At 43.5% G+C, this 72,089-nt stretch overlaps 1 protein-coding gene across 1 annotated transcript; it reads right to left on the reverse strand.

The window, feature by feature from the left end:
• Window positions 1-7,348: 7,348 nt before the first annotated feature.
• Window positions 7,349-46,325, reverse strand: LOC147452984 (UDP-rhamnose/UDP-galactose transporter 4-like). Its single transcript, XM_086518535.1, has 5 exons — window positions 45,880-46,325; window positions 45,122-45,306; window positions 44,843-45,043; window positions 8,336-8,497; window positions 7,349-8,168 (listed from the first exon to the last, which is right to left on the reverse strand). The coding sequence occupies exons 1-5, from the start codon at window positions 46,013-46,015 to the stop codon at window positions 7,836-7,838; spliced, it is 1,017 nt and encodes a 338-aa protein (XP_086374661.1). The 5' UTR covers window positions 46,016-46,325; the 3' UTR covers window positions 7,349-7,835.
• Between the last annotated feature and the right edge of the window lie 25,764 nt (window positions 46,326-72,089).

Here is a 72,089-nt window from a genome sequence, read left to right on the forward strand (position 1 = left end):
TTTGCGTGCTCATCTTCATTTTTTTGGCTTTCATGTCGATGTGGATCTTCATTGGTCCATTGTGTTGCGGAGGAAACCTTTTCATAGAAAATGGAGTAAAATACACATATATTTCAAGTGTTGTGAGTGTCAGTGTGTGCATAATCATTAGAGAAAATTTGGACTCACAAAGGGACCTTATAAGGAGTTTGACTTCCTCTCTCATGTCCAAAACGGGCGTGCGGTAAATTTTTTGCAAATCAACTGTGAACTTGGCGAAGATTTGACGGTTAGAATCTACTCTTCAAGCTCTTTCTGTTGATATATAGCACGCCAGAAAGAGCTTGAAGAGTAGATTCTAACCGTCAAATCTTCGCCAAGTTCACAGTTGATTTGCAAAAATTTTACCGCACGCCCGTTTTGGACATGAGAGAGGAAGTCAAAATCCTTATAAGACCCCTTTGTGAGTCCAAATTTTTCCTAATACGGATGTCTCATGAGTAAGGTCTTACCATGTATCATGGCAGTGTTTATTCCTCTTGCATATTCATAAAATTATCCTCAAAGATACATGTGTAAACATACATTTCAATGTGAGTTTAATGCACATGTGCTTCATACATTGTGGATCGAGCATACATATGTGCCGATTGCAAGTGAGTATAGCTCCCCCTTGAACTTTGATCATCTGTCACACTGATTGTGAAGCACCTCTTCACAAAGTGAAGTCACTCTTCACAATGAGCGAAGTTGGTGATACAGGATCTTCTTCTTTGGCTTGTGACTGCTCGCAAGAATGTCTTCCATAAAAAACTTTTACTACCTTTTGTTGATATTTTGAGAACAAAGGGCTTTGAGCTGGTTGATAGGGTAATTGGAATAAACACATTGGAATGCAAAACCACTAGCTTGCAAGAGAAAACTTTAGTTGGCTCAGCTGCTTTAGCAATTATTTGCACAAAATATGATGTGTGAATGAGAGACTGGTCGGCTTATTAAAAGCTAACTTGAATAAGTTAACCTCGCAAAATTTTGGGTAGAAATTGGCATGTGTGTGTGCGCGCACACGCGCACACACACACACACAAGCGCCACCTAGAGCGCACGTGCACGCGCGTGCGCTCTAGGTGGTTTTTGCAGGCAACAATTGGTGTGGCACCAAGCAATGGCGTGGGCGGGTATGATAGCTAGCGACATGCTGGAGGTTGGCAGCATTGATGCAAGCAAGAACAAAGAATCGATAGCTTAAATGTTTAGGAGTGGCAACGAGGCAAGCTGATGGTGATGGTCAAAGCCCACCTGTTTTGTATGCTTCTGTGACGATGGAATGCTTGATGATGGTGAGCTAATGTGGCCACCAAAGAAAGAGTATAGGCCTAGGCCATGCTGATCTGAGTTTTGAAGCCTCGAAGCTTGAAGGAAAATTTATTGGCGATAGCAAGGGATGCAACAAGGTAATGGGTTGTGAGCCTTGCAGGTTCTTGGGAGAAGCAAGAACGCAAGCAGCCGTGGCGAGCTGAGAATTCACAATGCTTATAGGCTGCAAGTGAACAAAGCTAGCCGGTGATGCCGAGGAAGGGAATGCATGCAGGATGGCATTGTGCTTTGATTTTGAGGAGGCCGAAAGTGGCTATCAAGTAGTTGTCTACAGGGGCACGCGTATGAGCTGAGTGTAGTGGCGCTTGGAGCTTGCAGATTTGCACAGGTGTTGGCCCTCGAAACAATTTGTATATTGTCAATGATACCCTTTGACGTGTCCTCCACCCATAAGAAATCTTTGAAGGTTTTGAGTGAATAAATTGTGAAACTCGATTGGGTTGTAAAAGCCTAAAAGAGAAGAAATATTAATGATAATAATATATACGTATATATATGACAATAATAATGATGATGATGATACAACTCACAACAATACGCTCTGATACCACGTGTAAGGCTCGATTAAGACGGATAATGATTAGTCACGTTTTTAATTAGGGCATTAAGTTAATGTGCGAATTTAATACCTGGCATGGGCAACCCAAGTACAAAATAAAACAAAATAGATAGATTGATAAGATGTATATTTTGTACAATGAGATGTGTGCTTATATAGCACTTATGAGAGTGTAGTCTCTAGCCACATGTTAAGCCACATGGCATATGATGTGGCACACTTAGGTGAGAGGTAGTGGCATGTAGGTGGCACATAGGTAGTCATGCAAAGTGTAAGGTTTCTTCCCACTAGAGTGTGTGAGAGTAGAACGATTAGGGCTAGTTCACATAGGCATAGGATTGAAGCGGGTTTAACCCTTACGGGAGTCAAACATGTGATTGGTCTCCAACCTGACAAGTTATCCCTTGAGCCTTTCTTATGAATTAGCTTGACTACACCAGCATTAATAAAAGGCAAGAGAGGTCCTATAGCCATGGATTCTTGCCAAACTCTCATAAGATAAGAAGTAATAAAATCTTGATACATACAATACAATTCATTGGGCACACCATCAATGTTGGAAACGGGGTTGCAGAGAAACGACACAGCTTGGAGAAGATGAAGGAAGCTCAAGGCACACAACAGAGACTAGTATTACTTAGTGTGCAATGGAAAGATTAGATAGCCCTAGAGTGATGGGCACATAGACTATGCACGGGGGAAAAACCTCCAAGTGAGGGAAAGAATGCCCCGACGGTCCTAAGTGTGTTCACATACATCACTACCATATAGTGTAATTCCATCGTCAAATTTTCAAATTTTACCTCTAAATTGTAAATTTGAAGGTGAGACTACCTACAACTCTTGATAAATTTAGAGTATGGGCCTTTAAATATTTTCAATTTACCTATGCTCTCCTCTATGCGATAATTCTGGATTTCTAATTGCCTCAAGGCCGAGCGAGGACAAAAGTGTTGATGGCCAATTTTTTTAGAGTATGGACTTTTAAATTTAGAGTATGGACCTTTAAATATTTTCAATTTACCTTTGCTCTCCTCTATGCGATAATTCTGAATTTCTAATTGCCTCAAGGCCAAGCGAGGACAAAAGTGCTGATGGCCGATTTTTTTTCCTTTTCTTTTTTGCTTGATGACATCCTCTTCGATGTGAAGGAGAAGATATATGGGAACGCACTACTTCCAATTTTATTTATTTTGTTCTTTTTTCAAAAAAAAAGATGAGCATGTATTGCTCATTACACAGCTTGGACAACAGGTGCATGCAGAGCAGTGTTCGGGAAAAATGTGTCTCAACTTAATATCCTGTCGTTTTTATTTCAAAAGTGCCGGTTGAGAGCAAAAGAAGAAATTCCACCCCAAAATAGAGGAAAATATTGTTAAAAACTCAAAAAAATAACCCAAATTTTCAATATTTCCTCTTGGAAAATTCAAGAAAATGAATTTTGTATGTTTGGGAAAATGGTTTTTTTAACGCTGATGCAAAGAGAGGTGTTGTGGATCAGCACTCAAAGAGAAAGGAAGGGAGAGAGGAAGATAGGAGAGAGTAATAAGTGGATGATTGAGTGTGTGTGTGTGTGTGTGTGTGTTGCTACGTCCCAGCTTGGTTTCAATTTGTGTGTGTGTTGCTGCATGCCAGCTTGGCTTCAATGTGTGTGTGTGTGTGTGTGTGTGTGTGTGTGTGTGTGTGGTCAAAGACCAACGCCGAAAGGGTCCAAATTGTGTGTTTGTGTGTGTGTGTGTGTGTGTGTGTGTGTGTGTGTGTGTGTGGACTACATAAGTAGTCCTTAGTAAGGGGTCAGATCTCTAGACCATTGGATAAAGCTTGCAAACTATACAAAAAATATCCAAATAATCATTATGAAGTGTCCATAGAGGTATTTATCATATGGAAAAGGGTTACCATGTTGGTAAAGTGGTGTCAATAGAACTAAATTATACACTCATCACATCCTAAAAAGGCCAACTGATTACGTATACTTTGTCAAATACAGAGTCAAAGAGAAATTGCCAGTCTAAGGTAATAGAACTATACAAAAAATGTGCTTGACCAGATTAGGAGCCGTGGCCCCAACCCATCCCTTTGGATTAGGTGGTCAAGTCAAAAATAATTATTGCAGGTAAACTGGTGCCAATAGGGCTAAAAAATATACGTATCACATTCCTAAAACATCCATCTCATTAAGTATACTTTTGTCAGATGCAGTGTCAAAGAGAATCTGCTAGTCTAACGTAATATTCATAAGAGTTTGATCCATCATGTGAAGTATTGTTTCAATAAATTTTTTTAATATACTTTCACTTGTAAAGAGTCCTTTTATTTAAAGACTCCACAAAGATTCGTTTTATTAAATTATTAAATTGATTTATTATTCTCTACGCTTATTAAATCTATTTTTTCAATGAAAGCATTAGTATATTCTTTTGTTTTAGTTTTTAGTGTGTTTTTTATTTTATTGCTTCTATTTTATTTCTTTTTTATTTTATCTTATTTCCAAGGAATAATGTGTAATGTACACCTTTTACCTTAGTATTTAAGTCGCGTCTTTTCTAATATATAAACCATTCAAGATTGTGGTTTGTTTACAAGAGATGATGAAAGACATTCAAAAAGGAATGGTTGTCCATTGGCACAAAAAGAAATTACACTTCTTTGGACCCACAAAAAAATTAGCAACCCTTCCCGCCTCGGAAGAGCAGTTCTACCATCCACTTTTCAGCGAGAAATGTGAATCGGTGTGATTGAATTGAATTCAACAGCTACGTACTGAACAACACTACCACTACACTACAGCTCCTTGGACGTCAAAATCGTATAAAATAAATTTTATAGAACTATCTTCGTCCCTTGTGAAAGAAGAGAGAGGTGGAAGAAAGAGTCCGAGGTTTTGCCGTCAACTCTTGTGAATCTAACTTTGTCTTACCATGAAGACACATTTTTAGGGTTTAAGAAAATGCAATAGGTTTTGCACTTCTCAAGGATCTTCTTCACGTGTTCAACATGTTCGTCTCTTTGTAGAGAATGCACACACACGTCATTCATATATTTCTAGGAATTGTCTTAGATAGTTGGCTTATTGTGAGTTGATTGTAGCTTGAAAATCCATCAAGAAAGTTGTAAGCTTCCTTGCTCGTGACTCTCTCAACCACATGATTTGTGATGGGTAAGCGTTTATCTGCTTGAGATTCACACACTTGCAATTTGCCTTTTTTTTTACGTACTACCATGATTGACGACACCCACTCCGTGTGCTCTATCTCATAGATAAACTTACTACACAATGAATTTCAAATCTGATTATAAAAATTGATGCAAACAGGCATTGTGCACCCTTTAAGTTCTTTGTGACTGAGAGCGAAAGTGAGAGAATCTAAGTTGTTGGCAATAAGTTGTTTGCAAAGGAGAGCACAAGTGAGGGCATAGTCTTTCTCTTCTTGCTACTTGCTCTTTCCTCCGGCCTCTGTAGTCCTTAGCACCGGCTTCCCTTGTCCTTTGCAATCTTCAAGCCCAAGCTCGTAAAGCTACCTCAACCTTACTGTTAACATCTAATCTTCATGAGACAAAAATCACTTATCCTCAACTTTTGCAACGATTCTTCATTAGAAAGCCACCACAGAGGAAGACTTTAATTCATTTTACTCTAAAACAGCTAGACTTCGCAGCATAGTCAATGCTAAAAAAGTACATATTGCCTATGAAGTAGTTGTCTTTTTTATAGGTAGCTGACAAGATGACTACTATGTGTGTGCTAGCATTACTTAAGCAATGAAAGTAGTATCTTTAAAGGGTGACCTCAAAGAGAACAAGAGATCTCCATGATTTGTTGAAGCTAAAAATGTAGATAAGGTGTCTTCTTAAGGAGCTACTCTGCCTTTCAAGTCACAAGTTACACAAAGTCTCATAAGATGCAGCTTTTGCTACTTACATGTAGATGGTATTCTATTTTTGAGAAAGACTTTCTCACTAGCCTTACCATCCTTTATGATGATGCTCTAATTGCTAGAAGGTATAATAGGGCCTACCTTAATGTCGTAAAGAGGATAACCCTTGCTTCAATTTGAAGTGGAACATCTTGGGCTTTCCCATTGCTATCTTACAATGAGACAATCCCAATGTCATCCTTTCATGTTCACCCTCAATCGAAGTTTGTGAAGTAGCTATATATGAAGAAAATATTGAACTTTCTCAACTCCTCTTTGATCACATGGGAAGCTAAGCAAGTATGATGAAGGTCGTGTTTTGAGGGTTCAACAAATGTATCAACAACTTATTGGAACTTTCTAGCATCTTACACAGTCACAAATAAAGCGTAACGCATGCAATCAATTATGGAATCAAGTCATCCGTAAGGGGCACATGTTTTGAATATTCCGATGATAGTACCAGCTCGAACGGAAAAATTTGCTTCATAGTGTATCACCTCTTGGATGAACAAGAATAAGACTTTAGTCTTGGCAACTTCGCTAAATATTGGATAACAAAGTGCACCTAGTGTGATTGTGTTAATACTATTGACACTTTGAAGTTGAGAGGCCCTTAATTTTCTTCTCATATTAATTAAAGTGTGAATGTGTAGAGAAAATGTCTCGCATACAAGAAAAAAATTCTCTCATATAGATGCCATTACGTACATTAAGGGCAACACTTTTCCACATGGATGTCATGTGTAACATGTTTGTCGCACAGTACTTTAGATGGCAGGCACAGGTTATCATTTATGTGAAAGTACTTTTCCAAATAGAAAGTACCTACAATCACTGCACCGAATACTATGAGGCTTCAACCTGGGCGAGCAAAGGCGAGGAGCTACCTCTAGTGCCAACTCGGGTGTACCATGAAGAGGACAAGCCTAGCGCTAATGCCAACACAAGTAATGGCATAGCTAGAGAGCTAGTAAGAGACCCACAAGCTACACTAATCTTGTGCTCAAAATGATTTGGTTCGCACTAGCTAAAAGATTGCCCATTAGACTCAAGTGAGGCCTACACACCTTCCTCGAGTTGTACACCTAAATATGACTACATCCACCACTACTTTCTCTAATTTTGACTTCAAGTAAATGCAACACACCTCGAATAAAACACATGCCAATTCCTCAAGTCCTCACATCTCCCCACACGGATCTTTAAAGCTTCACTCTTGAAACCTAGTAGTAGCAGGGGCAAAGCCACAAATAGCACTCCCATAAATCACTTTGCATCTTCTTCGGGAGCAAGAGCTTGAGATGCTGCCAGTGGGACCTACACAGTCACTAACATCACCATTCGCTTTCCATATGTTAAGCGAAGTGATTGATTGCGGCAAAACTTAGCACTCTTGAATAAGGTTCATCAAGAGCCACAATGTAACTTAATGAATGCAAGCAAAAGAAAACCAACACAAATCAACAGCCTGATTTATCTTTCACAAGCCCTTGAATTTGCATCCTAACAACGGTTAACAGAAAGCTTAGCTGGCTTTATTTCAGGAATTCAACGAGGCTCGAAAATATTTTGAAGTGTCTGAGATCTAAATACATGTGACCCAAATCTTAAATCCTCATAAATGGTTTATTGATTATCAAGTAATCATGATCCAATGCAAACCCGACAAGATGTGGTTTCCACCAGAACCGCTCTTCCAGATGAGATAAATCAAAGACCGGTCTCAATGCCCAAAATTAACCCGTATATCGGTATCAATGCAAGCTTGGAATTTTGAATATTGAGAAGCAAAACAGTTCAAACATAACTCCCTGGCCACATTGGATTGATCAATATTGAAAGGGCCAAAGGAGTAATAGCTTCAATGTGATTAGGAGCTAGATCAAATCACACATAGAAGCAGAGTGGGCATTCAGGGTTGCGGCTCATTTGCATACCCACACTCACGAAACTTGCAGACTGTTTTGCATTATCCAAGCCGTTCAGCTCCAATCCAGACACTACACTTTGTCATCAATGTCTCCATTCTCCAAGGAGCCTCCTTGACCCCTTTGAGCCTTGTCGGTAATTACAGAATAGACTCGTCGCTCTTTTCCTCCAGGCTTAGAGGATGCATTGCCATACCACACCATCCCAACAATAGCCAGTAGCATGCCTAACACAACCTGAAGATTCAGGCCTTCCTTTCCAAAAAGGAAGAAACCCAAAATTAACACTAGGACAGTCTTCATGTGTCCCAACACCTGAAATGAGACTGCTGTAAACCTTCCGATGCAAATAAATTGACTTAAGTTGGTTCCCACAGCAATTACACATGAGAAGACCATAAAGAACTGCATCAATGCAAATACAAAGCTCCGTCAGTTGCTTGTGGATCCAAAATGAATATGAACAAGGCTACTTCATACACACAGACACATGCACTAGCACACATAAAAGAATGCACTTCACTCTCACGCACACATATCAAGCTTAAAATCTCTTTCAAACATGTTCTTACCAATGAGGGGACACTGAAATCATACTCATACACCTTTTTGCTTGTAAGCCAAAAGTCAATAAGAGGTCCAGTTAGTAGAAGTGATGCTGCCTGGACTGGTGCTGTATGACCAAGAAGATCAAACGAGCCAAGAGAGTATTTTTTCTGCAAAGAATGCACATACTGCACAAACAGAAAAAACAAGTCAATAAATTCACATTGATTGCCAAGGTAAACAACTTTGCATCAGAAGTCATAATATGCCTAGTAATCAAAACTAACATGACCCAAAGATTGATTTTGCTGTAGAGACTATATTAACTTAGTACGCAACTCATCCATCAAATAGCAGTGTGACGCCGCCTCTTGCAGACACATTGTGATATACTTTTTTGCAGAGACCTACAAAGCTCCTTTGTACATGAGGATTCCTGGGCAAAGGATGTAGCCCTAAGGACTGCACGCTCCTCTTGGGCATCGGTTGGACAGTTACTTCAAAAACGCCTCTCTCGGGGTCACTTGGATGAGGATTACTCCCCAACCAAGCGGGCCTCGAAGATTGCGACGTTGGCTGCCGCGACAGCAACGGTTTTCTCTCACGATTCCAATGAGCATTGTCTCATGGAATGTACAGGGTCTAGGTGGACCCAAGTTTCTACGCCAGAGGGGTCGTTTGCGACAGGAGCTACAGAGATGCCTTGTGGGTGCCACTATAGGTATTCTTATGCTTCACGAGCACCACCTTTGTGAGAGCCATATTCGGCCTTGTGGACAGATCTTGAGTGGCCGTTATGAGACCTTTTGGTCTGCAATTTTGGGCCGGAGAGGTGTATGTATAACTATTGCGGACTCATGGCAGCAGGCCATCCTGGACAGAGGTATTATTGTGCAGAGCAGGGCCCAGTGGGTCACCATGCAGGTTCAAGGTAGCCTTGTGGGCTTCTTGAACATTCATGCGCCCAACCATGCGAGTGCACGGGCTATTTTTTGGTCATAGATTGTGGATTCCTTGTCTCACGCAAAACAATGGTGCATTAGGGTGGATGTCAACATGTTGGAGGACCCCTCGAATAGGATTGGGGCAGCCATGCTACTGTTCACGGGACTGAATTGCATAATGACACGAAACGGCGTTGCTTGCCCCAAGAAACTGAACAGAGTTTCTTGGGAGTTTCAAACCGGAAGAATAGGAGTTTCTTGACTGAAAGAAACTTTTCCCGAAAAAAGGTCAAGGGCAGATGTCTAATGTTCCAGTGCAGCAGTAGATCCAGCATCATCTTCCTCCACATCTAGTGAGGAGAGCCACGAGGAGGAGGAGGAGGAGGAGAAGGAGGCTGATGTTGAGGAGGATTCTCAGTGTGTGTGTGTGTGCGCACGCGCTCGCTTTACTTTTAGGACCCGTCGGATGGGGTGCAATAAGTTGACAAGACTTTCATCATTGGGCCACTCAGCGAGGATCGGTAAGTTGGTGGGAACTTCTTCTTCTTTTGTCTCTGCTCCTCTTGCTAGGGTTTAAGGCCTCTCAGCCGGGATCTGCACATTGGCTAGGGTTAGGCTGTGTTGTCCGGTCATGACGGGCATGGACACGTATGCATAGAGACAGTATACCTAGATGAATCCAGGATAAGCCCAGATTCACCCATAAAGAAAAGTGCAAGGTATAGACCCATGGTAGTCACCCACAAGACAATATAACCATCAGCTCCATCATGCATAGTATTGACTAAATACCACGACATCCCCACTAACGTCATCAGTGCCCAATAGCGGGTGTAGAACTAGGTACTAACATATGCTCCCAAACACAACACCACACACACACAGGAGCATACATCAACACAAAGTTCAACGTACTGAGTTTCTGTCATGACTCCGGAGATCAAGGGCAGACTCAGCCATAATGAAGCCTAGCAATTAAAGAAGCATTAAAACGGAAAAATTAGCACAAAATGAGAGGTAGTTGATAGGGCATACGCACCACAAAAGATAGAAAGAATTAGCACAAAATCAATTGGTCGTAACTCGGACGAAAACTTCACAGTGAAGTCTGCATGTCCGAACCCTAACCCTAAGGACAGTAGGCAGATTTCCAAAATTTGCGCTGGCTGATGACATGGCAAGCTGTACGGATTTCCGTGATTTACACTAGCAGCTTTTTGGCTTTGCTTTTGGACCAGAAGCTTTTGAGTTTTAAAGGCTTTTTACTGTAACTGCTTTTCAGGCCAAGGGCCTTTAAATATGAGGTTAGGGCTCATTCTCTGCCATGCTTCCTGGAGAAGGTGCAGAGTCTGGAGTACCGGCTTGTACTGTGTTGATGCAATATAAAGAAATACCGAAAGGGGCGCCAAGGATTGGGGCCAATACTCTCTTGGGTGGAATTCCGCCACTCCGTGTCGCGTGTTGTCTCTCTCTCTTTCAGTTGTTATTTGAAGTGCTTAAAGTTATTCAATCTGTTCTTTTCTATTGGCACGTCGTGCCCGTCTTGTGACACAGGGAATTCCCAAGAGGACATCACAACCTTCCAAGGGCATTATGTAGAAGTCCTCATGCCCCAAATACCCCTGACAATGCAACCGAAGTTTGCCAATGACAGGTGTAATGGCTACGTCCCTATCGGGTGCCGCTAGAACTGCCTCTGCTAGTGGTCCCATCCGATCGGGTGTGATCACGAGCCGTGCCGCCAATTCAGGTGAAATGAAGTTGGCCTTGGCTCCTCCATCAAAGAAGATAAGGGCTTCTTGGTCTTTCACTTTGCCCCAAGCTCAGCAAAGTTTTGTACTCTCGTCAATCGTGCTTGGGTCAGTACCCATGCAATCTGGAACCAGTCCTGCTTTCATCTTGCCTTTTCGTCCACGTTCCTCAGCTGCTTTCGAACCTTCAAGCCTGTCTTCATCCTTGTCGTTCTGTTCTTTCGCTGCCTTTCTAGGCCACTTCACAGAGATGTGCCCCGTTTCCCCGCATCCAAAGCACTTCCCCTCTTTGAAGAGAGCTCTCTCTCAAAGAGTGAGCTTGGGCCGTGCATCCTTTTCTTTCTTTCCTGGGTTGCTCTTCCTCTTTCTACTTTCATTATTCGAAGTCTGTTCGGTCCTTTGGGTCATGATTTCATTTGTGGGGTAGGTCAAACTGCCTGAATAAATGGCAAAACCCCGTTTCGCATGACTCATCAGTTCCTGAATGGAATCTGATTTTGCTCTAAGCAATGATCTCAGATCTCTGTAGGAAGTCCCAAGGTGAACCACTCAATATGTTCTTTGAACGAGATCTTCTTAAATAAAGAGACTGGTAGAAAAAAGCTCCAAAATCTCTCGCAATATGTGTCCAATGTATCCTTCTTGGTCATCCAAAGATGGTTCCAAGCAGTTCGTATGTCACGTTCGTACTCCCAAGTTAACCAAGAAGAAATAAAAAGCCTTTTAAATTTCAGTCATTTAACTGGCGCTGTCTTGTTACAATAGAAGCGTGGACCACCAAATTCGAGCATTTCCCTTGAAGTAAGAGGTAGCCTTCCGAATCTTGGAGTGCTCTGATTAACGCCCTCCAGAGAAAGCTATGTCAAACTTCTGTATGAAGGCCAAAGCCTTCGAAGCATCTCGATATTCCGAAAACGTGTCAAATTTAATTGACACTTTCCACCTTCTTTAAACTCTCGGACTTTCTTGCTTTTATCCTCCTTGGCTTTATAAAAATTCTTCTTCTTTGCATAAAAGCTACTGTCGTCACAGTCCGAACTATCCGAAGACAAGTCCTCTGTAGAACTGTCAACAAGTCAACAACTGGGCGAGATTTAGACTTCTTTGTCTTTTTCTAGCCCTTTCCGAAGCTTTGCTTTTTGCTTCGCTTTTTCCCTTTTTTGTCTTCTTCGCTCAAGTCAGAGGAGCTAGAAGAACTATCAACAGAAGAAGAAGAAGAAGAAGAATTGGGTACTTCTTCAAATCGCACATACTTCTTCTACTTTCTTACCGAGGCAAATGTAGACTAGCAACCAAATAACCCGGGAAGTCAGTGCCTTTCTTCTTCTTTTTGTCGCGCTTTTCGGCTTTGTTCTGCGCGTCAAAAAGCTGAGAAATCCGTGCATCAACCACCTCTTCTAATTCTTGCTCTATAAACATCCTTGGAGAAGGAGGTTTCTTGAGTGCCGGTTTGAGGGGTGGTTTTGTGGTTTGCCGCCATTGTGAATGCACCTCGTCGAAGGAGGTCCGAGTCATAAATTTTGCAAATTTCGGGTCCTTCGCAAAATTTAGCATATCTTTGTTGCATCGTCTCTAAGGTGCAGCGGAATGAATGTTGTTCTTTCTCAAGATGAGTGCTCCGAACTGTGCTCAAGGTTCCTTTTGTTCTTATGGAAGGGAGAACCTTCCGTTCTTAATGAGAGTGCTATGATCATGAACAAAGTGAGTGGACATTGTGCGTGCAAGTGTATGAGACTGAGAGATAGAGAGAGAAGAGAGATACGACACCAGAGACGTTGTAAAACCCTCCTCCGAAGGCCCCACTCTCGATGGCGATAGTGGTCTACTATTGATTGCACAATATGGTACAAAGTGAATGCATGTGACTGATCCAAGTCTAGGCTATGTTGACGATGACGACGGGGATGGCGACACCGACCTCAGGGCTGAAATCTGCAATCTTTTATCTGCTGTCCAAAATCGCTATGGGCTGAAATCTGCTACAAATCCAAAAACGCTGGTTTTGGGGCTGATTCTGCTGATCTTTGTCGCTGAAATTCTGCAGGTCTTAGGGCTGAAAGCTGATGTTCTTTAGGGCTGAAACTTATGGTCTTTTAGGGCTGAATCTGCAGTTCTTCATTGCTGAAAATCGCCATGGTTCATTGTGCAAATCTGGAAACGCTAGGTTGGGAAAAACGCTAGGTTTGCTGATGCTTTTGCTGGCGATAATCTCCTTGCCGAAAACACTAGGCTGAGGCTGTGGATGGCGATGAGTATTTGATGCAAAAACGCTAGGGAAGGGAAGCTAGGCGATGATGTCTTTGCTTGGAGGAAAGTCCACCAAGGGTCTGGCTTGAGAAGTAGTTGTCAGTTGAGCTTGGCTCCTGCTGCCTCTTCTGCCATTTAGTGCTAGTCTAGGTTTGCTTATATACAAACTCACTCAATTTGCCCTACCTACTTTTCAACAAAAGTCACTTAAAAATAATAAGTGAAAAATGTCAAAAATAGGTAAAATAGGCTAAATGCACTGGAAAATCTCCTTGAAGGATTCTGATGGATTCTGATGGGAATGCTTATGATCATGTTGTGTGCAACCAGAGGATATGCATCTACACTAAGTGACTGTGCATGCACGGTCTACGAATAGACTCACAAAAGTGCCAGAACACTTCTAAACCTAGACTAACTGGACTGACTGAACCCTTGTCGTGTTGTAGCTTGTCCACGGACACATAGGGTTGGATGTGTTAAGTGACATCCCCTCCTTTCAAAGTGAGGTACTGGTACCGAACTGTATGGCGTCGAGGGAGATCACCGATAGCATCCGGAATCTTCGCCAGCCCACTCTAAAGGGTGGGTCGTGCGGTACTTGAACTTCATAAAGGTCTGCAACGCTTGCTTCTTTGGGCCACGCCGAAAGTGACAAAGTCTTCTGTACCTCCTTCAATGCTTCAACTTCGTCTAGAGTCATGCTTCTTTCTTCTTCAAGAGTCTCCATGGCTAAAAATTCCTGAAACCATTTCCAACACAACCATGAACATACCTATTTCATGTAAAGTGAGTGGAAAAAATCTTCTCGTCCTAATAGACTGTGCATGCAATGTGGATGAACAAAGAGACGGAATGCCAAACCGTTCACCACACACACGCAAACAATGAGATCGAATCTTTCTCTTTTGATCTAAAGCAATCAACTGTGGCAATTCACAACGGAAATGCTCATGCTTGGTGCTCATACTTTCATGCACTCTTTCTACAAATGTGTCATGCCAAGGAAGAGACATGGAATGTGACGTCCTTGAATGCATAATTTTCAGCTTTTCATAAATAATCTGCATACATTCGTGCTCCTTCATGAGTGAAACGTGCGCAACGTATAATATGTCATGCCTAGGAAAAGGGATCACATAAAGACGCTGACTAAAATACAGGAAACGATCACGAATGAAACACTCGTACAATGCGTGCGTACTAATCATGCGAACACATAATACTTCCAGTAAGGGTTCTTTGGACCGAGGCTCGAGAGCCAAGATCGGTTCTTCTTGAAGGGGTTCTTTGGACCTAGGCTCGAGAGCAAGATCGATTCTTCGTGACTGATCGAATCTGCAACGAGGTTAGCTTCGCTAGAAAAAGCATCAATTAACACATCATCCTTGTGAAAAATCACATCATCTTCACGCAACTCATCATGCTTGTGAGAAATCACATCTTGATCATGCAAATCATCATGCTTGTCATTGTCATCCAAATCATTATGCTCATCGTTATCATTCAAATCATCATGCAAATCATGTCTGTCTTGCTTTGGAGAAGAAGAGATTGAGAGTCTCCTTTTTCCGAATCTCTTGCATCTGTGCCTGAACTTGAGAAAAGAGTCGCAAGAATTCTTTCATGTGCTGGTCGCTCTTTTCTTTGATGGCTTTGTTCTCGCGATCAAATTCTGCTTGACTTTCTTTGATCTTGCGATCCAATTTGGCTTGTCTTTCTTTGGCTTCCAAGTCGTACTTACGCTCTATGGCTGCCATGCTTTCTTCGTATTCACGATCTATGGCTGCCATTTCTTATTCGTAGGCCTTTCTTTCTGCTTCTCTTTCTTCGCGTTCTAACTTTCTTTCCAGAAACAACTGCTTCAAAGCCTCCATAGGAGTTAGTGCAATCCTTGGCGTAGATGGGAAAGGGGGAGGGTCGGAAAAACCTCCTGGTGGGGAAAATTCTTCTTCGCCTCTGTCATGCTCATCACCTCCAGAGAAGTATCCATTCCGCTTCGAGTGATGACCATCCACTGAAGTCGTGGATTCTTGTGGGTTCTTGTGGTCTTGGGTTCTTAAGTTCACGAGGAACTTGGGTTCTTGGGGGTCTTGGTTCTTGGGGTTCTTGAGTTCTTGAGGTTCTTGCGGGTCTTGGGATTCTTGAGGGTCTTCTTTTGCTTGCAATCTGTGTTAGAGAAGGATCTTCTCTTCACCCGAGTCTTTTCCGCAGGCGCACCCCTTGGCGGCCTTGCGCTCACACCAAGGTTGCTTTTTCCCACCTCACGTCAATTGGCGGGCCGCTAAGTGCACGGTCCGCTCTCAATGAGTGAAAAGAGGCACAAGGGGAGGCTGACAAGCCCTTCTTTCTTGGGTTTCCTGTCACTCTTCAAAAACACGATTAGGAATCGACACGCCCAAGAGGACTTGGATTACGTGCGACCGCAACAAGCAAAAAAAAATTCTTGTGATTCTTGTGGTTCTCTCCTTGAGTGATACAGAACACTGCCAAAGCTCTCATACCAATTTTAGGTGCAGCAGAATGAATGTTGTTCTTTCTCAAGATGAGTGCTCAGAACTGTGCTCAAGGTTCCTTTTGTTCTTATGGAAGGGAGAACCTTCCGTGTGCAATGATCACGAACAAAGTGAGTGGACACTGCGCGTGCAAGTGTATGAGACTGAGAGATAGAGAGAGAAGAGAGATATGACACCAGAGACGTTGTAAAACCCTCCTCCGAAGGCCCCACTCTCGATGGCGAGAGTGGTCTACTATTGATTGCACAATGCATGTGACTGATGCAAGTCTAGGCTATGTCGACGATGACGACGGGGATGGCGACACCGACTTAAGGGCTGAATTCTGCAATCTTTTATCTACTGTCCAAAAACGTTGTGTAACAGACTTGGACACTCCAAGTTAAGAATCAATCACAACAGCACCAAATAACCACTCCAAAACAATTCACAGATCACAATAGATTTGCACTGGCCCGGCGAAGTTCCGTGCCTAGAGATATTGGCCCCAAAGACTGGCACCCCTTTCGGTATTTCTTTATGTATTAATCAATGATCAAAGTACAAGAGAGCGGTTGGGGTTTCACTCTCAGACTCTGCGACCAGATGCTCTACAGGGTGTGTGCCCAAACCACCTATTTGAAGTTTACAAGGGTTGCTAAAAGCAGAGCCCCAAAAGCTTCAGATCAAAAAGCCTAAAAGCAAAGACTCCTTTTTCTCTTTATCAAACTCACTTGAGCAAACTCTTTCTCTATCTTCTCAAATTGGTAGGAAAAGCAATTGACGCAAAAGCAACTACCAGTGCAATTTTCAGATTTTCAGCCTGCTACTAGGATTAGGGTTAGGGTTAGGGTTTCTGGCAAATTTTAGGGTTTGCAGGTTTTAGGGTTAGGATTTGCAGAATTAGGGTTTTCGGCAGCTCGCCTCCCAGGCAGACACGTCGTCACTTTGTGACATACCCCCCTCTTGAAAGCATTGTAATCGCCCTCGATTACGCCTGCAAAACAGACAGAGGCCATAAACCGTCTTAGCAGACACTGACTGTTAGTACCTACGTACTAGGAACACACATCTAGCACATGTACCAATTGAGAGTCACATCACACGACATCACAGGACATCACATGACATTCAACATTCATTCGGATCATAGACCATGATTTATCGGCAATGTAGCTAGCAATCACATCTAGATCCAATCAGGACCTCATCGATGTCCGATTAACTAACCCCTATTGCAACCATGAATAAGACCCAAATGTTACAATCATTTCGTCTATCAGTTCCTGCACTCCAAAGAAAGTCAAGAACAAATCAGTATCATAATCAAGAATTCCATTTTATAAAGTCATCCAACAGAATACTGTCAACTCAGTATCCTTGAAGCTTGGAGGGGAAAACCACCAAGCTCTTGCTTGAGAAGTTGCCTGCTGAGCTCGGCTTCTGTTGCCTCTTCTGCCATTTAGTGCTAGCCTAGGTTTGCTTATATACAAACTTACTCAATTTGCCCTACCTACTTTCCAACAAAAGTCACTTAAAAATAATAAGTGAAAAATGTAAAAATAGGAAAAATAGGCTAAATACACTGAAAAATTCCCCTGAAGGATTCTGATGGGAATGCTTATGATCATGCTGTGTGCAACCAGAGGATATGCATCTACACTAAGTGACTGGGCCAGCACGGTCTAGAGAATAGACTCACAAAAGTGCCAGATCACTTCTAAATCTAGACTGACTGAATTGATTGAACCCTGATGATGATGTAGCTTGTCCACGGACACATAGGGTTGAATGTGTCACGTGACATCCCCTCCTTTTCAAAGTGAGGTACTGGTACCGAACTGTATGGCATCAAGGGAGATCGCCAATAGCATCCGGAATCCTGGAAGGGACTCTTCGCCGACCCACTCTGATGTGTGGGTCGTGCAGTACTTGAACTTCATAAAGGTCTGCAAAGCTTGCTTCTTTGGGCCGTGCCGAAAGCGACACAAAGTCTTCTGTGGCTCCTTCGATGCTTCCAACTTCATCTAGAGTCCTACTTCTTCCTTCTTCAAGAATCTCCATGGCTAAAAATTCCTGAAACCACTTCCAACACAAAAACATGAACATACCTATTCCATGTAAAGTGACTGGAAAAAATCTTGTCTTCCTCAAAGACGGTGCATGCAATGTAGATGAACAAAGAGACGGAGTGCCAACTCGTTCACCACACACGCACAAACAATGAGATCGAATCGTTCTCTTATGATCGAGAGCAATCAACTGTGGCAATTCACAACGGAAATGCACACGCTTGGTGCTCATTCTTTCATGTGCTCGTTCTACGAATGTGTCATGCCAAGGAAGAGACATGGAATATGACTTCCTTGAATGCATACTTTTCAACTTTTCATGAAAAATCCGCATATATTCGTGCTCATTCATGAATGAAACGTGATCAACGTACAATATGTCATGTCTAGGAAAAGGGATCAAGGTGGAAAGATACGGAGTGTACGGTACGTAATCAGTACGTAAGGTACGTACTGTGAGAATGGCGATGGAGAGAGAGAGAGAGAGAGAGAGAGAGAGAGAGAGAGTGCCAACGCTGGAATAGAGAGAGAGTGGGTAAACGGTTCCCAATGGAACCTCTCTACTATCGCAAGTGTACAAAGATGTCGAATACATGTGGGGTGGGCCTAGCATATATACTAGGCCCCAAGGCCCCCACGACCTCCATGGGAAAAATACCCTAAGGTTGTAAAACCATCCAATGTGGGTGTGGTGAATGGAAAAAAGGAATGACCATGTGCAATGTGCACATGTGACCCTAGGCTAAGTGCATGACATGGGTGGCCAACCCGGACCATACTAGCCGTACAACATGAAGTGTGAAGCAGCCGGAGATGTAACTCTTAACACCCCCACTTAGCACCGGATGCTGAGCAAACAGAAAGAATGCGGTGAATAGAAGCCAAAGTCTGCTGGGAAACAGCCTTGGTGAAGATGTCTGCAGCATTGTCCGCCGTACGGACGTACTCCAATCGCAAATCTCCAGCCAGAATCCTCTCGCGTACATAGTGATACTGCACCTCAATGTGCTTGGTCCTCCCATGGAAGACCGGATTCTTGGCGATGGCGATCCAACTCTGGTTGTCGCAAGAAAGAAGTGTCGCTGCAGTCTGTGGGAACCCCAGCTCCACCAGAAGTCTCCGTAGCCAAATGCCCTCGCACGCAGCGTAGCAAGCTGCGCGGTACTCCGCCTCTATAGATGAGAGCGCAACGGTAGGTTGCCTCTTGCTGCTCCATGAGATAGGTCCTGAGCCGAGTGTGAAAACGACTCCAGTAGTCGAGCGCCAAGTGTCGGGATTGCCAGCCCAATCCGAATCGCACCATCCACGAAGTGTGGAACCGCCTGAGCAACGAAGAAGATCCCCAGATCAACCGTGCCAGAAATGTACCTCATCGTACGAAGAGCACACTTCCAGTGTCGTTGCCGAGGCTTGGAGGAAAAAGAACTGAGTATGGAAACAGCGTAGCAGATGTCTCGGCGTGAATAGGTAAGCCACACTAAACAGCCTACGACATTGCAGTACTGTGTCTGGTCAACCCGAGCTGAGGGATCATGGATAGAAAGGTTCTCCCCGGGCTCAAGTGGAGTGCCAATAGATCTGCACTGTCCCATTCTGTGTCGGTCAAGTATATCCGTAGCATACTTCCGCTGAGAGAAGAAGATGCCGTGCGGTGTCTGGTAAATCTCAAAACCCATGAAGAAGTGTAGCAAGCCCAAATCCGTCATCTCAAATGTCTTTTCCAAAGACTGCATGATGGAGCGGATCCTGATTATCCAAGAACCTGAAAAGATCAAGTCATCAACATATACAATAACAATAGCAACCAAACTGCCCTCTGATGCTACATAGCAGTTCGCGTCACCATGTGTACACTTCAGCCCGAGACTAATGAAAAACTCATCAATCCTCTGATACCAGGCCCTGGAAGCCTGCTTCAGGCCGTATAGCGCTTTGTACAGTCGACAGGCGTAGTCCTCGAAGCCAGGTTCGCAAAACCCGGCGGCTGATTAACATAAATCTCCCCTGTAAGAGTACCGTTGAGGAAGGCACTCTTGACGTCCATCTGATAGATAGGCCAACCGTAGTGGGCTGCTAATGAGAGTAACATCCGTATAGTAGTCATCCGAGCGGTCGGAGCGAAAGTCTCGTCGAAGTCAACGCCAGGGCGCTGTGCATAGCCCTTGGCTACAAGTCTCGCCTTGTGCTTCTCGATGGAACCGTCAGCTTTGAACTTCGTCTTGAAGATCCAGCGCGTCCCAACAATCTTCCGCTTCTTAGGTCGAGGAACAAGCTTCCAAGTACCATTCCGCTCAATAGCGTCGAGCTCCATAAGCATCGCACGCTTCCAAGAGTTAGACTCAAGGGCCTCTTTCACTGAAGAGGGCTCTGGGGCCGCAGAAGAAATCCGCGTCATGAGAGCAAAGTTCACGAACTTGTTGCCCTTGTATACCTGCCTTCGCTGCTGAAGGCGTGCTGAGCGTCTAGGTTGCCCAGGCTCCTGCGGCTGTGGTAACTCCGTCAATCCAGAAGAAGAAACTGCCGAAAAAAGCCAACCAGGTACAAGTCGCTCCCGAGGTGCTGCCGCTACGTCCTCTGGAGGGTCCTCAGCATCATCTGCAGACTGGAAAGAGTCGGTGTCAGAATCAGCATGATCCAAGGTAGGTAATGGTTGTTGTGGTAGAGGTCTAGGTAGTGGTGGAGGTGGAGGTGGAGGCCTGACTGGTGCGGGAAGGGAGAGAGGTGTCGATGTAGAAGGCTCCGATGTAGACGCCCCCTCTGAAGAGCCGATGAACTGCTCATCAAAGACAACATCACGACTCACTGTAGTGGCCCTGGTGACCGGATCATGAAGGCGCAATCCACTGGACTCCTGACTGTATCCAACGAAGATCATCTTCTTGGACTTAGGATCCAGCTTTGTCCGCTTCTCCTTCGGCACATGCACGAAGGCCAGACACCCAAACACGCGTAGGTGTGCCATAGAGGGCTTGCGCTCATAGTAAGCTTGATAAGGGGTCATAGATGCTACTGCTGATATAGGCGACCTGTTCTGAAGGTAGACCGCCGTGGAACAAGCTTCTACCCAGAAAACCCGAGCCAGAGAACCATGCTCGAGCATCGTCCGAGCCATCTCAACAATAGTCCGATTCTTCCGCTCGACCACTCCATTTTGAGATGGAGTGTAAGGAGTAGTCAGTTGGCGTTGTATGCCCTCCGACTTGCAGATCTACGCCAACTCCTTGGAAGTGAACTCACCTACGTTGTCTGAGCGAAGAGAGACAACCTTTAAGTCCTTCTCCTTCTCCACCATAGTCTTCCAATCCTTGAAGTAGGATTGGCACTCCGACTTGAGTTTCAAGAAGTAAACCCAAGTGTACCTCGTAAAATCATCCACTAGCACCAGCCTGTAGAGGGCTCCGCTGAAGGAAGGAGTGGCTTGAGGGCCACAAATGTCGATGTGGATCAAGGCTAGTGGTCTCGAAGCTCTGGTTTCAGCCTGCTTCGGAAAGGCCTCACGATGTTGCTTGCCCATCTGGCAAGCTGTGCAAACACCCGTAGGAGAGCGAATGCTAGGAAGCCCATCAACCAAGGACTCCCTGGATGCCTACTGCATGTAGGAATAGTTCAAGTGGCCATATCTGGCATGCAACAATGAAGAAGATACCGAGCCATGTGATAGTAGTACTGTGAGCTTGAAGAGGGCGCCGTCTCGCTCACCATGGGCTAGCACTGTGCCAGTAGCAGAGTCGGAGATAACAACCTTACCTCCTCCAAATAGTACTTGTGCCCCCTGTGAATCAAGTGCCACTGAAAGGAGGTTGAAGGCTAAGTCAGGTACATACAAAGCCTCCAAAGCACTGTATCGTGGGTTAGTCGAAGATCTGAAAATGGGTATGTGGCCTGTACCAAAGACCGGTACCGTGTTGGAATCACCAAGAGTGATAGTCTGATCTGACGTAGCTGTAAGGGAACTGAACTAGTCCCTCATAGGAGTCATGTGGACGGTAGCACCGCTGTCCGCAATCCATGCTCCAGACTGAGTAGAAGTCAATGCCGCACCGGTAGCAGCACAAGAGAAATCCCCTCAGATGGCTTGGCAGTCGTCACCGCCGTGGAAGCTATGTTCTTCTTAGCTTTGTCAGCCTCGTCCCGCTTCTTCTTCCGACACTCCGCTTGCTTGTGCCTTTTTTTCTTGCAATAATGGCACTCGATGTCTTTGTTCTTCTTCTTCTTCTTCTTCTTGTCGTCCGACGTAGAAGGTTCGCCCGAATCTGATGTCTAGGCCTTCTTTCCCTTGTCCTTGCCCTTAGCCAGCAATGCACCATCCGCGCCAACAGCTCCTCCGGCCCGAAACTCGGAGTGGCTCTCAATTTGCATGAGCTCGGGAAGAACCTCTTCCCAGGTAGGCGCGGCTGCGGGGCATGAGCGTATGATCCCCTGGTAGTAGGAATCAAATCGAGGAGGGAGTTTGAAGAGCAAGTGCTTGGCCATTTGCTGTGTGGTCATGCTACCTCCAGAGGCAACGAGGTCGTCCCAGATCTCCAGCATCTTGCGAGTCAACACCAGAAGTGAGTTGAACTGGCTGAACTGCAGGAGGTAAAGCTCCCACTCTAGCCGAAGACACTTGGCGACTGATTTGTCCTCAAACAATTCCGTAATGCGTTGCCAAAGCTTGTGTGCGTGCTCCTCCGCTTTAACTTCCTGTAGAACCGTGTCAGAGAGGTTCATAAGGAGAAAAGTGTACACCCGACGGTCAGTGTCGACCCATGAATCAATATCTGCCTGTGAAACAGATCCTGGAGTAAGAACTGGCTTCGTAGCCAATGTGCTGTCCTGAAGCCAATCCCAGAATCCATTGTAGGTGATCAGGGTCTTCACCTTCGTCTTCCAAACACTGTAGTTGGAATTATCCAGGCTGGAGGTCTCTGCGAAGACCGTAAAATCATATGCTGCAGGGGCAGCCATGTCTCGTCAATCTCCGTGCGGAAGCGTATGCCCAGAAAGCAAAAAGATCAAGTCGATGTGAGGGTACCGTGATCAACCGTGCTAGAGGATAAGTGTGAGGCAAGCTGTCTACCCAAGAGCAACTGCTAAGGTGCTGAAAATCACTGCTGAACAGTAAAAAACAGCAAGCTTGTACATCTCCGAACAAGATGGAAACGCTGCAGAAGCGGATGTTCAGTAATCCCTGTGTATCTCAGCTCTAAAGAGGCTGAAATGAGAGAAAAACAGCAAGCAATACTCGTCCAGAATCGCACCGGAAGAGAGGGGAAAATGCCCGATGAAGAGGGTACCGTAAGAACCGACAAGATCGATGTCCTCACCTCGTGTGTGCGCTGAAAACGCAGCAGTAGCAAAAAACGCAGCAAGCTGAAAATTGCGGAATTGCTCAGGTAAATGCCCGGCCGATGAGGGGCAATGAGGAGTAAGTGATAGGGGATGAAGGGGAACTCTGAAGCCAACTGCAACAGACAATAAAACCTCCAACTGTGTTGTTGAATAACACAAGCACCAAGTGGCGATGAGGGGGGAAGATGGACCAATGAAGAAAAAAAACGCTGGAGTTAATCTCTGCCCAATGCGATGATGAGGGAAAAACGCTGGAGTTAATCCCAAGAAAAAACGCAAGGGGGGCTGGTCCAAAAAACGCTGGTGGCAAAAACGCTGATGTTCCAACTGATGCTTCTTCGCGATAGAAGTGAAGAGGAGGTTCAGCGCTAGCCTTGTATGCCTCAATCGCAGGTGTAAGGTGCTCCCAGTCCAAGCGATGATACCATGTGAGAATGGCGATGGAGAGAGAGAGAGAGAGAGAGAGAGAGAGAGAGAGAGAGAGAGAGAGAGAGAGAGAGAGAGAGAAAATGCCAACGCTGGAATAGAGAGAGAGTGGGTAAACGGGTTCCCAATGGAACCTCTCTACTATCGTAAGTGTACAAAGATGTCGAATACATGCGGGGTGGGCCTAGCATATATACTAGGCCCCAAGGCCCCCACGACCTCCATGGGAAAAATACCCTAAGGTACTAAAACCATCCAATGTGGGTGTGGTGAATGGAAAAAAAGGAATGACCATGTGCAATGTGCACATGTGACCCTAGGCTAAGTGCATGACATGGGTGGCCAACCCGGACCGTACTAGCCGTACAACATGAAGTGTGAAGCAACCAGAGATGTAACTCTAACACATACTCTGTACGGATCGGCCTTTAAGATACGTGACCAGTACGTAACATTTGTAACAACAAAAAGAATAGTGACTTAAACCTTTTTCAGCCTATACATACTAGGAACTACATAGAGTCTAGACATAGATACTACTTCAAACATCCAGTAGATACTGCTTCAATGTCCATTAGATACTGCTTCAAATGTTATCCGTACTTAACTCTTAGAATACATCACATAGTCAAATCTCAATAGCACTAAACATGAGTCGCGATTGCGAAAAGTTAAAACTTAAAACTTCAACATACCATGATACCGGAATCAAAATACATAAAACATCAAGAGTCAAGATTGAGGACTGATTATCAATCCTCATACAAAGATGGATACATCATACTATATGACCAGTCTAGACTCTACCATCAAAAAGACAGAAAAATGGGAATACACTATAATACAATAAACTTTAGTCCATTGCCCAATGGCAAGATGCCCCTGAAAAAACAGAAAAAACAAGAAAAAAAAACACGTACACTATCTATCCGTACGTACGGAACCGTATCGTACGGTTGTAGCGTACTGTACGGAACAATACGTACGTACGGATGCAACCTTGAAAGGGATCACATAAAGACACTGACTAAAATACAGGAAACGATCACGAATGAAACACTCGTACAATGCGTGCGTATCAATCATGCGAACACATAATACTTCTTGTGAGGGTTCTTTGGACCTGGGCTCGAGAGCCAAGATCGGTTCTTCCTGAGGGGGTTCTTTGGACCTAGGCTCGAGAGCCAAGATCGATCCTTCGTGATTGATCAAATCTGCAACAAGGTTAGCTTCGCTAGAAAAAGCATCAACTAACACATCATCCTTGTAAACAATCACATCATCTTCATGCAACTCATCATGCTTGTGAGAAATCAAATCTTGATCATGCAAATCATCATGCTTGTGAGAAATCACATCTTGATCATGCAAATCATCATGCTTGTCATTGTCATCCAAATCATTATGCAAATCATTGTGTTAGGTGCAGCGAAATGAATGTTTGCGCTTTGCTCAAGATGAGTACTCCGAACTGTGCTCAAGGTTGCTTTTGTTCTTATGGAAGCTAGAGCCTTCCGTTCTTAATGAGAGAATGCTATGATCACAAACAACAAAGTGAATGGACACTGTGCATGCAAGTGTATGAGACTGAGAGATAGAGAGAGAAGAGAAATACGACACCAAAGACGTAAAACCCTCCTCCGAAGGCCTCACTCTCGTCGACGAGAGTAGTCTACTTATGATTGCACAATCTGGTAGAAATGGAATGCATGTGACTAATGCAAGTCTAGGCTATGTCGGCGATGACAACGCTGACGACGAAGTCGACCTAAGGGCTGAAATCTGCAATCTTTCTACTGCTGTCCAAAAATGCTATGGCTACAATCCAAAAACGCTGATTTGGGGGGGCTGTTTTTGTGGTTCTTTGTCGCTGAAAATCTGCAGGTTTAGGGCTGAAAACTGAGGTTCATTAAGGCTGAAAACTGAGGTTCTTATCAGCTGAATCTGCTACTTCTTTATGGGCTGAATCTGCTACTCTTCTATTGCTGAAAATCGGCGAAGGCTGAGGTCTTCAAAAACGCTAGGCTGATGTTCTGCAAAAACGCTAGGCTGATGTGTTTCTGAAAAGGCTAGGGAAGGTCTTCAAAAACGCTAGCTTGTTGGGTTCTGCTGGCGGTGATGCTGATGCAAAACGCTAGGTCTGAGCTTGCTTCTGGCGAGGATCTGCTGATGAGAAAAACGGTAGGGGCAAGGGTCTGATGGCGATGGTTCTTCTTGCTTGGAGGGGGAAACCACCAAGGGGTCTTGTTGAGAAGTTGCCTGCTGAGCTTGGCTCATGTTGCCTCTTCTGCCAATTAGTGCTAGTCTAGGTTTGCTTATATACAAACTTACTCAATTTGCCCTACCTACTTTCCAACAAAAGTCACTTAAAAATAATAAGTGAAAAATGTCAAAAATAGGTAAAATAGGCTAAATGCACTCCCCTAACTGATTCTGATGGGAATGCTTATGATCATGTTGTGTGCAACCAGAGAATATGCATCTACACTAGTGACTGGGCATGCACGGTCTGCGAATAGACTCACAAAAGTGCCAGATCACTTCCTATTCTAGACTGAGTTGACTGAACTGAACCCTGATCATAATGTAGCTTGTCCACGGACACATAGGGTTGGATGTGTCCCGTGACACATCGGCATCCAAATCATCATGCTTATCATTGTTATGCAAATCATCATGCAAATCATTATCATTCAATTCATCATGCTTCTCATAATCATGCAAATCCTATGTGCCATGCTTGGGAGAAGAAGATGAGACTGAGAAAGTCTTCTTTTCTTGAATCTCTTGCATCTGTGCCTGCACTTGAGAAAAGAGTCGCAACATCTCTTGCATTCTTGCTTTGTTCTCGCGATCAAATCTTGCTTGACTTTCTTTTTCTTCCAAGTCGTACTGACGCTCTATGGCTGCCACTTCTTCGTAGTCACGATCTATGGCTGCCATTTCTTCTTTGTAGGCCTTTCTGTCTGCTTCTCTTTCTTCGCGTTCTAGCTTTCTTTCCATAAACAACTGCTTCAACTCCTCCATAGGAGTTAGTGCAATCTTTGTCGTAAATGGGGAAGGGTGAGGGTCGGAAAAATCTCTTGGTAGGGAAAATTCTTCTTCGCCTCTCTCATGCTCACCACCTCCAAGCGAAGTATCCATTCCGCTTCAAGTGATGACCATTCTGAAGTCGTGGGTTCTTGTGGTCTTGGGTTCTTAAGTTCACGAGGAACTTGGGTTCTTGGGGGTATTGGTTCTTGGGGTCCTTGAGTTCTTGAGGTTCTTGCGGGTCTTGAGGTTTTTCTTTCGCTTGCAAACCGTGTTTGAGAAGGATCTTCTCTTCACCCGAGTTCTACTCTTTTCCCCGGGCGCACCCCTTGGCGGCCTTGCGCTCTCACCAAGGTTGCTTTTTCCCACCTCACGTCGATTGGCCGGCCGCTAAGTGCACAGTCCACTCTCAATGAATGAAAAGAGACACAAGGGGAGGCTGGACAAGCCCTTCTTTCCTGGGATTCCTGTCACTCTTCAAAAACACAATTAGGAATCAACACGCCCAAGCGAACTTGGGTTCATGCAACCTCAACAAGCAAAAAAAATTCTTGTGATTGTTGTGGTTCTTGCCTTGAGTGATACAGAACACTGCCAAAGCTCTGATACCAATGTTAGTTGCAGCGGAATGAATGTTTGCGCTTTGCTCAAGATGAGTGCTCCGAATTGTGCTCAAGGTTCCTTTTGTTCTTATGGAAGGAAGAGCCTTCCGTTCTTAATGAGAGAATGCTATGATCACAAACAAAGTGAATGAACATTGTGCGTGCAAGTGTATGAGACTCAGAGATAGAGAGAGAATACGACACCAGAGACGTAAAACCCTCCTCCGAAGGCCCCACTCTTATCGGCGAGAGTGGTCTACTTATGATTGCACAAACTGGTACAAACTGAATGCATGTGACTGATGCAAGTCTAGGCTATGTCGGGGATGACGAGACCGACCTAAGGGCTGAAATCTGCAATCTTTTAGCTGCTGTCCAAAAACACTATGGGCTGAAATCTGCAGCAAGTTCAAAAACGCTGATTTTGGGGCTGTTTTCTAATGATCTTTGTCGCTGAAAATCTGCAGGTTTTAGGGCTGAAAACTGAATTCTTAAGGGACTGAATCTGCTGCTATAGATGGCTGAAAACGCTGATTCAACGAGGCTTTACTGCTGAAAAACGCCAGCCAGAAAGGGGGGGCGATCTGATTTGCAAAACGCTAGGGCTGCCATCTGGAAACGCTAGGTGTTGGGCTTTCTTGCGGTGAAGATCTGCTGATGCAAAAACGCCAAGGACTGGGACTTGCAGGCGATGATGCAAATGCTGAAAACGCTAGGGATGAAGCTAGGCAATAATGTCTGTCACAAAGTGATGACGTGGCTACGATAGCAAAAACCCTAATTTCTGCCCAAAAAAACCCTAATTTCTTGCAAACCCTAATTCCTGGAAACCCTAACCCTAGGGCAGCAGGCGAGAATTCCGGAAAATGCGTTGGCCTGCCTGACGTGGCAATACGACAGTCCCGAGATTTGCGCTGGCTGCTTTTTGCGGCAGAATTTTCAGTTGATGCTTTTTCTCTACGCTATTGGCCAAGGGGAGAGAGAAAAGAATATTTGCTTTTATTTTTGTTGGCTCTCTTGAGATAGAGAGAGAGAGAATCTACTTTTGCTTTCAAGCTTTTGGGGCTCTGCTTTTGGGCATCCCTTGTAACCTTTAAATTAGTCGTGAGGGCCTCACTTCTCAGAGCATCTGGACACAGAGTCTGAGAATGAAACCCTAACCGCTCTCTTGTACTTTGATGATTGATTAATACATAAAGAAATACCGAAAGGGGCGTCAATCTTTGGGGCCAATATCTCTAGGTACGAACTCCGCCGGGCCAGTGCAAATCTATCGTGATCTATGAATTGTTTGAAGTGGTTATTTGGTGCTATCGCGATTGATTCTTGACTTGAGTGTCCAAGTCTGTTACAGTAGTATCAGAGCACGGCCGATTTCTCTTCTATGGAAAATCCGATCCCCAATTTTTTTTCCCGCGGCACCTTATGGCTTCACGCAAGGATCAGTCGACTCCATCTACATCTGGAGATGCGGGCAGGGATCACAACGAAGATTCAGAGAGAAAGTATTGCCTGCCTCGGTCTACTCAGGCGGAGCAAAGAGAGATGAAGCGTCGTCAATTGATCGGTGATGCAACAAAGATGATGCTCAGGTTTGCGAAGGATCTGGCAAAATATATGAGCGAGACTTCTTTTCAGGAAGTGCATGCACAGTGGCAGAAAACCACTACACCACCCCTGAAACCCGCTCTCAAGAAACCTTTTGATCACAAACAATACTCAGAGAAGGAATTACAAGAGGTGGTTGATGCATGGACTGCTCAGCTTTTTGACGCGCAAAAGAAAACCAAAAAGCACGGCAAAAAGCAAAAGAAAACCACCGACTTCCCGGGGATATTTGGATCGTCATTCGACTTTTGACAAGGCAAAGAAACAGAAGAAGCGTGTTCGATTTGAAGGAGTACCCAGTTCTTCTTCTTCTTCTTCTTACAGTTCTTCTAGCTCTTCAGAGTCGAGTGAAGAAGACAGAAAGGGTAAAAAGAAAAGCAAGAAACAAAGCTTCGAAAAGGGCAAGAAAAAGGCAAAGAAGGCTAAATCTCGCCCAGAGCCTGACAGTTCTACTGAGGACTCGTCTACAGACAGCTCAGATTTTTATGATGGAAACTTCTATGCGAACAAGAAGAATTTTTACAGAGCCCACCAGTATGACTTTCTCGAAGATAAAAGCAAGAAAGTCCGAGAGTTTAAGGAAGGTGGCCACTCGATCAAGTTTGATACTTTTTCGGGATACTCAGATGCTTCGAAGGCTTTGTCTTTTATACAGCAGTTTGACATCGCTTTCGCAGGAGGACGCTATTCAGAGCACTCCAAGATTCGGGGAGCTACCTCTTACCTTAAGGGGAATGCTCGTACTTGGTGGTCCACACTTCTTTTAAATAATACTGCGCCAGTTAAAATGGCTGAGATTTAAAAAGCTTTTTTATTTCTTCTTGGTTAACGCAAGAATATGAACGAGATATACGAGCTGCTTGGAACCATCTTCGGATGACCAAGAAAGATACAATCAATGCTTATTGTGAAAGATTCTGGAGCTCTTTTCTACCCGCCTCTTCATTCAAAAAGATCTCGTTCAGAGAACAGATTGAGCGGTTTACCTTGGGTCTACCTACAGAGATCTGAGATCACTGTAGAATAGAAGTCAGCTTCTATTCAGAAGTTGATGAGTCATGCGAAGCGGGGCTTTGTCATTCACTCTGGCAATCTGACCTACCCCATAGATGAGGCCATGACACAACGAGCCGAACGGACTTCTGGGAATGAAAGTAGAAAGAAAAAGAGCAACCCACAGAAAAAGGATGCACAACCCAAGCTTACTCCTGAGGAGAGAGCTCGCTTCATCAGAGAGGGGAAGTGCTTTGGATGCGGGGAACATGGACATATCTCCGCGAAGTGCCCTAAACAAGCACCGAAAGAACAGAATGATAAGGGCGACGACAGGCCTGAGAGTTCGAGAGCAGCTGAGGAACATGGCAGAAAAGACAGATAGAAAAGCAGAACTGGTACCACATGGCGTGGGACCTGCACCGAATCAAATGAATGAAAGTACAAACTTTGCTGCTTTTTGGGGCAAAGTGAAGGATCAGGAAGCTCTTTTGAAGGAGCCAAGGCCAACTTCTTTTCACTTGGAATTGGCGGCTCGATTTGGAATTACGCCTGACAAACTGACACCACAAGCGAAGGTAGTTCAACTGGCACCCGGACGGGATGTTGCCATTATACTGAGCATTGGCAAACTTCGTTTGCAATGCAAGGTGGAACCATACGTGGTGTACGGTACGTGGAAGTACGTACTGTACGTCTGTACGTATGGCTAAATTTTTTATGTACGCAAAAATACGTGGCATTGGTAAATAAGGGTAGAAACCCAAGAAATGACTGTTAGTTTCAGAGACGAAGCTACAAAATTTGTCAATTGGATGTTTCACAACTTTGAATATGTCTAAACTCTATACACAACATCTAGAGACTCATGAATCACATACCTGACGTGTGATATGCGCCAAAGAGCATTGAACTTTTACTTGTGTACCTTAAATAATAAACAAGCTTAAAGACTCATGAGTTATCACTTTTAAACTCCTATCATGACATGAAAAGATCAAGACAATTATGAGTTAACTTTTAAGACAACTTGACAGTCACAAGACAATGAAAAATAGGGCATACAAGTAACAATAGTAAACACGCAATAGACTAATGTGAAATGCCAACTAAAATGTCTAGTGGATGGTGACCTCAAAACTCATCATCAGAGGCAGAGGACGAGGAAGCTGAAGAAGGCATGTCCCCATCTGTCACCAATAATTTTTTATAAAAAAAAGACCATACGGATTGTTCCGTACGTACAGTATACATTATGTACGATACGTACGTACGGTACGGATCCATACGTACGTATTGGTCCAACCTTGTTGCAATGATAGGGGTGTTTAGGGTACGCGAGTGACGTTCTACTCGGAATCCCTTGGTACCACTAGAACTACGCCGTGGTTGACTACAGGGCCGAGAAAGCGACTTTGACAAATGAAGGGCTTGGAGATTGTACTTGATGAACTTCAGTTTCTTTACTCATCCTTTTGGGAGAGAGCTGAACGATGGATAAAGGTTGAATATGTTTTGACCTGAACAAAAGAACGCCAAGATTTTTCTCCACACTCATGCCGATTGCTTTTAAGAGGGCCTGAAGATCAGACCATTGACCTGATACCTGGAAGCACGCCACCGAACCGGCCACCTTACCGTGTGAGCCGAGTATAGAATGAAAAGATTATGAACCCAGTGAAAGACCTCTTGGAAAAGGGTCTTGTCCAGCCTAATACTTCACCGTATTGCTCTCCAGTGTTGTTGGTTTTGAAGAAAGACGGATCTTGGAGGATGTGCATCGATTATAGAGCTCTCAACAAAATCACCATCAAGACCAGATTTCCGATTCCTAGGATCGATGATATACTCGACAGGTTACAGGGATCCTCGTGCTTTAGCAGGATTGACTTGAAGAGTGGATATCATCATATCCGAATCGCGCCGAGAGACGTCTACAAGACAGCCTTTCGGACTACTTTTGGGTTATTTGAGTTTTTGGTGATGCCTTTTGGCTTAACCAATGCTCCTGCGACATTTAACCGGATGATGGACACGATTTTTTGAGAGTATAGACTATTTGTTGGCACTTTCTTTGACGACATCATATTCTTCTCCAAGAATGAGGTAAACACAGAGATCATCTCCTTCAGGTCTTTCAAGCGTTACGCGATCACAAGTTAGTGATTAATGCAAAGAAAAGTGAATTTTTCCTATCAGAAATACACTTTTTGGGACACATTGTCTCGGCAGCTAGAGTGCAAATGGACCCGGCCAAGATAAAGACTATCCGTGATTGGCCCGATTTGAAGAATGTCCATGAAGTTAGAAGCTTCTTGGGACTGTGTTCGTACTACAGGCGGTTCATACGAAAGTTTGCAGAGGTTGCTTCCCCTTTGCATGTCTTGACACAGAAAGGAGTCCCTTTCTCGTGGGGATCCACAGAGGTGACTGCCTTTCAGACATTGAAAGAGAAATTGACTACGGGACCAATTTTGACTTTGCCGGACTTGCAGAAGTCATTTGAAGTATATTGTGATGCTTGTGGTCGTAGTCTGGGTGCAGTCTTAATGCAAGAAGGCCATATCATTGCTTACGAGAGCCGATTGTTCTCTAGGCCGGAGATGACACCACAAATTTATGAGAAAGAGCTTTTGGCGGTTATCCATGCTCTTACTCAGTGGCGGCACTACCTACTCGGAGCGGATTCTACTGTCTTTACAGACCATCAGAGTTTGCGCTACTTCTTGTCACAGAAGCAGCTTTCGGAAAAGCAGATGCAGTGGGCGAACATCTTGTCACAGTTTCACTTCCAGATTGTCCATGTGCATGGATAGAAGAATGTGGTGGCAAATGCTTTGTCTCGGAAGCTGTTGGTTCTGGCTATTTCCACGATACATCATAGGAGCTTCGAGGATATGGTCGATCAGTATGCCAGAGATATAGATTTTGCACATATTTTCACACGGATACGGGATGGGGAGACAGTAGCTGGATACTCCCTTCGGGAAGGCTACTTGATGAGAGAGACTATGTTGTGCGTTACACAGCCGTTGAGGGAAAAGGTTATGACTGAATGCCACTGTCCACCTTTTACGGGTCATCGCGGCATTGCTACCACCATGAAGGGGATAGAGAGATACTTCTTTTGGCCGAGACTCAAAAAGGATGTGGAAGAGTTTGTGCGCAGTTGCTTAGTATGCCAGAAGGTCAAGTTTGACAGGCATAAGACACGGGGATTGTTACAGCTTTTACCCATACCCACCCGCCCCTGGGAAAGTATTGCAATGGATTTCATTTTTGATCTCCCAAGAACACAGAATGATCACGATGATTTTCCGATTACATGGCATACCTGAGACGATTGTTTCCGACAGAGACCTTAAATTTACGAGTTTGTTTTGAAAGGCAATTTGAGAGAACATTGGCACACGGTTGCAGTTCTCATCATCGTTCCACCTGCAGACTGACGGGCAATCTGAGATTGCCAATTCAGTGGATTTAGATTTATTGAAGTCTTGTATCTTGGATCAGAAGACTCAATAGGAAAAGTACTTACCTTTGGTGGAATTTGCCTACAATAACACGATACACTCTTCGACGGGGAAGGCGCCATTTGAGATTGTTGAAGGTGCTGCGAAGGTTCCACCCTTCCTAAGCACGAAAGATAAGATCTTTGAAGTGGATGAATATACGCGAGATTTGGATACGACTTTTGCCAAGGTTCGCGAGACTTTGCAGAAGTCTCAAGAATGACAGAAAAAGGAAGCAGATCGCCATCGTCGCGACATGAAAATTGAAGGAGGATGATTGGGTGCTCTTACGTTTTGAGAAGGCACGCCTACGAAAGAAAAAGGGAAAGGAGACGGACCTTTCCAGATCACTGAAAAGATAAATGATGTCTCCTTCCGATTGAAATTGCCAAATACTTGGAGGATTCACAATGCATTCCATGTGAGTCTCTTGAAACCTTTTAAGGGTGATGTGTCTAATGATGGGGAGCCTGATGAGCAACCCGAAGTGGAAGAAAACAAGGAGATCCTTGTTCCTGAACAGATTTTGGCACATAAGGATACGAAGAATAAAGGTAAAGTCCGAAGGCAGTTCTTGGTTAAGTTCAAGAACTATCCTGCATTGGATGCGAAGTGGATGGAGGAGGAGGACCTAGCAGATACTCCTCAAATTGTGACACTTTACCTCGATGCTTTTGGTTTAGCATAGTCTATTCCAAACGGAACCCAGAATTCAACTTGGCCGCAGATCTGGTACAGTGGGATGCACAAGAGGGGAGTCGCTCCGCTCCTTTGTCAACAGATGCCTTGATTTTGATACTAAAGTCACTGATGTCTCTTTGAGCTTCAGGGATACTGAGAGCTGATAGTATTCTGTTGGATGACTTTATGAAATGGAATTCCTAATTATGATACTGATTTGTTCTTGACTTCTTTTGAGTGTAGGAACTGATAGACGAAATGACTGCAGCATTTTGGTCTGATTGATCTCGAATAGACATGGTTGCAATAGGGGTTAGTCAATCGGACATCGATGAGGTCCCGATTGGACCTAGATGTGATTGCTTCTAGGTATCAGATCAATGGTATGATCTTCAGGCCCTCGAAAAAGCAATCGGCATGAGTGTGGAGAAAAATCTTGACGTTCTTTTGTTCAGGTCAAAACATATTCGACTTTTATCCATCATTCAGTTCTCTCCCAAAAGGATGAGTAAAGAAACTGAAGTTCATCGAGTACAATCTCTGAGCTCTTCATTTGTCAAAGTCGCTTTCTCGGCCCGGTAGTCAACCACGGCGTAGTTCTTGTGGTACCAAGGGATTCCGAGTAGAACGTCACTCGCGTGCCCTAAACACCCCAATCATTACAAACAACGTTTGCCAATTCTCGGTGTAATGGCAACATCCCGTATCCGGGTGCCAGTCGAACTACCTCCGCCCGTGGCGTCAGTCTGTCGGGCGTAATTCCAAATCGAGCCGCCAATTTCAAGTGAAAAAAAGTTGGCCTTGGCTCCTTCAAAAGAGGTTCCTGATGCTTCACTTTGCCCTATAAGCGGCAAAGTTTGTACTTTCGTTCATTTGATTCGGTGTAGGTCCCACGCCATGTGGTACCAATTCTACTTTTTATCTGCCTTTTCTGCCACGTCTCTCAGCTGCTTTTGAACTTTCTGACCTTTCTTGATCTTGTTCATTCGGTGCCTTGTTAGGGCACTTCGCGGAGATATGTCCATGTTCCCCGCATCCAAAGCACTTCCCCTCCCTAGTAAGCTTGGGTCGTGCATCCTTCTTTTCTGGGTTGCTCTTTCTCTTTCTACTTTCATTCGCTGAAGTCTGTTCGGCTCATTGTGTCATGACCTGATCGGTGGGGTAGGTCAGACTGTCTGCGTGAATGGCAAAGCCCCGTTTCGCATGACTCATCAACTCCTGAATAGAACCTGACTTCTCTTCCAAGCAATGATCTCGAATCACTGTAGGTAGACCCAAGGTAAACCGCTCAATCTGTTCTTTGAACGAGATCTTCTTGAATGAAGAGGCGGGTAGAAAGGAGCTCCAGAATCTCTACAATAAGCATCCACTGTATCTCTCTTGGTCATCCGAAGATGGTTCCAAGCAGCTCGTTTATCGCGTTCATACTCTTGCGTCAGCCAAGAAGAAATAAAAAGCTTCTTAAATTTCAGCCATTTAACTGGCACAGTCTTGTTTAAAAGAAGCGTGGACCACCAAGTTCGAGCATTCTCCGTAAAGTAAGAGGTAGCTCTCCGAATCTTGAAGTGCTCTGAGTAGCGTCCTCCCGCGAAAGCGATGTCAAACTGCTATATAAAAGACAGCCTTCGAAGCATCTTTGTATCCTGAAAAAGTATCAAATTTGATCGACAGTCCACCTTCCTTAAACTCTCAGACTTTCTTACTTTTATCTTCCAAAAAGTCATACCGGTTGGCTTTATAAAAATTCTTCTTGTTCGCATAAAAGTTGCCATCATCAGAGTCTGAACTATCTGTAGATGAGTCCTCTGTAGAACTGTCACTCACTGGGCGAGATTTAGACTTCTTTGCCTTTTTCTTGCCCTTTCCGAAGCGTTGTTTCTTGCTTCGCTTTTTGCCTTTTCTGTCTTCTGCGCTCGAATCTGAAGAGCTAGAAGAACTGTCAGAAGAACAAGAAGAAGAAGAAGAAGAACTGGGTACTCCTTCAAACCGAACACGCTTCTTCTGTTTCTTTGCCTTGTCAAATGTCGACTGACGACCCAAATAACCCGGGAAGTCAGTGCCTTTCTTCTGCTTTTTGCCGTGCTTTTTCGCTTTCTATTGCGCGTCAAAAAGCTGAGCAATCCGTGCATCAACCACCTCCTCTAATTCTATCACGTGACACATCCAGCCCTATGTGTCCGAGGACAAGCTACAGCATGATCAGGGTTCAGTCAGTCCACTCGGTCTAGATTAGAAGTGATCTAGCACTTTTGTAAGTCTATTCATAGACCGTGCATGCCCAGTCACTTAGTGTAGATGCATATCCTCTGGTTGCACACAGCATGATCACAAGCATTCCCATCAGAATCCATCAGATTCCATTAGGGGAATTTTCCAGTGCATTTAGCCTATTTTACCTATTTTTGACATTTTTCACTTATTATTTTTAAGTGACTTTTATTGGAAAGTAGACACGGCAATTTTGCTAAGTTTGTATATAAGCAAACTAGAGCTAGCACCATTTGGCAGAAGAGGCAACAGGAGCCAAGCTCATCGGGCAACTTCTCACAAGAACCTTGGTGGACTTTCCCCTCCAAGCAGCAGATTCTCACCTAGCGTTTTTGCACAGCATCCCGAGGCTGGCGTTTTTGCATCAAATCTGCATCGCCAACAGTACCCAGCACCTAGCGTTTTTGCAAGGACCACAACTGCTAGCGTTTTTAATCATCAGATTCCCTGGCGTTTTTGGATTTCAGCAGCAGATTAAGATCGGCAATATTCACCTGAAGTGTAGCAGACTCAGCCCGGTAAGACCCTCAGTTTTCAGCCTTAAGCAACCTCAGTTTTCAGCCCTAAACCTGCAGATTTTCAGCATCAAAGACCCACAGAAAAGAGCCCCCGAATCAGCGTTTTTGACTCAGTCGCAGATTTCAGCCCATAGCGTTTTTGGACAGCAGTAGAAAGATTGCAGGTTTCAACCCTTAGGTCGACTTCGTCATCACCGTCGTCATCGTCGACATAGCCTAGACTTGCATCAGTCCCATGCATTCCAGTTGTACCAGATTGTGCAATCATAAGTAAACCACTCTCGCCGACGAGAGTGGGGTCTTTGGAGGAGGGTTTTACAACGTCTCCGGTGTCGTATCTCTTCTCTCTCTATCTCTCAATCTCATACACTTGCACGCACAGTGTCCATTCACTTTGTTTGTGATCATAGCACTTTCCATTAAGAACGGAAGGCTCTCCCTTCCATAAGAACAAAAGGAACCTTGAGCACAGTTCGGAGCACTCAACTTGAGCAAAGCACAAACAATCATTCCGTTGCACCTAACATTGGTATCAGAGCCTTGGCAGTGTTCTGTATCACTCAAGGAAAGAACCACAAGAACCACAGAATTTTTTTTTGCTTGTTGAGGTCGCACGAACCCAAGTTCGCTTGGGCGTGTCGATTCCTAATCGTGTTTTTTGAAGAGTGACAGGAATCCCAGGAAAGAAGGGCTTGTCCAACCTCCCCTTGTGTCTCTTTTCACTCATTGAGAGCGGACCGTGCACTTAGCGGCAGGCCAATCGACGTGAGGTGGGAAAAAGCAACCTTGGTGTGAGCGCAAGGCCACCAAGGGGTGCGCCCGCAGAAAGGAGTAGAACTCGGGTGAAGAGAAGATCCTTCTCAAACACAGTTTGCAAGCGAAAGGAAACCTGGAGAACCTCAAGAACTCAAGAACCCTCAAGAACCGCAAGAACCCAAGTTCCTCGTGAACTTAAGAACCCACAAGAACCACGACGTCAGAATGGTCATCACTCGAAGCGGCATGGATACTTCGCTTGGAGGTGGTGAGCATGAGAGAGGCGAAGAAGAATTTTCCCCACCAGGAGGTTTTTCCGAACCCCCCCCCCCCCCCCCCCCCCCTCTTCCCCATCTACGTCAAGGATTGCACTAACTCCTATGGAGGAGTTTGAAGCAGTTGTTTAAGGAAAGACAGTTAGAACGCGAAGAAAGAAAAGCAGAAAGAGAAGCAGAAAGAAAGGCCTACGAAGAACGAAGGGCAGCCATAGATCGTGAATACAAAGAAGGAATGGCAGCCATACAGCGTCAGTACTTGGAAGAAAAAGAAAGTGAAGCCAAATTTGATCGCGAGAACAAAGCAAGACAAGCAGAATTTGATCGCGCGAACAAAGCCATCAAAGAAATGAGCGACCAACACATGAAAGAATTATTGCAACTCTTTTCTCAAGTTCAGGCACAGATGCACGAGATTCGGAAAAAGGACTCTCTCAGTCCCTTATTCTCCAAAGCATGACACACATGATTTGCATGATGATGTGAATGACGATGATTTGCATGATGATTTGGATGACAATGACAAGCATGATGGTTTGCATGATCATTCAAGAAGAGCCGATCTTGGCTCTCGAGCCTAGGTCCCAAAAACCATCAGAGGAAGTATTAGGTGTTCGCATGATTGATACGCACACATTGTTCGAGTGTTTCATTCGTCATCATTTCCTGTATTTCAGTCAGCATCTTTATGTGATCCCTTTTCCTAGCCATGACATATTGTATGTTGAGCACGTTTCTCTCATGGATGAGCACGAATGTATACGGATTTTTCATGAAAAGCTGAAAAGTATGCATTCAAGGAAGTCACATTCCATGTCTCTTCCTTGGCATGACACAGTAACCGAACACGCACAAGACAGTATGAGCACCAAGCATGGGCATTTCCGTTGTGAATTGCCACAGTTGATTGCTCTAGATCATAAGAGAAAGATTCGATCTCATTGTTTGCATGTATGGGGTGAACGGTTTGGCATTCCGTCTAGTGGTTCATTTACATTGCATGCACAATCTTTAGAGAAGACAAGATTTTTTCCACTCACTTTACATGGAATGGGTATGTTCATGTTTTTGTGTTGAAAGTGGTTTCAGGAATTTTCAGCCATGGAGATTCTTGAAGAAGAAAGAAGCATCACTCTAGACAAAGTTGAAGCATTGAAGAAGACTTTGTGTCGCTTTCGACGCGGCCCAAAGAAGCAAGCGTTGCAGACCTTTATGAAGTTCAAGTACCGCACGACCCACACAACAGAGTGGGCCGGCGAAGAGTCCCTTCCAGGATTCCGGATGCTATTGGCGATCTCCGTCGACGCCATATAGTTCGGTACAAGTACCTCACTTTGAAAAGGAGGGGATGTCACGTGACACATCCAACCCTATGTGTCCGTGGACAAGTTACAACATGATCAAGGTTCAGTCGGTCCAGTCAGTCTAGATTAGAAGTGATCTGGCACTTTTGTGAGTCTATTCATAGACCGTGCATGCCCAGTCACTTAGTGTAGATGCATATCCTCTGGTTGCACACAGCATGATCATAAGCATTCCCATCAGATTCCATTAGGGGAATTTTCCATTGCATTTAGCCTATTTTACTTATTTTTGACATTTTTCACTTATTATTTTTACGTGACTTTTGTTGGCAAGTAGGTAGGGCAATTTTGCTAAGTTTGTATATAAGCAAACTAGAGCTAGCACTAGTTGGCAAAAGAGGCAACAGGAGCCAAGCTCATCGGGCAACTTCTCACAAGAACCTTGGTGGACTTTCCCCTCCAAGCAACAGATTCCCTCACCTAGCGATTTTTGCACAACATCCCGAGGCTGCGTTTTTGCATCAAATATGCATCACCAACAGTACCCAGCACCTAGCGTTTTTGCAAGGACCACAACTGCTAGCGTTTTTTATCATCAAATTCCCTGGCGTTTTTGGATTTCAGCAGCAGGTTCAGACCGACAATATTCACCTAAAGTGTAGCAGACTCAGCCTGGTAAGACCCTCAGTTTTCAGCCTTAAGCAACCTCAGTTTTCAGCCCTAAACCTGCAGATTTTCAGCATCAAAGACCCACAAAAAAGAGCCCCCGAATCAGCGTTTTTGACTCAGTCGCAGATTTCAGCCCACAGCGTTTTTTGGGCAGCAGTAGAAAGATTGCAGGTTTCAGCCCTTAGGTCGACTTCGTCATCATCGTCGTCATCGTCGACATAGCCTAGACTTGCATCAGTCCCATGCATTCCATTTGTACCAAATTGTGCAATCATAAGTAGACCACCCTCGCCGACGAGAGTGGGGTCTTCGGAGGAGGGTTTTACAACATCTTTGGTGTCGTATCTCTCTTCTCTCTCTATCTCTCAGTCTCATACACTTGCACGCACAATGTCCATTCACTTTGTTTGTGATCATAGCACTTTCCATTAAGAACGGAAGGCTCTCCCTTCCATAATAACAAAAGGAACCTTGAGCACAGTTCGGAGCACTCATTTTGAGCAAAGCGCAAACAATCATTCCGCTGCACCTAACAAATTCCTTCTCTGAATATTGCTTGTGATCAGAAGGTTTCTTGAGAGCGGGTTTCAGGAGTGGTGTTGTGGTTTTCTGCCACTGCGCATGAACTTCCTGAAAAGAAGTCTCGCTCATATATTTTGCCAGTTTCGGATCCTTCGCAAAACTAAGCATCATCTTTGTTGCATCGCCAATCAATTACGACGCTTCATCTCTCTTTGCTCCGCCTGAGTAGGCCGAGGCAGGCCATACTCTCTGCCGGAATCTTAATTGTGATCCCTGCCCGCATCTCCAAATGCAGAGGGAGTCGATTGATCCTTGCGTGACGCCATAGGTGCCGGAAAAAACTTTGGGATCAGATTTACCATAGAAGAGAAATCGGCCGTGCTCTAATACCACTGTAACAGACTGGACACTCCAGGTCAAGAATCAATCACAACAGCACCAAATAACCACTTCAAAACAATTCACAGATCACAATAGATTTGCACTGGCCCGGCGGAGTTCCGTGCCCAGAGATATTGGCCCCAAAGACTTGCGCCCCTTTCGGTATTTCTGTATGTATTAATCAATGATCAAAGTAGAGAGCAGTTAGGGTTTCACTCTCAAACTCTGCGTCCAGATGCCCTGCAAAGTGTGTGCCCAAACCGCTTATTTAAAGTTTACAAGGGTTGCCAAAAGCAGAGCCCCAAAAGCTTCAGATCAAAAAGCCTAAAAGCAAAGACTCCTTTTTCCTTTATGAAACTCACTTGAGTTTTTAAAAATAAAGCAAACTCTTTCTCTCTTCTCAAATTGCGTAGGAAAAGCAATTGACGCAAAAGCAACTGCCAACGCAATTTTCGGATTTTCAGCATGCTGCTAGGGTTAGGGTTAGGATTTAGGACAGTTTTTAGGGTTAGGGTTTTTGGCAAATTTTAGGGTTTGCAAGTTTTAGGGTTAGGGTTTGCAAAATTAGGGTTTTCAGCAGCTCGCCTCCCGGGCAAACACGTCATCACTTTGTGACACTATGGGCTGAAATCTGCTACAAATCCAAAAACGTTGGTTTTGGGGCTGATTTTGTTGATCTTTGTCGCTGAAATTCTGCAAGTCTTAGGGCTAAAACTGTTGGTCTTTTAGGGCTGAATCTGCAGTTCTTCATTGCTGAAAATCGCCATGGTTCATTGTGCAAATCTGTATACGCTAGGTTGGGAAAAACGCTAGGTTTGCTGATGCTTTTGCTGGCGATGATCTTCTTGCTGAAAACGCTAGGCTGAGGCTATGGATGGCGATGAGTATCTGATGGAAAAACGCTAGGGAAGGGAAGCTAGGCGATGATGTCTTTGCTTGGAGGAAAGTCCACCAAGGGGCTTGCTTCAAAAGTTGTCTGTTGAGCTTGGCTCCTGCTGCCTCTTCTGCCATTTAGTGCTAGTCTAGGTTTGCTTATATACAAACTCACTCAATTTGCCTACCTACTTTCCAACAAAAGTCACTTAAAAAATAATAATTGAAAAATGTCAAAAATAGGTAAAATAGGCTAAATGCACTAAAAATTCCCCTGAAGCATTCTAATGGATTCTAATGGGAATGCTTATGATCATGCTGTGTGCAACCAGAGGATATGCATCTACACTAAGTGATTGGGCATGCACGGTCTATGAATAGACTCACAAAAGTGCTAGATCACTTCTAAATGTAGACTGACTGGACGGACTGAACCCTTGTCGTGATGTAGCTTGTCCACGGACACATAGGGTTGGATGTGTCACATGACATCGTCGATCGATCGTCGACGCTCCATCTCTTCAAGCTCCACTTGAGTAGGCCGAGGCGGGCCGTACTCTCGTGAATCTTCTTCGTGATCTCTTCCCGTATCTCCAGATGCAGAGGAAGTCGATTTATCTCTGTCTGAATCCATAAGTGCCGCGTAAAAAGGATCGGATTTCCCAATAGAAGAAAAATCGGCCGCACTCTGATACCACTGTAACAGACTTGGACACTCCAAGTCAAAATTCTACCGCGACACGACAAGAATTTACTTCAAAACAGTTCACAGTTCACAATTGATTCGACACGGCCCGGTGGAATTCCGTGCCTAGAGATATTGGCCCCAAAGACTGGCGCCCCTTTCGGTATTTCTTTTTGTATTAATCTGCAACTCAAAGTACAAGGGAGTGGGAGACTCTCACTCTCAGACTTGCGTCCACCACACTTATAAAGGTTTTACAAGGGATGCCAAAAGCAGAGCCCCAAAAGCTGCCCATAAAAAGTTGCCCCAAAAATAATGTAATTGATCTCACAACCTTTGCAAAATAAAGCAACTTAAAATTAAGCGCTCTCTCTCTCTCTCTTATGCTTTGTGTAGCCAAATCAGCCTGCTCTTTCTTCCGTACATTGTCGTACAGCCGTACAAATATTCACTTTTTTGCGCCGCATTTTTCCGAGGGACTGTACGGCTACCACGTCAGCATTTTCAGCCAGTTTTTCGGGGGTGCCTGCCAACCCGGGGAGGGTGGGTATGTGTTCTGCTGACCCAATGTCCATTGCCACGTCACCCATTTGTGACAATTAGATATATACTATCATCACTAGGACCACGAGTATTTAATTCAAAAGATCCTTTTATTTTGTTCCTTTACAATTTTCTTTTTTGCGCTTTATTTGTTCCAACCAAGCTCGGCTATTCTTTGGAGATTTAGAGTCTAGACTCCAAAGTCCCCCATCTCTAGAGTCTCCATCTTTCTCCTGCTTGTCGGCGTTTGCTTTGATGATGGCTCTCTCTCTCTCTCTCTCTCTCTCTCTCTCTCTCTCTCTCTCTCTCTCTCTCTCTCTCTCTCTCTCTCTCTCTCTCTCTCTCTCTCTCATATTTGCTTTTGCCTCGGGTGCTATCTTGCATACCCTCCCTCCCCTCCCATTGATGCAATCCAGCTTGCCCTCAGCTTTATGGTCATGCCATGCTTTCAGAAGCATCGACTCAGGTTTTTTGGTTGCCTACGAGAGATCGAGTCTCTCTTTCTCTTTTCTGCAGAACTATATGCGAGCATGTAACTTTCTGAACAATAAGGGTACTAGATATTTACATTTATTTATCTCTCTCTCTCTCTCTCTCTCTCTCTCTCTCTCTCTCTCTCTCTCTCTCTCTCTCTCTCTCTCTCTCTCTCTCGCGCACGCACACCTCCCACACGTCATCGAGAAGCTTCTAGAGATAGAGGAGCTCCACCATTGCTACTTGTACTACATCCTCGACACCACCATCCATAGCCTCTCTCTCTCTTTCAGGGCTACGTGGCAACCTTGAGGGTCTCTCCCCTCATCATTCCCAACTCTAATCACCAGAAGCTGCGGACCCTCCTGCATCGGAGTTTTGCGTGTAGCCCCGTACCTTCCATGTCCGAGGAATACGCTCTTGCTATCATGGCCCCTCTCTACCAAGCTTGTGTTGACGACCTCACATTGCGCCTCTCCCTACCTGCTCAAGATTGCGTTGCCCTCTTGTGATTCTCCACCGTTTCATAAGAAGATCACATGGAACTGTGAGCACTACAACCCTCAGAGCTCGGGAGTCCCCCACCTTCTTTCTTCACCATGAACTCCTGTTCTGTGAGTCATCAACGAAGTGACCATGAGAAGATTTGCCATAAAGCGGGACTTATTGGCGCCTTCACCAGCTTCTTTTGCTTGCAGCGTAGCTACTTTAAAGATATATTGTACATAATCACAGGCGCGCGCGCGCACACACACACAGCACTCTGCTGCATCTCCTTCTGCTCAATTCCCTCACCTATCCACAATCCCACTCATCCTGTCATGATTTTGAACCTCCAAACCCCACTTCATATTCCAAGGTCATGCATGACCTTCATAGTAGAATCAACATCTACAACCAATTAATGTCAAATACATCGGCAGACGGAATGTTGCACGCGCCCCAGACAGCTCTCCAGCAGCAGCAAGCTAACATCAAGTTGCAAGCGCCCAAGGACTTCGAGCCAATGCTGCTGCTAGGTCGGAATCACTTTGCGCATTTGGGTACGTGGGAGGGGAGAGAGAGAGAGAGAGAGAGAGAGAGAGAGAGAGAGAGAGAGACCCATCACGATTCGAGCATGGGGGGAGAGAGAGAAAGAGAGATCAGCTCCAACTACTAACACAATATCCATCTCATGATTTCCCTTTCGTCAAATAATCGAATGACTAATTCCATGCACCAACCATAAATTAATCGATTTCAAAAAATAAAAAAACTATTTTTCATTAGCAAAAAGGGAAGGCATCACTAAGGCCTCAGCCCCTTTGGGGCAGGCCAAAAATGCACAAAGCCCAACAGCCTCCCACCACCCCCACACACACGCGCGCATTTGCGTGGGCAACTACACTCACTCACGGGAGCGCACGTACAAGCAAACAGAAAAATGAAAAATACAGAAAAAACTTTTGTTCTCTCTTTTCTAACATTGGGCATTCCATCAATGCCATTTCCTACGTTTTTCACTGTCCAGCCATGATTTTCATATATTCTAATACTTTTCACTGTCAGAGAAAAGGCACTCAAATTTACTCACATATTGTTGCAGGGCTGTGCTCCAAACAGCAATGACGGCAGCAAAGAAGCCTTTTCCATTCACACTGACATCAGTTACTGTACAGATAGCTACTCCTAGCAACACTACAAGGATACTCAATTTAGTATCCCGAGAGTATCGAATCTTATCAAATAGCACTTCAAGGAGACATGAAACTGGAATCATGCTTAGCTTGGCAATCTGCAAATTTGGCAACAAAACTCAGTAAGAAACCGCACTCCTTTGTCCATTTACAACACTATATGTAACAAAGTGTACCTGGTAGAATCCAACAGAGTTCCACATCAAACTGACATTCATACCAACAATGGAGAAGTTGGCACAAAGTGCAAACCTAGCCAGCTCCGATAACGGCAAATGTGTGCGTTGTATATAACCAAACCAGCGAAGAGCTACAGTCATGAGAGTGGTCATGCCAAAGTGGAGCCCCGTGAGGGTGGTAGCTGCAAATGAATAGGCATAATGACTCACTAAGCAAAGCAAGATAAAGCCACTCTTACTAAAAGAGAATATATGCAAGTCATGAAAACGTCAAACATACCAATACAGTCTTACATAATATAAGCACAAAGCAAATCTACCTGTAGACTGTAATATGTATGTATGGGTTTTGCACCCACACAATACAAAAATTATCTAAATACCATCTTGTAAAAAAGATTACCACACAATCAAAACATGAAATTTTGGTCACAAACTAATGGCATCCATGAAAATCTAATGGTGCATCACAGAGAATCCAGTGACATGTGTGCAATGAAACCCCAATCAAGCACAAGCACCTCTGTATCCTATCATAATTTGATAGACAAGGACTACTATCATGTGACCCTATAACTACTTCTACAATGTGTGGCTATATTTAGCTACTCTGGTTCTCAAGCTATGCACATACAGAATGTGTAGCACAACAACTTAGTGGCAATCAATCAATAGACTGTATAAAATCATTGCAAAAGCGCGTCAAACATCATACATAAAGATTAGATCTGCACATTAGTTAAAAAGGGCCTTACCAAAGCTGAACCCATGAACAGCCATAAGCTGCTTGTTCACCATGATAATGCCCACAGAAGTACTCACATTGAACAACCAAGCACCCACATCAAGAGCAGCCTTGCGATCCGCTTTACTGCTGCTCATTGGCGCCATTGGAACGTTCAAAGATAGAAACAAGACAAATTGCAAAGATGTGATACTAATACGCCCACATCTTGTCTTTTTGCTCCCCTGCCGCCATGATTAGCATCACAAGGAATGGATTCGCAGATTCTGGTATGTTCGCGTCTAATTGTGTCGAACCAAGTCGCAGGCGAGGCGGATCCAAAAGCGCTCTCTCTCCCTCTCTCTCTCTCTCTCTCTTTCTCAGAGTAAATCTAGAGAAAAGAGGTGATCAGACGTCTCAGGTTGTAGCGCCAACAGCTGAAAAGCGCACCCTGTGGGCCTGTGGTTCGGGCCCTTTAATCGTCATCAAGAAACTCGAAGCTCTGTTCCTGTTTAAAATTTTCTTTTTACATGGTAGCTTTGGTAAAAGCATTAAGCAACTCCGGTCCAAAAAAAAATTAGGGAAAATTACCAAAATATCCCTCTAATTTGTGGAAATTCCCAAAATACCCCTCAAATTTCAAAAATTCCCAAAGTACCCCCATAATTTGTCATAAATTCCCAAAATGCCCTTCCAATTTTCCAAAATTCCCAAAATACCCCTGGTTGTGAGAGTACATTTCTTGAAAAACAAAAAAACTTGTAGCTTTTCATAAGAAGAGTGATTGTCTACCATACAGGATGCTAAAACTAAATTTTGAGCTGGTTATGTAGGCTTTGGAGATGAATTCCTTCATTATTTTTAGACATAATTGCCTTTTTTTTGGGAGGTAATTTGCAAAAAATTACATGCTAAGCACTCAAAAACCGATCTCAATTGTCAAACAAGAATAAAGATTAGAAAATCTTGAAGATCCAACAAAAATAGATACAAGGGTATTTTGGGAATTTTTGAAATTTGAGGGGTATATTGGGAATTTCCACAAATTAGAGGGGTATTTTGGTAATTTTATTAAAAAATTATGAACATGTGAACAAACTTTATGTAACACTAGTAAAAATGGCCCCTCTTACCTCAAACCCCTTCCCTTGCTCTTGACAAATTTCGATCAATAAAAGTACTCTCTCTCTCTCTCTCTCTCTCTCTCTCTCTCTCTCTCTCTTTCTCTTTCTCTCCCCTCTTGCCATAGGTTTAGTGTAATCTCGGCAGCCTTCGACGGCCTCTCTCTCTCTCTCTCTCTCTCTCTCTCTCTCTCTCTCTCTCTCTCTCTCTCTCTCTCTCTCTCTCTCTCTCTGCACGTGCTAGCCGCCTATGTCACGGGCTTGTAGGGGAACACAACTGGATCAAGCTGCTTGTGACACCCCTTCTCCATCCCATGTTTTCCTTCAAAATGCAAGTGAATGTGATTGCATCTGAAGAGACACCCTCGCTTCACATCTATCGAAAATAGCACAGAGCTTCTTGGCCCTACCCAGTTGGACATATCCCGTAATTAGTGCATTCCAAGAGACAATATCCCGACTAGGAGGCTCCTCGCGCACTTTTTGTGCTTTATGGAGTGCACCACACTTATTGATACATGTCGACCAAGACGGTGCTCAGCACGACGTTTTCTTTGAACAACCCGAGTCTAACAATATCATCGTGAATTCATGTGTAATGCCACATGCCTTCAAGATGCAAGTGTACGTGATTGTGTTTAGAGAGATGTCCTCTCTCTGCATCTGTTGAAAATAGCCGGAGCTTTGTGACCCTAACCCTTGCCTTTCCTTCCCCCATTTTAGAGCCGAGCTTCGGACGTCTCGTCATAGACTGCCCCTTCACCTTGTCATGTTTTCCTTTAAGATTCAAGTGAATGTGATTGCATCTGGAGAGACACCCTCGCTTCACATCTATGTTGAAAATAGCACAGATCTTCTTGGACCTGCCCCAATTGGACCTGAACTTACAAAGAGAGAGAGAGAGAGAGAGAGAGAGAGAGAGAGAGAGAGAGAGAGGGAGGGGGAGAGACAGAAAGAGAGAGAGAGAGAGAGAGAGAGAAAGAGAGAGAACTTTGCCTATGAACAGCTCAATCAACGGAGATCTTCGGTGCGGATAAGTGTGTGGATGGCATGGAGCTCGGCATGACCATGGGCATGGCAATACGGCCACAACCCCGATTTCAGCATATCAGCATATCTCAACTTTTTTATTTGAAAAATGTCGGTTGAGAGCAAGCAAAAAAGGAAAAACTCCCTCCTAAAATAGAGAAAAATTGTTATGAAATTGATATTTTACTATTTATTGCAGCTAACAGGTGGAAAAGGCTTGACCAAGCTAGGCTATTGCAAAAGGATATCATATTTTATGTACATTTTATTATTCAAGTGCTCTTTATGAGCTTTGGCCATTTATGACCGGCTCGCCAGTTTGTAACCAATTTGACCATTCAAGAAATCTATAAATCAAATGTGTGCAAGAGGGAAATGGTCACTCTTGCATGGGGGGGGATTGCACCCAGTTTCTGTGTATTTTTCTCCCCTCTCCTCTCTTCTCTCTCGCCGTGTTGGCGTAGCACTCCACTCTAGGAGGTGCACCTACACGTGCTCTTTTGCTCTTTCTTGCTCGCAGTCTCTCTCTGTTCGCATACGTCGCGGTTTATATGCTATGGGAATTGCCAGGTATGCAAGTTTGTCAGTTTATGCTAGATATCGTGTTATCTTGGGTATTTTGCAGGGCAGCCATGTTTCCGTCTGTAGTAGTGGTATCAGAGATGTGGCTATGCTCTTGGGCTTGCAGCAGTGATGGCTATGGAGATTGTTATGAACAAAGATAAGTCATGCTTCTTGAACTTAATTTTTCTCGCTTAAAATTGTATGTATGTGATTGGTACAAATCTCCTAAGACAAGCCTAAAACATTGTTAACATAGTGTTTAACACTCTTAATAATAATACTAATAATATCGACGTAGCCAGAGTACGTAGTTGATTAAGCGTTTTATCGGGGATGTGTACAGTAAACGAAGAAGAAGAAAAAAAAAATTGACGTTTTAAGATCATAGGTGAATCAAAGACGTACAAGAGGAGCTCGAGCACAAATTTAAATCGAAATAGGTGTACACATACATATATACATATATATATCTTTCTCGTCTCTTCCCTCAACGTAGGGGGCAAACATAGGAAACCTTGCAATGGATATGATCAAGAGAATTCATAGCTTTGTCTCAAGGGACCCCCCCCCCCCCCCTCCCCATACCAATGTTCAGGAATATATCACGGGAAACATCCCTAGGGAAAATATTATTAATAATAATGAGCTTATTATTTTCAAAAATAAAGGATGCAAGATGGGAGCGAGCCCCATCTGCACAGTATTGTAAGGTTGATATGCAGTAGCCACGGGTGCCGAGCATAGGCGCAGGGCCATCAGCAGCAGCGGGTCTAAACGGCAACACTGTTGGTAGCTACATCAACATGCAACCCCCATATGGTGGCAACCAATAACGACTCATCGCATCACAACCACCAGCGAATCTAGCTTTCTCTCTCTTCTTGTCTATGCAAGAGCAATTTGCACCAACTTTTTTGATTGCTGGCAGCCACCCTTTACTCGACTTGGTTGACAACTAACTGTCTCTCACTCTCTCTTTGGTGGTAAACCACCCACCCACTCTCTCTCTCTCTCTCTCTCTCTCTCTCTCTCTCTCTCTCTCTCTCTCTCTCTCTCTCTCTCTCTCTCTCTCTCTCTCTCTCTCTCTCTCTCTCTAATCAACCACCGCCATGACTATGCCTACATGTAGCCGCCAAGCCAGTCGACCCATCAACCGCCCCCATGCAACACTCACTCTCCCTCTCCCCTCGGTCTCTCTCGGTGCCGCTTCTTCAGCCGCCCTGTAGCCTTCACCAACATTGCGGCACTCTCTCTCTCTCTCTCATCCAACCACAGACGGCGCATGCATTACATTGCTTTCTCTTTTTAGGTACACACACAAACACACACTCCTACAACATGCGAACCACATGCCGAGGTTGCTCAAAGGGTGGCTCTTGCTGTCAAAATCTTGCCACCATGCACACACACTTCTACTTGAAGTCTGTGACGTGCAACTGCTGCATGCGTAACCTCCCGTAGATTCCAATAACTCTCCCTCTCTCTCAGTTACCTGCATGGTGTCACCCACCCAGCAACCAGTGCACTAAGGAGCGGACCTCGACCATTGCAACTGGGTTTCCTTTGCGTGTACACTCTTTGTCTACCATACCTCGTTCAACATCCACCACTGGCAGATTGTTGCAAGGTTGCAACACACACCCTCCCACCCCTCGCATGGCGCGATGCACACCACCATAGAAAACAGAAAAAGGGACAACTGCTATTTTTTATTTTTTTAAACCAACTGTCAACCAGATGCGCAGTTCATTATTCCAACCCACCACAGCATCATCTTTGTTGCCCACACCATGCATAGGGCGACAATCTGTCCCTCTCTCTATCTCATTTGATGATCGCCCACACACCCTCACCACCCACCACTGTCTCTCTCTCTCTCTTTCTTTTACTGACGTTGGTGCTCTTCTTGTTCTAGTGTTGCTACAACTTGTGGAGACAAGGCACTATTTGAGCACATTAAGGAAACCACTTTCCTTGTTGATTGAGCACACTCTTCAACACACGATACAACTTGTGGAAGCTTTTACGGCGGGTCTTGACTCACTATTCAACAATAGACGGACATTGACGGAGATCTTTTCGTGCTCACCTCCCCAATTATCACAGGGTGTTGTTGTTGGTACTCCACACATCGACTTCTTTGCAAGTGCTTCAATTACGTGTGTCGAATCACCTTTTTCATGGCTCTCGACGACATTAGGGTTTCTATTCTGCAGGATTACGCTGTCGGCAATGGCCTCTGCTGGGGTATCGAAGTCTGTCGCTACTTTCCCACTGGTCGCTCAATTACAGATTATTTGGTACCCAACACCCTCTGTGCTTGGCATGAATATGTTGAAGGGCAACCAGAATTTCATGGCCTTCTGAAACCTCGGTACACCTCGCCCCGGAAACATCGAGTGGGCTAAAGCAAAACTTCACACAGGGCAAAAACGCATCACTAATAAAATTCTTTACATTAATGCCTTCGACTTACTGCACTCACCGACGGTGGAAACCACTCGGGCTCGTAAAGCACTCATCCTCAACCAATAGTGAGGCTGCTTTCCTATTGTTATGTTTAAAGTTTGTGATAGGTCTATCAAGCATAATGTCTATCAGTCCTTTCATTGTGTACCACCCGACCACTTCCACAATGTCTTTGGTAAAATTCTATGTAATAACCCCCACAATACCCTCATCATGTATGATACTTATCACAAACCACGTATGTCTGCGGACTTTCGTGATGTTTGCATTGGAAATCGATGGGATGATCATTCACCCTATCTCTCTGACCATCTATCAAAACACAGAGCCGAAATCCACGCACGTGAACACATCCCCGCTACCAATCTTACCCTTCCCGATGCTTGGTACGACGATCATAAACCTTACTTTTCTTGCCTCGAATATGGCCCGTGGCAGTCTCAAGAACCACAACACAACCACTCTCACTGGAAAGAAATGACCCTAATTGCTGCGGGTTACAACTGGGAGGTAGAGGTTCACCGTATCTATGGTGACAAAAAGCCCATCTAAATTTTTCTTAATTTTATAATTTCTCAACTGTCATTTTTCTAGATTTTCATCTATGCCTATAATATACTCAACATCAAATTTCAATTTTCATTTCATCATCGCCCGCTCCTGTTAAATAATCATCTCTTCTGCTTGCTTCTTTCTTGTCCAGCTGCAAAAGAGCAAGTGTCATGGTGGTCATTACTATTCACACTCTGTATCTCTATCTTGATTGCCATCAATTGGCTTGATAATGATGAATCTCTTCATTATTAGTTTTCTGGATGATGTATTTGCTAATGGTATTTATTCTTGCACAAGTTAGTCTCAAATTGATAAATCTATTTTTTTGTTAACTTTACATTAAAATGCGACAAATCATCCTTGCGCATTGGTAATAGGTCACGTTTATGTCATTTGCCCATTGTCATTCACAATCAAACCATAATTTGTTTGACACACACAATCCTAATTCAAATCTGTAAATTTTCAAGGGAAAGTGTGCTCATCAACAAGGTCTTATTTTTACGTCTTTTCAAACATCACTGTACTTATTATTTAACTAAATTGTTGTTGAATTGAATAAGAAATCACCTTTAGTGCTTTCTCTTTGAGTACCATATTTGCAAATACAACTAAGCACAACGTGAACATATCAGAGAACCTCTAGATGCCATATACGGATTTTTCATTACAATCATTTGTCATTAAGCTATGTAGCCAATCATGTGAGCTAAGGTGCTCTGGGACACTGAACAACGGTTTGTAAGTACCCTCCTACTCAACCATGCTCCACATTGGTCTCACACATGTGATAAATGTTATATTTTTATGTCTCGTCTAGTCCATTGGTCACGCACACACAGATTCGCCGATCTAGGCAGTGTGTAGCTACTCATCTTGGTGTAGATCCGCCAATTTAGGCAACACATTAATAAACTTCAGATTTATGATTTTTAAACAATATCCAATGCAGATCCACTGATTTAGGCAGCATTAGTGCAGATCCACTGATTTAGGCAGCATTAGTGCAGATTCGCCGATTTAGGCAACACGCTTTACTAGTGTAGACTCGCCGATGAGGCAACACCGATCACAAAATCATGCTGCAGTGGCTGGCCACCACTGTAACCCGGGTATAGAAAATGAAAGATATTTTGGATTTGGATTTTATTTGGAATTGGAATTGAAGTTGGATTCTCTATATGATGATTTTTTGTCGCGACAATATTTATGGAATTGCAATTAGCATTGATGAAAATTGACATATTAAATGATTAGTGTGACCAATGATATCCTGATTCATTAGGGTATGACATATACTATTTATTCTAGTGGTATAGGACACTAGAATAGGTAGTATGTGGATGACGGCAGGCATAAGCAATGTTATCTTGTTTCATAAATTTTTCATTTTTCAACGTCATATTTCTGACTCAGAATACTAATCACTATTTTTGACAAGTATGCTTTGCAGATATTTTTATCTTTGCAATTGAGGAAAGTTGCTTTCCAACGGAGAGGTATGTTATGAAATTGATATTTAACTATTTATAGCAGCTAACAAGTGGAAAAGGCTTGACCGAGCTAGCTATTGCAAAAGGATATCATATTTTATGTACATTTTATTATTCAAGTGCTCTTTTATGAGCTTTGGCCATTTATGACCGTCCGGTCAGTTTGTAACCAATTTGACCATTCAAGAAATCCATAAATCAAATACGTGCAAGAGGGAAATGGTCACTCTTGCACGGGGGGAGATTGCACCCAGTGTTTGCCTCCCCTCCCCTCTCTTCTCTCTCGCCATGCTGGAGTAGCACTCCACTCTAGGAGGTGCGCCTACACGTGCTCTTTTGCTATGTCTTGCTCGCAGTCTCTTTCTGTTTGCATACGTCGCGGTTTATATGCTATGGGAATTGCTAGGTATGCAGGTTTGTCAGTTTATGCTAGATATTGTGCTATCTTGGGTATTTTGCAGGGCAGCCATGTTTTCGTCTATAGCAAAAATAGTGTAAAAAAACAAAAAATAACCTAATTTCTAAAATTTTCTAAAAAGGAATTTTGCATGTTTGGGAAAATGGTTTTTCCCGAACACTGCAGCATATAGACCCGAAAAACCATGTGCCTTTAATATAAGGTTTTGGTGGCTGTGAATGTTGAGTGTCGATTAGGTGCAAGTGGCCCAAAATAGCTAGGTGGTACTTCTTGTTGCTGCATGTACTTGGGGGCTAATGTGGCAACTCGTGCAGCCCATAGTTCGCAGCCATAGAGCAATTGCATATGAGTTGAGCCAATGTTCGGGGAAAATGTGTCTCAGCTTAATATCGTGCCTCTTTTTATTTGAAAAATGTCGGTTGAGGGCAAGCGCAAAAGGAGAGATTCCCCCCTAAAATAAAGAAACATAGTGTAAAAATTTGAAAAAACAACTTAATTTCTAAAAACTTCCTCGTGGCAAATTCAAAAAAAGAAATTTTGTTCACGAACCTTGAAAGAAGGCTGCAGGGCGGCTACATGTAGAAGCTCAAAAGAATAGGTGCAGCCTAGCCGTAACCAATATTGAAGCGAGAGAGAGACAAAGATCAAAGAGAGACGGTTGAAAGGGTGCGTGCAGGCATGGATGCAACCAATATTGAAGAGAGAGAGAGAGAGTCGCTGAGAGTAAGCACCCCAAAACGGTGGGTGCAGGCAAGCTAAGGAGGCCATGAACTTTGAGCCGCCCAGGTCAGAGAGAAGGGAAGACCCACAGACTACAGCTCGCGTGCATTTAAATCGGTAGAAAAAGAGAGAATCACCTGAGAGTCAACACCCCAAAACGGCGCGTGCAAGCAAGCTGAGGAGGCCATGAAGTCTGAGCCGCCCATGTTAGAGAGGAGGGAAGACCCACAACTCGCATGCATTTAAATCAGTAGAGAAAGAGAAAGCCCTCTCTCTCTCTCCCTCTCTCTCTCTCTCTCTCTCTCTCTCTCTCTCTCTCTCTCTCTCTCTCTCTCTCTCTCTCTCTCTCTCTGGGCCTGAGGCCGCTCAATTGTTTCGGTCCCTACGACTAACCATCTCCCTGGCTCTCGGTGCTCGCACGCAACTGGGACAACTGCCATTGAAAAAGTCTCTCTCTCTCTCTCTCTCTCTCTCTCTCTCTCTCTCTCTCTCTCTCTCTCTCTCTCTCTCTCTCTCTCTCTCTCTCTCTCTCTCTCGCACTTAGGGCCTAAGCCTGTCACACTGGCCCTCTCTTGTTCGCACGCTCGTCGTTGTCTAGACTTGCTGCTGCTCTGCAGGGCACATTGGCCTGAGCAAGAAGACAACGCCATGTGGCAGGGGGCGGAGAAATTTAGTGAAAAAAATTTCAAATTTAGTTAATTTACCTATATTAATTCTCATATGTAGGTTTACCAAATTTTTGGGAAAAAAATTGTTTTCAAGCATTGCTCTCTATTGTGCCAAGTGTGCCACTCCCCCCCCCCCCCCCCCCCCCCCCCGAGCAAGGACACATGCCATGTAACTTGTAAGCCTCCTTATCACTTGTAGATTCATCGTCAATATCATGCTCAGTAATAGACAAGCAATCATGATACATGTTATGGCCAAGGATAAAAGTTGTAGCATCATCATTCCCATTCGGGCACGTTCTTTAGTTTATTCATTTGTATCTACAAAGATTCCTCCAAATCCGCATCATAAAATGGTGAGCAAAACCCATGTCAGATAGCAAGAATTGATCTCCATATGCGATGCTAACTAGCATCCGCCAATCATTGGGCCAACCAGATGATTTCGTGGCTCTGTAAGGCACCTCATTTGTTTAAAAAAGAGTGCTTTTCCTGGCCTGCGCTCCCAAGCCCAACCCTGCGTTATGTCAGCTCACTCTCCTGCAGAGCAGTTGTGTCTATTGAAGACCTTGCCACATGGCTATGCTCCGTCGTCCCACTCCACTGCAGTTGGCGTCCTCATTGCCATGTAGACACTCATTTGTGGGCCTTTTGTTTAACATGGCATCTGTTCAAGATTCGCGTTTGATTTTTTTTTCCGAAAATGGGTATCACCTACTACTACTGGCTCTTTCTCACATTTAATCGATGAAATATTTACAGATTGCACCACAGCTCTAAATCAATTATCCTTCGCATGTCTCAAACTCAGAGGCATGTTTGCAACAATTGGGATCGATCTTAACATCTGATAGAAGCTGAGAGGACTTTTCCTTGCCAGTCCGTCAAGAGACAGTTGCTTCAGAAGATCAGAGGACCCTTGCTTTAAAAAATAGCATTGCGCAAGCTCACCAGGTGTCACCTACTTTTTCCCTCGGGTATGCAACCCTGGCAGCCTTGCCCTACCTTGCGAGGCTACATTGCCGCCGAGTTCCCCATCCCCTCATCTGCCACAACGTCTATTTCCTTTCAATCACACGACCAACATCTTTTGAGGTTCGCTTTAATACCTGCATTTCTCAAATTTGTAGGGGCATATACTACTGGGAGCTATCGAGAGTCAAACCAAGTTCGACTGAATGCATTGAGAAAATTGTCAGTATCAGAGCCTTCACAAAGTCCATTTGCAGGATGAGCTGCTACTATTATTGTGGGAGTGCTAAGGCTTCGAGGCATCCCTCACAAGGTGAAAGACTCCATCACAAAATAGGACTCCTAGGCAATGGAGATCAAGTGCAACCATTGAGGGGCAACACTCGTCCTTCTCCTCAATCTAACACTCTCAAGCAAAACACAGACATGCAAGCACTCTTGAGTCTACTCACCACACCGAATCTGCTTCTACAACTGCACACATGTACGTTCATAAAAGAGAGTACTTACACACATAGGCCACGAATCTCCACATGCATACATGCTGAGAGATGGCATGTTTTAGTCATGCATAACAAGTATACTCAAACAAAATCATGGAAGCACACATAAGCTAGTTTAGATGCTCAAACACGTGCAATCAACATACACATGCACTATTGGTGAAGTAGAAAAGCATTAGTGACGTGTAAAAGTAGCACTGCTTCCATAAAATCACACTACAAGAGGCTGTTCATATTAGCGACGCTCACACAGCGACACTCAAAAAAAAATATCTCGGCGTCGCTATGAGCGTCGCAAATTTCCAAAGAAATTTGCGACGCTCATAGCGACGCCGGCTGGGCTAAAAAAATAACCGAGCGCGCCCAAAAACTCAAATCTCAGATCTGAGTTTTTCGGCGCCCTCAAGCAAGGAGCATGTAACGCTCTTCCTCTCTCTCTCTCTCTCTCTCTCTCTCTCTCTCTCTCTCTCTCTCTTTCTTCTCCACACACACACACACACACACACACACACACACACGAGGAGAGGAAGGAGAGCCAGGTATGCTCCTTCCCTCTCCTTATTCTCATGTTCCCTTCCCCTCTTTCTCTCTCCCTCTCTCTCTCTCTCTCTCACACACATACACACACACATAGTGTTTTTGAGAGAGAGAGAGAGAGAGAGAGAGAGAGAGAGAGAGAGAGAGGAAGAGTACAAACATAAACAAAAACGCACACACACATACATAAACAAAGAATGCACACACACATTGAGAGAGGAAAAGAGAGAGAGAGCATGCATAAACAAAAAACGCACGCATTGAGAGAGGAAAAGAGAGAGAGAACATGCATAAACAAAAAACGCACACATTGAGAGAGGAAAAGAGAGAGAAAACATGCATACGATCCAAAAAAACGCACACACATTGAGAGAGAAAGAGAGAGAAACTAATTTAATGTCGTAGGAAACTAATTAAAATTAAAAGACCTAAAGATCTAGCCGACGAGGAGTTGAACTCAAGACCTATTATTCAAGAGGGAAATGGCATAATCAATCTATCATACTTGGCATGGGTGATAGAAAGGTTATACCATTTATCTCTTTTTATTGGCACACACATCCACACACGCGCACACACACAAGAAGAAGAGAGTTATAACGTCGTAGGAAACTATCCTAAAAGACGTTAAAGATTAGGTTAGATGTAGACTTACGTTAAATTAGATTTAGGTTTATTTAAGTTAAATTAGATTAGATTTAGGTTTATTTTTAACTAGATTTACGTTTATTTACGCTAGATTTAGATTTACGTTATATTAGATTAGATTTAGGTCTCCATAGACTGCGATGCCTGCATGAAGCGGGTGAAGAAAGCCCTCAATGGAATATAGGGTATTGCTGCCTTCACTCATGGTGGGCTCCGTCGATCCAAAAGTACTGGTGAAATATCTTCAGAAGATAGGGAAGAAGGTGGATCTTCAGGGCGGCAAGAGTCACTACATCCCCGACACAATGACCATCTAGACAACCTCTAGTCATTCAACAGCAACTTCAAAGTTAGTAACAAGAGCAACAACGGTCTAAAGGGCCAATTGCTGTCGTCAGATGTGGATGGAGATGAGGCAGCGTCACCGCCGGAAGTTAACTCTCACATCTTTAGTGATGAGAATGCCAACTCTTGCCGAGTTATGTGAAAAATTATGTGTTAAATTAGTTTTAAGGTTCTTATAATCCCTGTTAGTTTAGTTCTTTGTTTTTAATATAACATAATTTACGTTAGATTTAGATTTATGTTATATTAGATTAGACTTAGGTTTATTTAGGTTTACCCACACACACACACACACACACACACACACACACACACACACACAAGAAGAAGAGAGTTTTAACGTCGTAGGAAACTATCCCAAAAGACGTTAAAGATTAGGTTAGATGTAGACTTACGTTAAATTAGATTTAGGTTTATTTTTAGTTAGATTTACGTTTATTTAGATTTACGCTTATTTACGTTAGATCGAGTCCACGCAAGAATTACTTACGGTTTAGGGTTTAGAGTTAGACGAAGAGTGAAAAGATCTACTATGAAAAGATGTTAAGATGCTGTAAAGTGCTACAGCTAGAGAAGAGGCAAAGGGGTTTTGTCCACTACATGCAGTATCTTGTAGACGTGGGTGTGTAGATTTCTTGTACCCACAAATATAGGTATTGACCAATAAAGACGAGATTATAACCCGGTGGTTCTGATCTCCGTGCACCTCTAGACCGAGGTGTGCGGGGATTGGACATGACTAGAGAATGTGAGGTAAAGAGAGAGAGAGAGAGAGAGAGAGAGAGAGGAGAGAGAGAGAGAGAGAGAGAGAGAGAGAGAGAGAGAGAGATAAGACGAAGAATGCCAATAGAATATTAAATTTGTTGTCCAGGTTATAAGATTTTTATCCTCATTATGAGTAGTGACGAGGATGTGGGACCGTCCAACCGAAACACCTATCTCTCAACGAGGGTCTTATGTCCTTGTAATCAATGCAAGCATGCTGTGCGACGGACAAGACATGTTTCTTTGCAGCACGTTCGCGAATTTGGCGAGTTCGATCCATCTATTATAGATCGAGTTGTTGCCAATTATAACTCGTCGGACTCTGACGCTGGCCAACAAGCAGCAATCTTGCAACCCAATAGACGTGTTCGCAGGCGCTTTGGTCAAGCAGCATATGTGAGGCCACAAGATGTAGCCTCTGACAGCTCGGGGGATGATCATGCAGAGCACATTCCCAACGAGGCAATGTTTGAGCCCGAGATTGATGAAATGATCGAGACGATCATGGATTCAGAAAGGCTTATCTATGATGATATGAAAAGTGAAGCCGATACGCCATTGTATAATGGAGCACGTATGTCTAGATTGAAAGCACTCCTGGTTCTTCTCAACATGCAGACAAAGTTTGGATGGAGTGACACTAGCGTCATAGCGCTTTTCAGGTGATCTATTACAATTAGTTTACTTTAATAAAACTCTAAATGTATAATGATCTGATAGATTTTTACACGACTGTATCGTATTTTTATGTTGTGTAGATTGCTTAAAGAGCACATACTACCAGCTGACAATGTGATGCCAGATTCTTGAGATGAAGCAAGAAAGATTTTGCGAAACTTGGGGATGGATTACAATTCTATCCACGCTTGTCCTAATGACTGCATTCTTTTCAGAGGGGAATACATAGACATGGAGAAGTGTCCGAAATGTGATTCCGAAAGATATCGAGTAGATCTCCACGGGACAAAAATTCCACAAAAGGTTTTGCGACATTTTCCTCTGCTTCCTCGCATCAAGCATTTCTTCGAATGTAAGTCCATGGCCGCCCTAGCATCATGGCATGAGGAGAATAAATCTTCGGATGGTGTGCTACGAATTCCTGCAGATTGCGTAGCCTGGAAACATATAGATGGAACATGGTCGGATTTTGCCAGGGAAGCTCGAAATTTGCGCTTAGGCCTGGCTATGGATGGCGTAAATCCATTTGGTCAAAGATCAACATCTTACAGTGTATGGTCCGTTGTCATCGTCAACTACAACATTCCCCCGTGGTTGACTACGAAGAAGGGGCACCTATGGCTAAGCTTGATTGTGCCAGGGCGATATAAAGTGGGGAATATGGATGTGTATCTTCGTCCACTATTGGAAGAGCTACAACAATTGTGGATTGGCATAGAGGTGGTGGATATGAGCCGACACACAGGACGACGGAATGCTTTGATCAGAGGCATTCTAATGTGGACCATGCATGACTATCCCGGGCTAACAGAATGCCCAGGTGATCTATTGACACTCCTCACTCAGACACTGTAAATCTTGTTTTTTCCCATAGTTGATCTATTATCATGTGTATACATGCAGGGCTTCAAACAAGCGGATACTGAGCATGTGTCACATGTGGACCTAGACTGAATGCACGTAGGGCACCCTCACTGAAGAAGCAAATCTACGAAGGTCATCAAGCGTATCTTCCAGAGAATCATGTGTTACGCGACGGCTTTTTGGGAAGAGAGCCACCAAGGATGTCTGCACAAGCATGGTTAGAGCAGAAGGAGATGTGCGATGACGGATTGCCTCCAGGGATGAAGAGACTATCTCTATGGTACGAGTTACCATACTGGCTCCGACTCATGATCAATCACTTGCTCGATCCAATGCACATATTCAAGAATGTGGGTAATCTACTATGGGACCATCTGACCGGCAAGAAAGATACTTTGGGAGCCAGAGTTGACCTTAGAAATGTGGATCGTATGGATGTTCTTCCAGATGGATGGATGTTCATTCCAGATGGATGTTCTTCTTAGAACGTTTCATGAAAACGTTTAAGGGATATGTGCGTCAAAAGGCACGTCCGGAGGGTAGCATGGCAGAAGGTTGGTTGGTATCAGAGTCCCTAGTGTACATTGGAGAGTGGCTAGACGGATTTGATAAAGCTCGGGACACGCTATGGCGAACCATAGATGATGAGCGCATATCTGGGATTGTCATGTGCAATCTCGGTGTTGAGAAGAAGATGACGGAAGATCTAGAGGCTAAAATCAACCGATTTTGCATGCTTCACAATCCAGTGATGCAAAAGTGGATTTCACAATATGAGGATGCAAAGCAAGAGCGACAAAGGGCACGAATCGAGTGGAGACGGGGAAGACGACCACCGATGCACTATCCAGCGGTTCTGGAGAGCCTACCAATCTTCATGAGCTTAAGATGGTTGCACAACCAATTGAAAAGCGCACAACAATGCGGTGACGAAGTGACTGAGGAAGAGTGGGAGTACTCTCGGGGTTGCGCGACCAAGGTAAGTTTGCAATGTACGACTAGCAAGTGACTTTATTTATAAACGTTTGAACGGCCACTCATAATCTTTGTTCGTTGTAGTATAAGTCATACACAGCAGCATGGTGTAAAGGTCGACATTTTAGGGTGGAACGAATCGACAAAAAGCGTTTTACTAAAGATTGTGGAATCATGGCAAAATTTGAACAGTCTAGTCGACGACGTTCCTCTGATGCAGATCCTGTGGTGGCGGAACTCACTTACTTCGGCACGCTGCAAGAGATTTTGAGGATCGATTACAGAGGATTTTTTGTCGACTTATTCGACGTGCAATGGTTCAAGATAATCATGGAGGGTCGCAACGCTACTGTGCGTAGAGGAGAGTCTGGTTTTCTTGAGGTGGATTCTACTAAGAAATGGACTGACCTAAGAGACACTTTCGTACTACCCGAGCATTGTGAACAAGTAAGTATGTAAATAGTTAACATCCCCCTTTTACAAGTTATGTGCTTGAAAGCTCTCATGTAAGTTATGTGGCTCTGGCAGGTAATATTTCATCCTACAAAGTCTACATCAAACTGGTGGTACGTCATAGAGGTAGCCCCTCGTAGTGCAAGGACGTATGAAGGCTACCATGTGCCAATCACAACGGCATCAATGGAGGAGATCAGAGAAGATGCTCAATCAGAAGCCGCTGCGGTGGTGCCAGACGAGCATCAAGATGCTACTACTCTATATGGGGTGCATGCAGAGAAGCTACAAAATGAAACATAGGATATGTGTTTAAACGGAGAGCTCTACATAGATATAGGAAGTTATGCTGAGTTATGCGAGGATGAGAGAGAGGTCTCTTAAAGCCACAAATATTGTATTTGAACAATTTTGCTCCGTGTTGTAAAAGCTCTGGCTCTCTAAGTACCTTCCATGGTGTATAACGCTCTTTTCTACTCGCGCTCACATCTTTTGATTGAAAATTCTGAGTTTTCGACTTGCCTCTTCTATCACTCAATTCATTGCGTCATTGTATTTATATGCGTCATTACGTCATTGTATTTAATGGTCTTTGCGTCATTGTCTACTCTATTCATTCAATATTAAGTTTAAATATTCGTGTGTTTAATGCAGGTATGGATGATGAGGAGTTTCTTTCTTCTTTGTCACCGCAGCAGAGACAGTGGTACGTGGAGCGTCATCGCTCTGGCGCATCATCGCGCGTTCCTACTCCATCCGCATCTCCCTCTCTTTCGGAGCATTCGGCGCGCTCCGAAGCTTCGACGTCGACGAGACGAGCTTCACGCTCGTCTAGACACCGGCGCTCTAGTGGTGGCGGTGGCGGTTGTTGTGGGGATTCCGCCACCGATGCCTCCACACCGCCTCGTGTTCGACGAGGCTCTTTACCCTCCCCTTCTTTGCCCGCCCCCACACCAGCCACAACATCGCCATCTACGCCAGGTTTTGCACGGCTGACTGTTCCTAGAAGCTACACACCTCTACCTACTCCGCCAGGAGCCACCCCACTCGACACTCCTCGCTTCGGGGCCTAGACGCCGGTGGAGACACCTGACGTCCGTACCCCCATCGACACGCCGCTAGAGACCCCTGCCGGGACACCCAGGTTCACGCGTCACCGGTCAGAGGGCTTGTCTTACTCCGTCGACTTCAGCGGCGGCATCATCATGGATGATGACGGCAAGAAGGTGATCTCGCGCATGCGTGGTCTTTGCTCTCAGCTGTTTAGACACTACATACTAAACAAATGGAGTGAAGTACCAAGTGATTTAAAAAACAGTCATCAGCATACTTCATGATGAGTTTCCCGTTCCAACACGGGATCAGCGCTTCAATGAAGACCTGATGAAGATTCGAATGCGCGAATACTGCAAACACAAGCGTTCCGAAGTGCAAAAAGCAATCAAGAATGGGTGGAACAGGCCAGATTGGCTGGCCAAAGAAGATTGGAAGAGCGAAGAAAGCAGCGCGCGAGAATCCCGACAAGTGGAAGCAACAAAAGGATGCAGCTAGAGCGCGAGTAGAGGTAGGGAGCTCGCACCACTTGGGGAGCGGTGGATGGGCATCATTTGAGGCTGATTTTGTAAGTGTTTTCGCATTGCTCTTTATGTTCGATAGTTTAGGGTTTATGAGTTTTTTAATTCTAACATAATGAAATCTTTGTATGTTTTGACAGTGGTCGATGACAGGACGTGATCCCACACCGTACGAGTGCGAGTACGCAGGCAGGAAGGGCTTAAACGCCCTGATGGACATTCTCAGTTCTCGCGGCGGCATGGTTAGTATTAGGGTTTACTCTTTTCTATTTTTTGTATTGTTTTATAAATGTCGTTATATGTTTATACTTACTAAAAGCTGTCTTATTGTCTTTTTTTGCAGAATCCGACAGATACGCTGCTTGGACGCGATGAGACATCTGACTAGACGACGTCAGTTTAGCCGTAGCTAGATAGCATTAGTTTAGGGTTTCTCATAGCTTATGTATCATGAGACGAATTTTATACGTCTTTTTGAACCATGTATATTATTACATTTGTCACCGCAGTTCCTTTTGCCAATCAATTCTTTATACCTATGATGTTGTACAATTGTCATTATTACATTTGCCAATCAATTCATTTTGCCTATGATGTGTACAATTGTCAATTTTGCAAACAATGCGTCTTGTGGGTGACTATTTTGGGTCTATTATCTACCCTTGCACTTTTTTTAAAAAGTGAATCAAGTACAATATGGTTGATGGGTGGCAGGGCATTCAATGCCCTGCCACCAAAAAAAATTTCTCTCGGGCGTCGCTATAACCGTCGCTATTTATGGCTCTGTAGCGTCGCTATAGTCTTCTGTGTAAACGTCGCTATAACCGTCGCTATGAGCGTCTCTATATAGCGACGCTTATAGCGACGCATATAGCGACGCTTATAGCGACGCTCTCGTAGCGACGCTCTTAGCGACGGTTTTAGCGACGCCGGGGGTTATAAAAACCCAGTGTATTTCCGTCGCTAACAGCGTCACAAGAGCACACAACCTCTTGTAGTGTCAGCATCGCACGAGCATGAAGAAGCTCAAGGACTCCACTGCCACACTTTTACTTGAAAGCATGAAGTGCATAAACTTTAAGTGTGCTCACATTTTTACAGGGTATCTTTTATACCTAGGGTTTTGAATCACACGTCCTGAGTGCCCAAGAGATAGTGAGCACCTTAATCACATTTGCAATCTCTTATACCTTACTACTACAATGCTACAAGGTGGAACTCTTTAAGAGCTGGATTAACACTTATAACATCACATTACATAAATTACATCAAAATTTAAATTTTGATAGGGATTCCTGATCGAATTATGAGAATATCAATTGCATGCATTTGAGCATGCATGCCAGCATTGTAGCTCAAAACGTGTGCAGGGTCCACTTGACATCACACAACTCCCTCGTTTTGAAAGGACGCTTTGCTCGGGCATCATTGGACAAACATTGCAAAGACCCAAGATGATTGTTGTGTAATTGTTGATGAACACCAATAGGGAGAGTAGTATGCCTTTGTAGCATGGTTTTTGTGATTGTGTACGTGGTTAATTTGGCTATCAGTGTATGCATATCGAGTGGTTCCTAGAGGTTTGTTTGATGGCTATCATTGAAGGGCAATCGTGGTGCACATTTATTAGCGCATTGCTTAGCGAGTTTATGGCTTTATAAAGTGGTGGAATTCAAGAGAAATACATTTTATTGAGAAGGTTTTTGGTAATTAAACATATTCACCTTACTTTGAAAGGAGGAGAGTAACAGGATACATGTAGAGATGGTAGAGTAGGCTACATCAAAGAGATGGTGTGAAAAGAGTACTGGCAGAAAATTGTTGTAGGAAGTTAAAAGGCTTTGGTGATTAGGCTCTCCTTACTATAGTGAGTCCAAAAAAAGATATGCTGGGGTTGGGGCCTTTGAATGCTTGGGTAGTTGAAGTTAACAAGGTAGTGAATAGCTTAGTGGTTGAGTCAAAATTTGAGCAAATGACTTCTTCGATTGCCCTACAAGCTGAGCCTCTAGGTGGAACACAAAAAGAAGAGTTTAATGAGTATTTCCACTAATGTAACATCTATTGCAAACACAAAATGTATGGAAAGCCATATGTCGTGCAAGGAGAGCATAAAGAGGACCACTTCTCAAAGTAGGCATAGCTATCAAAGAATTTAAACAAAGCTTGACAAGTTGCCACCCTAATAAGAAGGGCATTTACTATCAAGGGTAGGTGCCTCATCTCACAATGCACTTGTGTGTGAATGTTGGACTCTACAATGCTCCAACAATTGTAGAAACGAAAAGATTTTATATTGTTATGCTCACAACTCTTCCATCATGAATGACGCACATAAGTAGCTTGGCTTGAGCATAAGCCTATTATCTACAACCCTTAGTGCATAGTTTAGTAGATACAAAAGTTTTAGTGTTGACACCTTGCCCATTTAGTGGCTTGGTAGTCCTGACTTTACTATGCCAAAGGGTTCTCTTTTGCACCTTGATGGCTTGGGGCTAATGAAGAATGATTGTACCATGGAGTAAAGCTTGAGTTAATTGGATTGCTTGTTTGATTATTGTGGTTAAAGTCTCGCTAACATGATACTCCTTGATGATCTACTGACTTTAATTGGTGCACCGATGGGTTGGAGATAATTGGCCTCTTACGGACCACATTTGGTTGGTAGTGCCATTGCCAAGTGACATAGTGTGTTAAAATGTACATCTCAAATCTTGTTGCTTAGGAGAGGGGCTCTAGAAGCCATTGGATTTGCTTCTTATCCTTGTGTTGAAGCCATGTGTTGTGGGTTCATCTCTCAAGTTCAAAGGTCAAAAGTGAGCAAGAGGGCACTTATGTGTCAATATTGATCTTTGGAAGGTTTCCTTTTTATTTCAACTAAATAATATCCAATTGAATTTGACTATTTATGCTAATTTAGTGCTTTAATCAAGCTCCTACTTTGTTGAGGTTGGTGAAACTGAAATGTGCTATGTGGAAAAGAAAAAAACTTGCTCACTAGTGATTGCAGCCATCACAAGTGGAGGACTCGCTTATTCTTTTCTCTCTTTGTCACCATCTCAATGCAAAATAATAATTTTTCCCCCCACTTCAATAGAGACCCTCTTACAAGGCTACTTTTAAGACTTAGTGCTATCCCTTTGTAATAACAACTTTTTTTTGGTTCTACACAACTCTTCTCCATATGGACCACCATCTTAGCATTGATCATTGCCTTAGTTCTCGCTAACCATCCAGAACTACCCACCTCAGTCATGTCATCTTTTTAAGCATTAGCCATTGCCTTGGTTTTTGCCAAGCATGCAGAACTACCCACCTCAGACATGTCTGCTTATTTTCCCAATCTTGTGTTAAAGCTAGATTATCTCACCATCCAAAAGCTACAACTTGGTTGCCTACCAAATTCATTATAGAACTTGCTACAAATATAACCTACTCCTTGGCTTCTCAAAGTTCAATTCATCATCCCCCCAATGTATTCAGTAGTAGCAAATCCTATTAATCTCACAATTTGAAGCTTTATCTTTCGATAGATTAGCAACCAAATTATCATGTTGCCTTCATAATATCCTAGTGTCGGTAGGAGATCCTTAGGCATTAAACTTTTGTATTGTGCCCCACTGGGGTTGAGTCGGCCTTGGAAGCAACTGTAGTATACTTACTCTTTGTTGTAGGTTTGTGTTTCTTTTGTCAAAATGGTAATGGCTTGACCTTTTAGTTATTTGTGCGTTATAGGTATACCCATTATACGATAGTTTCCAATCATTCCGTGTCGATAGAGGGTTGTGTATTTTTGGATCATTGAGCCTTTCGATTGATGTAGTTACATTTTCTAGGGAGTTCTTTGTATGGGAGTGTAAGACCATGGGTATTGGTATGATGATCATCCCCTTCCCGTGCATGCCATATATGTGCCTCCTAGCTGGCCTTGCCATTACAGGACCTTTGTCCTAACATTACTCCCCTTGGAGGAGAGTTTTCATCCTAAAAAGAAAAACTGGAGAATTTCCTTTTAAGAACACTAATGTTTTCCCTAGTGTCACCTCCTTTGAGTTCGTCTTCCCACTTGACTGTAACATGTGGCAAACATGATGCCATATTTATTACTGATGAAAATCCACGATTCTTTCAGGTTCATGTGGTAGAATTGGAGGTTCAATGAAGTTGAGTATGTTACCTTTTTCAACAACATTGTCATCTCATTGTAAGGGTTGTCACAAGCAACTTACATGAAATACCGGATGGAAGCGAGAGTGTGATGGAGGTCGTAATTTGGGTCTACTAGTCATACTTGTTTGAGTATTAGAATGGTTGACATTAGATGACTTAGGGGTGGGCCCAAACTTCAAACTTTCTAATTGTTCTAGAGTATGCAAAAAGATCGCATGAGCTTCCTTGTAAATGACTTGGCAACGCTTCTCTTTAGTGTATCTTCTATAGCGGTCTTGTGCTTGTGAAGCATTGTGGGAAGAAATATTTAATATATCCATGTGATCTAGTTGTCATATGCTCGCAGAGTATCTTCAAGGACTTAACTGACCTATTCGGTCTGACCATTTGTGGGTGAGCAAACTACCTTGTTGAAAATTGCAGTTTTTAAAAAAATTATTAAAAAAAGATTGAACTCAATGATCATAGCATATCTAAAACAGAGGGCATGAATGTTTAAATAGATACTAAAAATAAATAGTAGGCAGAAACGACCCAAAGATTACCTTATTAATTCATAATTTACTTGTTAGAAGTAATGCTAAGATGAAGACTTAACAACTAGTAGAATAAAAGCCTTGCAATAAACATTGAACCATAAATGGACATGAACATGCAACATGCCTATGTTCAACAAATGAAACATTTTCATTCACATGAAATAGCTTGTATTATGTGTGTTAGATAGAATCATAAATACGTATACATGTTTAACTTGAGATACTTCTAATCCAACCATCCGTAAGGGTGTCATGCTTTTGAAAAACTTGGTTTCATAAAGAAGCATAATATACCTTGATACATACGTACATACATACATGTGTGTATCTCTCTCTCTCTCTCTCTCTCTCTATATATATATATATATATATATATATATATATATATATATATATATATATATATATATCTATATATATCTATATATATATATATATATATATATATATATGTGTGTGTGTGTGTGTGTGTGTGTGTGTGTGTGTGTGTGTGTGTGTGTGTAACACCAGAGGGAGATAGACATGCAAATAATCACCCAGCCGCACTATATATAGGCCATTGGCCCTCTAGCTCTTAGCTATATATAGACCCCTGAACTACATGTGTAGCCAACAATTTGCCCGGGCCGTGCTTGCCTAGTCCTACCCTTGGCATGACATTACTCCCCCCTTGGAGGAGCGTTTTCATCCTCATAAACAAAAGTGGTAATATATTCTGAAGAACACTAATGTTTTCCATAGTGGCACCTCACAAAGGTCCAACTGTTCCTTTGACTGGTACACAGTTCAATAAAACCAAGAAAAATACCTTGATTTTCCACATCGTTGTCCCTTTGCAACTGCTTGTATCCAAAATTGAATAAATACAATAGTGTGTAGACTCAATTTATAACTCACTTGAGTACTTTAAATGAGTTATCACAACTAAGAGGTGTCTAAATGAATGACCAAGTTTCAGACTTTGAAGATACTAGAACATGCAATAATCAACTTTCCATAAAATTGACATGCTGACCTAGCTCAATAGCACCAACCAAGTCCTTGACTTGGTGTCATTTCTCGTCAGTGACCAACCTCATCAGAACTGATGATCAAGGTTGACAATCAGACAATAACATGCAGGGACTAAATTTAGTCGCAACATGCCTTGCATCATGAGAAATTAACTCCAACCTAGAAAGGTAATCGTTCCAGTTGTGTCGCTTCTCACTAACGTATGCTCTTAGCATATCCTTTATCACTAGTTTATTACTTACATGTCCATCCATCTCTAGATGATTGATAGTATGTATTGTTGTATCTCCCCATCAGTTTACAAACAGCCCCCAACGAAGCACTGGCAAACGTGGGTTCACAGTTACTCACAAAAAATGTGGTGGAATCCATATAATCTATACGGTTGTGATCAACCAACTTGATTGGAATAATTAGACCAATGATCCACAAACACCCATACTGAGTTCTCCCCTCGTATGGTAGTTGGTAGATCCACAATAAATGTCATAGAAATATTGCACCTATGGTGCAATGTGCTTTGTAAGCTATCATGTCCATGAATTTGCATGCCATTCCGAATAAACCTGTGCTAAACACTAGGGGCCATAACACCTAGTGTGCATGCATTGAACACAAACTTATTCGAACGTGTATTTTCATGCCGATACTTTCCACTCTACATACATGAAAGCTTTGCGACAAAAGTTGGACCATAATAGAATGTGAAAACTCAATCACAACTAAGTTCTAACAATGAAACATTTTCACTAACAAAACATAGCCTTGCTATATATGTAAACAACCATCCATCGATTCTGTTTACCGTACTTGTAACCTCAATAAGTCTATACTTAGTACCCATCAATTTTTGGCCACTAAACTTGTTTGTGGTACTGTGTGCTCAAAATGGTCTAACAAACGGATGTGACCAGCACCTGGGGACTCTATAGCGACACATCATTAAGAAACATGTGCCAGTGTCAGTTCCATAGACTCATATTCTCCACATGTGGAATATGTGTCATAAAAAAATGTCAAAATAAGTGACATCTAGCAAGTATGAGATGTACTTGTGTGTGGAGGTAACTGCAAACACTCAGCAACATGAGTGAGAGGGACCCTCATATACTTGCTCCACACTGGCAAAACCGAACTCCATGAGTTCCTAGACCATGTTGTACACCATGTGACTAACAACATGTGTCGAAAAAACCCTACCATGTAGGTCTACAGTTGTTGCAATAGGGAACAAAATCATCATGGTATCCTAATGCACAATGAAGAGAGAAAGTGATACTACTTTCCCAAAATGCTATTTCTCTGACATGACCTTGTCATGTGACTGAAGAGAACATTGGATGAAAGACTTCTAGCTTATGCATCCCTATTGCAGAGGTTTACCAAGCTTATTTGGAAATGAAACTCGACCAAAACCATATACTTATGATAAGGTGAAAAATACCTGATACTTCCCCGGAGGACAAGTGCATATTTCAGCCGTTAAGGATACATTACCAAAATCCTTTGACCTGCTAATCACTAAAAATAAAGATTAGTGAAGATAAGGAAGTTGAAACCTTGAACCTTGGGTGTTGCCTTGGCAATCCAAACCCCTTGGTTAGATTCTAGAAAGAACTTATTGACTACCCCTTAATAGATGGAGAATTTTGTTTCCCCTAAAACAAAAGTGTAAAGGTGTCCATAATTGATCGTCAACACTTATTGAGAGATTTAGTAATCACCCTTGGATCCTATCCCGAAAACAGTACTCCTATAGACACTCCTAGTGCTATAAATGAAGCAAGAGATCCGCTCAAGTTGGACTCCTAGTTCTTGTAGACAGTCGTGATATATGAGATACTTGTTGCACCTATACATCATGGTATAAATAATCCTATATGAGTTTAAGGTCATCAAAATCTCAACTCTATCTTCACACTAGAACTTGTAATGCTAAAGTGACACTCAAAAAATCATTAATGAAAGACTCTTGATTTTCCATTAGCATCAATGGGTACTCCATTGTGTAGATACATTCGATCGTGAGAACAATTACCCATGGATTAACAACAGTGGGCTCAAAGCCCCTTGCAAATAGATGGCTCTTAACCCTTGTGGCTCTTGGCTCTTATGCCAGTTGTAAATTAGCATTTAGTATATTGACCAATGAATAGTAAACTTTATGGCATCATTGCCAACTTCTTGTTGAGAGTCAAAGCACCCTAGCTCATGACTATGTACAACCAAAACATGCATCAAATACCTACTTAAACGGTTTTCATTATTCCTTGAGAGAAATAAGAAAGATAGAGAGAGAGAGAGAGAGCATACTAGGTTGAGGAAAATTTCTTAGCCTACTATGGTGAATTCCTTTGCGTATGTTGTTTGTGCATACTATGCATGGCTTGCAGCTTATCCTATAAGCATACAACTGTTTGCTTGTATGACGCTCTTGTAGAGAGAGGTAACAAAAAACATAAGTCACATCTTGACCCACCTACCTTGTATGCGGTCGTGATGATACCAGGGTGACTTAACTATAGCACTTTGCATGTTGAAGTAATTCCTTGTGATTTAGGTTCCTTTTAGTGTTGTTGTGCGTTGACATCAATAGAAGAAACTAAAATAAAAAACGGTTTAAACAACCAATAATTGACCTCGATCTTGACAGAGTAACTGGTGTTATAGTAGAAGCGTAAACAAGGATGAGGTGAAATTCATTCTAGCTGATTGGCATGCCGTACATGCAAAGGTGTAAGCCCTTGGCTAAAGTAATAGCCTTGAGCATGAGAGCCGAAGCCATAAGTGCCTTGCATAGTCTAACTGGTAGGGATACATCACAGTTCGATGTTGCCATATGTAAATGTGAGTTGATATCCCTATATTGCCGATTCCCCAAACTTGTGTGCCAACTCCCTTGATTCCAAGTCAATGGGTAGTATCTTGGCACGAGTTCGAAGCCTTGCTTCACATGAAACTATCAAAGCACTTTGCTTTCCACAACATACAACCTTTTCCAAAGGAAAGGTTTAAACGGTTGCCCTGATGCGGCCAATTGTCTCAAAATTCTAAAGAAAAATCTCATTTTGAGAATGAATTTTACCTGATCTTGTTGTTTGTGCTGGAATTTGGCTTATAGCCATGTATGCAGATAAAGTGAGAGTTGTTGTATGTACCATGTATGCCAT

Source organism: Adiantum capillus-veneris, chromosome 8 (assembly GCF_014529385.1).
Source record: "Adiantum capillus-veneris isolate H3 chromosome 8, ASM1452938v2, whole genome shotgun sequence".
In the NCBI taxonomy this organism is placed as follows: domain Eukaryota; kingdom Viridiplantae; phylum Streptophyta; class Polypodiopsida; order Polypodiales; family Pteridaceae; genus Adiantum; species Adiantum capillus-veneris.

Excerpts from the sequence above, each read along its gene's own strand:
- LOC147452984 (XM_086518535.1), bottom strand. The coding sequence starts at position 46,015 with ATGGCGCCAATGAGCAGCAGTAAAGCGGATCGCAAGGCTGCTCTTGAT. Across the intron at positions 45,307-45,879 it reads TGTTCATGGGTTCAGCTTTG|CTACCACCCTCACGGGGCTC; the intron begins GTAAGGCCCTTT and ends ATTCATTTGCAG. Across the intron at positions 8,169-8,335 it reads ATTTCAGTGTCCCCTCATTG|TTCTTTATGGTCTTCTCATG; the intron begins GTAAGAACATGT and ends GCATTGATGCAG.